Source organism: Lycium ferocissimum, chromosome 9 (assembly GCF_029784015.1).
Source record: "Lycium ferocissimum isolate CSIRO_LF1 chromosome 9, AGI_CSIRO_Lferr_CH_V1, whole genome shotgun sequence".
Classification (NCBI taxonomy): domain Eukaryota; kingdom Viridiplantae; phylum Streptophyta; class Magnoliopsida; order Solanales; family Solanaceae; genus Lycium; species Lycium ferocissimum.
The window spans coordinates 32176587-32238886 of NC_081350.1; the positions used below are offsets into that span (position 1 = coordinate 32176587).

At 34.4% G+C, this 62300-nt stretch overlaps 4 protein-coding genes, 1 non-coding gene and 1 pseudogene across 5 annotated transcripts; 5 read left to right on the forward strand and 1 right to left on the reverse strand.

The window, feature by feature from the left end:
• Positions 1 to 9468: 9468 nt before the first annotated feature.
• On the forward strand, positions 9469 to 11996 carry LOC132069409 (expansin-like B1). Its single transcript, XM_059462761.1, has 4 exons — positions 9469 to 9672; positions 10146 to 10255; positions 10504 to 10815; positions 11570 to 11996. The coding sequence occupies exons 1-4, from the start codon at positions 9543 to 9545 to the stop codon at positions 11768 to 11770; spliced, it is 753 nt and encodes a 250-aa protein (XP_059318744.1). The 5' UTR covers positions 9469 to 9542; the 3' UTR covers positions 11771 to 11996.
• Positions 11997 to 16947: 4951 nt separating this feature from the next.
• On the reverse strand, positions 16948 to 17051 carry LOC132032215 (U6 spliceosomal RNA). Its single transcript, XR_009408366.1, has one exon. It is a non-coding gene; the product is annotated as a U6 spliceosomal RNA (small nuclear RNA).
• Positions 17052 to 18182: 1131 nt separating this feature from the next.
• On the forward strand, positions 18183 to 20928 carry LOC132030297 (expansin-like B1). The gene is made up of 4 exons (XM_059419869.1): positions 18183 to 18391; positions 18508 to 18617; positions 19426 to 19734; positions 20514 to 20928. Exons 1-4 carry the CDS (start codon positions 18256 to 18258, stop codon positions 20712 to 20714), a joined length of 756 nt encoding a protein of 251 aa, XP_059275852.1. The 5' UTR covers positions 18183 to 18255; the 3' UTR covers positions 20715 to 20928.
• A 7785-nt stretch (positions 20929 to 28713) lies between these two features.
• On the forward strand, positions 28714 to 32221 carry LOC132069410 (expansin-like B1). Its single transcript, XM_059462762.1, has 4 exons — positions 28714 to 28951; positions 29557 to 29666; positions 30155 to 30466; positions 31728 to 32221. Exons 1-4 carry the CDS (start codon positions 28822 to 28824, stop codon positions 31926 to 31928), a joined length of 753 nt encoding a protein of 250 aa, XP_059318745.1. The 5' UTR covers positions 28714 to 28821; the 3' UTR covers positions 31929 to 32221.
• Positions 32222 to 32812: 591 nt separating this feature from the next.
• LOC132031810 (expansin-like B1) lies at positions 32813 to 40439 on the forward strand. The gene is made up of 5 exons (XM_059421710.1): positions 32813 to 33116; positions 38758 to 38847; positions 39156 to 39262; positions 39371 to 39682; positions 40242 to 40439. The coding sequence occupies exons 1-5, from the start codon at positions 32813 to 32815 to the stop codon at positions 40437 to 40439; spliced, it is 1011 nt and encodes a 336-aa protein (XP_059277693.1).
• A 998-nt stretch (positions 40440 to 41437) lies between these two features.
• LOC132031811 (expansin-like B1) lies at positions 41438 to 48057 on the forward strand (annotated as a pseudogene).
• The last annotated feature ends 14243 nt before the right edge of the window (positions 48058 to 62300 follow it).

The window sequence follows — 62300 nt, forward strand, 5'->3', positions numbered from 1 at the left end:
TCCAATCCTCGTGGAACCTTCTTGGCACTTATATAACACTTCATTAACCATACAATAGGTCCTATAGCAGCCCCTCAAGATATTTCTAACTAAATATTAGCTCAATTATAGCGAAAATCTTTCCGAACACGACTTACATTTCACTTCCTCCTACAAACTAAACTTCACTTATTTGTATGACTTCGAAATCTTATAGTATGCACCTTAAGCTATCTAGTACTCTCCTTAATCTCGTAAGGATTTCATAATCACCTTAAGCTCACGTTAGCCTACTCACAAGGCAACAAACCCGAAATTTCCGAGATGTAACATGGTGAGCGCTACTTATAACTACTTAAGTATCTATTCTCTATCCTTAAAAAAAGTTATTTATCAAATGATGGATATTTTCCAAAATCAAAAGAGTTTGGAAAGTACTTTAATGTTAAGAACTCCTACACGACACTCCTTAATAAGTACCATTTATCTCCATATGAAATTCTTAATCCCCGTTAGACAAGAAGTAGAGTCGAAGTCAAGATTTGAAGTTTATGGGTTTGGAATTTTAATTCGTTTAAGTTATTGGGTTCTAAAGTAACAATTATACATTGTCACATCCTAAGACAGAGGGGTGAGACCAGCACCGGCCTTGTTGGCCCGGCACCAACGTACATTACATGTTACTCAACTCAAACGAGTCATGGCCGACAAGGTCGTCACGTGTTAGTCAATGAAAGATGGACTTACCTGCAAACAGCAAAACCCAGAGAAACATGCATATACATGTATAAGTCTATATAAAGCCGATGAGGCCACCATGAAAGTATGTATATCAGAACACAAGGCCGACAAGGCCGCACCCACTACTAAACACAAGACAAATGTCTACAAGCCTCTAGGAGTAGCATGACTATAAGAAGGTTGGGACAAGGCCCCGCCCTACCCGTAATGCAAATATACCTACATATATATATATATATATATATATATATATATATATATATATATATATATAGGCTTAAGAGTCACCTAGCATACCGACATCTACTGACCTCGGGAAGAACAGTATGATCATCAACGCCGACTCCGGGGGTGTCTATCCGAAAGATCTTCGTCTCGGCTATCGGACTCGCGGGCACGAAACGCAGCGTCCCAACAATAGGACGTCAATACGACTAAATGTATAGAGTATGTAAGGAAACAATATGTAAGCAAAAGCAATAAAGTAAAGAAAAGTAGAGAAGAAGTAACCTGAAACTCTGAGTACTACTGAGAACTTGTGACATGCATGCATTAGTTTAAAACATATATATACATAAGACATATCATCATCAAGCCGCTCTTTAGGGCTAACATCATCACAACGTACCCAACTGCAGTGGAATAACATACTGAGCCTTTCGGAGTGACTTAAGGCCGGTAAACCTCCGAATACATTATGTATATCATCAACAACATGTAGCTGAATGAAATGCTATAGATCATTTGTAGCATGGAGCAAGTAACATATTAAGGAAGGAAGAACATGAATCTTACATATATGAGAATAGAGTTCCTTTTTATGAGGGACATTTATTACGTTAGTTGGATTCGTGCCAAAAGAAAAAAAGGGAAAACCTTACATACTTTGGTGGCTTTCTTGACAACTCAACTGATGTAGCTAGCCTAAAGCCTCAACCTATAATAATGATAACGCTTCTCGTTAGGCTAAGGAAGTACTTGGTATATCATGTATATCAAGACAGACTGATTCTACAATGAATCGGACAGCACCTCCCCTATTTCTTCTACTTCCCCTCAAGCTCATAGCATCAAGAACAACAACAATCATATTTACTTCACCATAATTAACTTGGAACAACATCCTCCATACAACCAATACCATACCAACGATTATACAGATGTCAATTAACGAAACTAGTACCCAACACGACGAGCGGTAAACTCAGTTTGCAACCAATAACCACCCCTTCCCCCTATCTTCCATATTTTAACACAACAATAACAACAACGTGGCCATCATATATATAACATATTTACATGATTCCTAGCCTTGTATTCATCACAAGAACCACACTAAACAGCCAACACGACAATAATTAGACGATTTTTTCGTTAATTATGTATTTCCCATCCAACAATTTAGCTATATATGTTCTGGACGAACTTAAATATATTTGGGAGAGGAGAATTCTTACCTTATATGCCAAAAACTACTCCTCTTCCACATTGCTTTACTTCAAAGAAAGTCCGGATTCAACAACGCGACAAAAAGGGAACAACGAGATCGAGCAGTGAGCAAAATCCGTATGTGGTTCTCGAGGATAATTACAATTTTCTCCCTTAAAGGGTAAACACCTTGCTGCTAAGAATATAAAGTCACGTTAATTTCGCCAAACAATGGAAATATTCCATTGCAATATGTACTTGCTGCTTGCACTCCCTTTTTATTACTCTCTCCGTTCCAAAAAGATTGTCTTAGTTTGAGTTCGCACGGAGTTTAAAAAATAAAAAAAGACTTTTGAAATGTTGGTCCAAAACAAACCTTAGATATTTGTGTGGTTGTAAATCATCTCATAAAGTTAAATTATTTTTAAATATAGAAATACGCCAATCTTTTTAAGACAAATTAATAAGGAAAGTAAGACAGTTTTTTTGAGACAGAGGAATTACAAGATATTCATTACTTGGATAAGATCTTCAATTACGATGATAAGAGATATACAATATGTCACTTCTATTCAACAAAACGTTGCTGCCGCATATATCCCTACATACAATACTTCATGAAAATGATCAAAGTGTTAAGGTTGCTTTTATCTTTACACGTGTGATACCATAGCAGCACGTGTGATACCATAGCACCCATTAAGCTTTGTCATCATAATGATTCTAGTTACAATATTATATGATGCCACTTGTTTGTCACACGTCACTCACATGGGTTGGTCCACCTAACTTTTATCCATTTATCTTAATTAATTATTACTACTTATTTTTCACTACAAATCCCCATTTAATAAATTACACATATAATTAATTTTTTTTTTTTTTATCTCAATTCACTTAGATAGTAATTATTTTTAACACACTTTATATACTCATTATCATGATCATTTCATACAAAACTAGTCCATAGCCTCTTTATGCACATCCCAACATTTTATTTCCAACCATCATCATCCCACTTTTAAGTATGAAATCATTTCGGGACTTTGTCTTCTTATACAACGAGCTTTTTATTTGCATACTTGAATATGACTAAAAATTATCGGTGGCTCAGGTCTAACGTTCGACGGTGCTTCAGACAATAGCTCGAAAGTTTGGGGTATTACATTGATGAAACTTATATTTTTTGATTCGTTTAACCTCTTAACGTTCACGTTACTTACTTATCACTTGTTAAACATAACACAAATACTTAAAACCTCAAAAATAATCTCGTTTTAAAAACTTACGTTGACTATCTTACGACGAACTTATCGTATGACGGTGTGAGGTGTAACATACATATTCAATAAATTTTTTAAGACAAATACAGGGTTTAAACTAAAGTTACTGGGTTCGACTGAAACCACAAATCCTATGGTAGCTCTGCCCTGACAAGAAGTCGAATTTTGAGTGTGATATGCAATTTAGAAAACCTTCTACAAATGAAATTAGAATTTAGTCGGTAATTTAAAAAAACCTCAATCAATTTATTTGATTGTCCAACATGATTCTTTAAATCTTGTGTACAGTGTAATTTTCGGACCAAAAAAGTGTATAGTATAAATTTCACTATAAAAGAATTTATGCTATATGTTATACCAGCACCATTATTGAAATTCCAAATCCATTTTGAGTACTTCTTTGTTATTCGAGCTATATAGGCATTCAATTTAGGAATAATTACTTGACATAGCTACTTTCAAGAGCTATTTATGGATAATAACTGCTATTTAAAACAATTACATTTCGTAGCTATCTTTTCATTTCGTAGCTACATGATACATCATCAAGTGGCCGTGCTAGAGCAGTTATTGGGTGTGGCCTCTGCCCGCGCAAGTGCAAACCTAGCTGACCACATTATTTTTCTTACATATTTTTCACAGCTTTTTCTCCTTTGTATGAGTGTACTTGAGTGTATCTGAGTGTATTTCGTCATATGTGTCTCATATGTATTTGGCTCATATGTCTTGTATCTCATATGTATTTGGTCATAAATCTTATATCTCATATGTATTTGGCTTCTTGTCTTGTATCTGAATGTATATTTGTTTTTTGTCTTGTATCTGAATGTATTTGGCTTCATATGTATTTTGAATGTACATAGTGTATTTTGAAATTTTTCTGAAATACATTCAAATATAGTGAATACATTCAACTTCGCAGCAGCTCGAATACATTTAAATACAGTCAAATACATGTGACATCAGATAAGGTTGTATCCAACTGAACAGTGTATTCAAATACAGTCAAATACAATGAAAATGCCTAATGGTAGCTACAAATTATAAATATCAAAAAGTTAGTTACAGATGGTTAATTGCTCCTAAAAGTAGTCATTTATGTAAGTTGCCCTTTAATTTATACATGGGCCACTTTTAGACCCATTTTTCATGGGCTGAAATATTAGCTCCCCCTGATGTATGCTAATCCGAAAGGGAGAAGGACACTACCTAGCCATTAGGAATTTGTTTGGCCCAGTATTCAGGCTTAATGCCGCGAATTGGCCTTTCAGCCCAAACTATTTCCAAGCGCTAGCACAGTAGCCTAGTTATTTAAAAAAAAAATCACTTTTTTTGTGGCGACTAATGTTGCTACAAAAGCTTAAAAAGTCACTACTAAGGTCACTGTAGGTATTGCTATTTTTAAAAGTTTTTTGAGACGACTCCAGGGAGTCACCATCAATACTACACATTTTGTGGCGACTAAGCTTGCCACAAAAAAGGAAACAAATATGCGACGAAAAAAATTCATACTGAGCCTTAAAAAAATATCCCAAAACATGTATAATATGTTTATAATTAGTAAGTATACGCTGATTGAGCCTTCAAGAAATATCCCAAAATATATATAATATGTGTATAATAATTGTATAATATTTGTATATTTAGTAAAAATACGTTGATTATACATTTATTAAACACAAATTATACAACAGTGATATATTTTCAAAACACATACTGTAGGGATGCATATTCTATACAACAATGATATAATTTCTATACGTATGATACATTTTTTATACAACAATGATACAGTTTCCATACATATGCTAAAATTAGTTGAAAAAAGGCTACAAAATGGAATTATTTTAAAAAGGCTAAAAAATATCTTTTAAGCTTCTTAGGCCATTGGTTGTCAATAGTTTGGGCCGGATGGCCATTTGTGTCCTTTTCCCAATCCGAAAACCCCAACATTTATTCTCCTGACATTTTTTTAAAGCTATCATCTTGTTTTAAATCTTTAAAGCCAATGTTCTAGTTTCATATAGCCAATGTTCAACAACTTCTTTAGAGGAGGCGGCCAAGTGAATGACCTAATTTAATAGTCACTCTAGGTTAATGGCATGACCATAAGTATATCTATGATTTGAATTTAGGTTCAACCTTTAAAGTTTTAACAGAGAAAGTTATTGTACTTTTGAAGTTATGTATTCTAGAAAAGCAATATTTGTCTTTCAATTCGTTTTCACGCATATGTATTATGTTTCATATAAAAAAATATTGAACTAAGTTGAATTTTAGCAAATTAAATAAGTTGCATCTGCCACCGGGCATGAAACTAGTTCCCTACTACTCCATTATGTACCGCATTAACCGCTAACTCTTTGCCTAAACTACACATGGCTATATATCAAATGCTAAGGCACTAGGTTTGCTTTGCCTCAGCGCATTACCAATGCTTAATGGAGTACAAATTAAGGAACTACGTGTGCGGAAAATATTTTCCTCTCAGAACCATTTTCAGTTTGTCTCATCACTCTCTTTGATATCCCTTCAATTGCTGAGTCCGGAACCAAAATTCCCCAATAAAAACCATGTGGAACCAAAATACCCCAATTAAAAAAAAAGTGACAAAAGCACCTTTAGCGCAGTAATTTACGGCGCTAAAGCAGTTCACGGAGACGGAGCGGTGCGAATCGCTTTAGCTAAGATTTTATTGCGTTATAAAGGAAGTACAATTTTTTTTTTTTTATAACGCAGTAAAATACTGCGTTATAGAAACAATACCAAAAAAAAAAAAAAAAATTGGCCAACTTTATTTTTTGTAACACTTAGTGTTTTTTTCCATACTTTGACCAATGATTAGTCGTGTGTCAAGACTCCGAAACGCCAATATTTTATATAGAATCTCGATATTTTTTTAGCACAATAATGTAGGCTCAATACATCAAGGATACGTAAACGTTCGGATCGTCATTTTAGGGGTTGAAAAGGTGCCCGAAGTAAGTTTTGTTTGTAAACTTTAGGTTTAAGTGTTCTATATACATAGACGCCCATTTTTGTTTGAAGACTTGTTGTCATTAGCTTAAGGTTTTTTATTTTTAGGGTTTAGATTTATTGAAAATAAAGCCATACAAAAGGTTTTTAACTGCAAGAATTTTTTTTATTTTTTTATTTTTTTTGTATAGCGCAGTAAAATAGCGAGCACTAAAAAAAAAAAAATTGGCCAATTTTTTTTTTTTTTTGCATACTTTGACCAACGATTAGTCGTGTGTCAAGACTCCGAAACGCCAATATTTTATATAGAACCTGATATTTTTTTCTGCGTACAATAATGTATGCTCAATACATCAAGGATACGTATACGTTCGGATTGTCATTTTAGGGGTTGAATAGGTGCCCGAAGTAAGTTTTGTTTGAAAAAACTTAGTGTTTGACTGTAAGGTTATTTTAGTCAACTTTATATGTCGAGAAAATTAGTCACTTTATTTTCAAAAATTGAAACCGTGTATGAAATTGACATTCACAGCTACATTACCCCGGGATTTTTACGTTGAAATCTATTGCGTATCATCATCTTATAAGTAAATAAAACTGAAAATTTCACGCTAATTTGGGAGAAAATTGAAATTGAATGGGATAAAAGGTGTTTTTTCAAAAATCGGCTCGGCTACGGTAGTTTGTCCGCATAGATCTCGAAAAAATACACAAGTTCAAAAAAAAAAAAAAAAAAAAACGCGTAAAACGGACATCCGAGCGCAAAGTTATGACCATCTAAAGTTTGACCACTTTACAACTAGTTTTTCTCCCTATATTTTTTGGAATTATATTTATATTCAAAATAAAGTTATGTCTTGATTAAAAAATAACACACTTAAATCAAAACCTTAAAAAATAAAACACTTAAACCTTAAACAAAACTTACTTCGGGTACCTTTTCAACCCCTAAAACGACGATCCGAACGTTTATGTATCCTTGATGTATTGAACCTACATTATAGTACGCAGAAAAAAATATCAGATTCTATATAAAATATTGACGTTTCAGAGTCTTGACACACGACTAATCGTTGGTCAAAGTATGCAAAAACACACTAAGTGCTGCAAAGAAAAGATTTATTAAAATAAGATGTTGCGATCTTTTATGGAAAAAAACACTAAGTGTGTTATTTTTTAATGCCTAACTTTATTTCGAATATGTTGCAAAAAAAAAAAAATCGTGTAAATCGGACGTCCGAGCGCAAAAAACTGCGTATATTCGAAATAAAGTTACGCTTTAAAACATAACACACTTAAATCTAAACCCTAAAAATAAAAAATTTTAAGCTAATGACAACAAGTCTTCAAACAAAAATGGACGTCTATGTATATAGAACACTTAAACCTAAAGTTTACAAGCACAACTTACTTCGGGCACCTTTTCAACCCCTAAAATGACGATCCGAACGTCTACGTATCCTTGATGTATTGAGCCTACATTATTGTACGCAGAAAAAATTTCAGGTTCTATATAAAATATTGACGTTTCGGAGTCTTGACACACGACTAACCATTGGTCAAAGTATGGAAAAAAACACTAAGTGTTGCAAAAAATAAAGTTGGCCAATTTTTTTTTTTTTTTAATCTTGTTTTTATGACGTAGTATTTATTGCGTTATAGAAAAAAAAATTTAATCGTTCTATAACTAAAGAAAAATTTGCGCTAAAGTGCTTAACAGTTCGTTTCTCCGTGAGCGCTTTAGCGCAGTAAATTACTGCGCTAAAGGTACTTTTGTCACTTTTTTTTTTTTGTTGGAGTATTTTGGTTCCACATGGTTTTTTTTGGGGCATTTTGATTCCGGACTCTCAATTGCTTGATATATATCAATGCGTTTGTGGGAGTCATATTATGATGGATATATGATACTAAATAGTAGGTATTTGCTTAGAACGGATGGTAGAATGTTCTGCCAGTTGTTTTTACATCAGAAGTGGAAAAAAAAACGATTTCCATCATCCAACAGTCACTAGACAGATCAGTTGAAGAAGAATGATAAATATAAAAATGCCCTGTAAACATCAACAAAATTTTAGTGGCTGGCGAGGTTCTATAATTTGATGATGATTGCAAATTTTTTAAGATGGATGCTCTAATCGAATAAGTGAGAAGTTACTTGTTTCTAGAGGTGTCAAAAGTATGAGTTAGGCTCACAGGCAAATTTAAGATATCTATTACATGTGTTTGGGATGCCATAGGATTTACTGATTTTGAGTTACCATATTCGAAATTTATTATTTGTACATAATTAATAAATTTCTCAACACGTATACATATTCTTAGATAGTGCTAGTGAGTTAGGTTGAACCCATAGATTATAATATTGTACATGCACTTCTGGTTGAGCTAAATATAGGCAAGCAAACTGGACTGAGTTGATAAATTGGTGAGTCATTTGACCCACACCCACCTAAAGGTTACTTGGGCTAAGATGGGATCCTGATTTTCTAGACAATAAGTCATAACCCAACAAACCACCCATTTATTTTCCTATAATTTGTTTAATTATCAAACTAATAAATACAAATTATTCAAAAGGGTTTCATGGGTCAATTTAGGTTACATATATAACTCAAAAGCCAGGCTGAGTTAATAAATGCGGAGGTCAAAATTAAAATGGCTGATTTACTAAATGGACGGATTAATACTTGAGTTTGTCACTTCTACTTGTTCCTACCCCTATATTGCCCTCTAGCATGCACCATTTGGCGACATCTGAATGAACCACAGCAGACAGCATTTTCATCCAACAAGTATACAAATGTACATACTCACGCACCAACAAGCTTGGACAAAAGTAGAAGAGCACAATTGAGAATATAGGTCCTTTATGTAGGTTTAAAGTGTTTAATAATTGAGATGAACAAACTGGAATCAAGAAAGAATACATAACATCATGATCTTTGGGCTATGCTTTGATTTACATATGGCTTCCACTGTCCATAGTGGAGAAGAAACGTGGCTCCTAATATGAATCTCAGCTCCTTCCAAATTTCACTATAAATTTGGGACTTCCTTCACTTAATTTCCATCACACAAGTCTTTAATTTCTCACTTTGCTAATTCTTCTTCTTCTTCTTCATTTGAACAAAAAAAATGGATCTATCTCTTAAATATTCATGCATTTTTATATGCATGATTATGCTTCTGCCAGCATTTTCCTACAGCCAAACTTTAAAGTCCAAAGCAGCCTTTTATGCTACTGCTGATGGCATGGGAACACCAAGTATGCTATTTATCCTCTCCCTCAAGTGCCTTGTTTTTTCTTGATCTTTTTGGATTTAAATTAGTGATAAATTTTTCCCATCATCGGTTTAATTTAACTTGCTATAGCAGGTCACTTACCGTTTATTCTAGATTACGATTAAATGCTAGGAGTTTAAATAGAGTTACTCGCAGTTACTTTTTAAATAACATGATTGTGTAAATATTTTTTTAACGCCAGTGCAATAAACTTTTTTGGTAATTAAATTGTAATGTGGAATACACTGTAGTCAAATCATGAACGTGCATAAGTTATCTTCCTTATATCATCAGTGCAAACAAACGTATACTTGTTTCAAAATTTGGAATGTGGGTAATCGACTTCAAGAACTTGACTCTTGAAAAAGGAAAATTGATTATTAAAATATCAAACTTACGTAATAGCTAGTAACTGTTGTGTGATATTAACATTTTGGCGTGTCTATATATAATAAGCTGGAGCCTGTGGATATGGAACCTATGGCAAAGATGTAAACAATGGGGAGGTGTGCACGGCCTCTAGGCGTATCTTCAGAAATGGAGCTGGTTGTGGTGCATGCTACCAGGTACTTTCAAAATCATTTCCTTAATTATAAGGAATAAATTTGAAAAAGAGAAAACAAAAAGAAATTTTGTTATAAAAGTTTATGTAAGTTATATTTGACAGTATAAGAATTATTTACATAATCAAATTATTTAGAATAGAATTAGAGGTAAATTGTAATATAATTCTTATTAATAACCTGATAAAAATGTTACTAGACGACTTAAATGTAGGTTAAACAATCAACTAAATCAAATATTGTAACTGCAGGTAAGGTGCAAAAACAGTGCATTATGCAGTGAAGAGGGAACAAAAGTTGTGGTGACAGACAGTGCAGATGGACAAGAAACAGACTTCATTCTCAGCTTCAAAGCCTATGCAAAATTAGCTAAACACCCAAGTTTGGCACCTCGTCTGTGTGGAAAAGGTGTTGTTGACATAGAATACAGAAGAGTATCTTGCAGATATGGGGGAAACCTTATGGTTAAAATTCATGAACATAGCAAGTACTCTGAGTACCTTGCTATTGTTGTCTTGAACCAAGGTGGTACCACTGATATCCACGCTGTCGAAGTCTACGAGGTAATTAATTACTTGTCCCTTCCTGCATCTTAGTTACTTGGAATATATTTTGTGAATTTCTTTGGTACATATTGGTGCTATGCAAATATGGGACTTAGTGTCAGTAAATTGTGAATTAAAGGTGGTTAATTAACCAACTTTATAGTGATCCATCTAATCTTACCAAGTTTAACGGGTTGGATTATGAAAAATTTGCCGACTTAATCCATTGGGTGAATTTGAAATGACTCATTAAACTATTGGATCAAACAGATTAAAATAGCATAATTACCCAACAAATCATAATGCAACTAAACCCAAACATACAGAATTAAATTTGGAGATTGAAAATTATGTAAATCTAGATGAATTTAAGCTATTGATTTAAGATAAATGCATTAGCTTTTAAGTTTTTCCAAATGCAAAATAAAGAAGGACAGTAAGTTAAGTCATGTTTTATTTTATTCCTCCGGATAGAATATGACCATATGGGTGGATACCCCTACTATCTTTAGATGGGGGATTTAATTATGATCCGTTATTTAACCCATTATGATCCATACATTTTGTACTACTTGGGTCATGTCCCCTTTATTGATTTGACCTGTTTTGATCCATCTAAGTTGCTATACCCAAATTGTCCAATTATCATATATAAAGTAAGAATGTATTAATATATATATTTTTTTCAATTTACATACATATATAATTTAAGTCGAAAATAATATATTCAGTTGAATTCATAGAGCTCGTATGATATTATTTGGATGTGCAGGAAGAAAGCCAACAGTGGATAGCAATGAGAAGGGCATATGGGGCTGTGTGGGACTTGGCAAGCCCACCATGTGGAGATCTTAAAGTAAGGTTCCTAACAAGTACTAGTGTTGAAACCAAATGGGTGCAATCAGACAAGGCTGTTATCCCTGCTCAGTGGAGCGCTGGACTTACCGTTGAAACTGACATTCAGCTCACTTAATAAGCATAGTTAATTACACAATCTACGAACTATATATGTGTAGTTCTAGTTAATTTGGGTGATTTCTTAGCTGCAGGTTTGTTTAGATAAATAAATGTACTGTACGTTAGATGTTATGGAACCTATATGGTGTATTATAAGCATGTATCTTGTAGGTTTTTAAGGTTGTATTCTGTATTTCCGTTTAGTGAGAATTATGAATAAAAAGTCGTCATTTGCATTTCGAGTTAACTTTAAAGTCATCGAATTTATAGTGTTATTATAGAAAAGATATCAAACTCATTTTTTACCATAAAATACTCAACTTTCACTAATTTTTCATTAAAAGTCATTTTGATAATTTATCAGTGCAAATTGGCTGAATGTTCCTATTCTCATTAAAAAATTATTTTAAAACTTAAATAACTCCTAATACCCAATAAACTACCCATGACCCGACCCAATCTTTTTATAAAGGATCGTTTACTCTTTGCATTTCCTTATTTGGTTGGAATACTTTGACCAAGTTGCCATTTTAGGTTTATAAAAATTTATTGTCTAATTTTATGCAAATTTCCCCAATTTCTAGTTGTGCAAACATAACTCTAAGACTAATAAAACATTAGATTGTCATCCTAATGTTCGCAGAATTTTAGACCGTGACATAATATTTTCTCGTAAATTTTCAGTTGGCTCGAAAAAAATCTTTAGGCAGTGATTTAAAGGATTCATAAGTTGCAAAAATAATAAAGATAGGACCATTTAAACAGCTGCCTCACAAAAAATATAACCAGCAAAAATCTCTACAATTTAATACCAGTCATTACACAATATGACACAATTATCCAGCTGGTGCTAGAAATGAAAGGATATTTATATTGAGGTTTGACCAAAAACATACAAAAATATGCACGAGGTTACTTGTACGAAAAGCTAAAGCGTGAACTGTCCAAAAAAGAAGGGGACTCAAATAGTCGTCAAATTAACTTTAAGCTCGAATATGATTTAGATCACATTTGGATAACCGCTTTATATAGTTCACAAAGACAAAAATGTAGGTAATATTCTACAAGTGTAAAATGGATGAACCAGTTCAAATTACAATTTGGAACCCCAAAAACTTGTCCGTCCTTTTAAATTTTACCTCATGGAGTAATTACACAATAGTGTAATTACAATGACCTGTTTGTTTATCATAACGTAATTACAGTGTAATTACAAGTGTGCTGTTTGGTTGCACAAGTGTAATTACACAGTTAATTTAATTTAAAAATAAAATTTAATTACAAAAATATTAAAATTAATATTTAAAAAATATTTTCCTTTATAAATGATATTAAATTAGTTAGTTACTAACACATTGTTTCTTGAAAATATATTAATTAATAATCATATATTTGTAACTAATATTGTAAAAAATAATTGATATATATTTTTCAAATTAATAATATTTAATTTTAATTAATTATAAAACTTAAAAGAAGACTTTTTTTGTGAGAACGTCATGAATTGGATGTTTGACAAAAAAAAAAAAAAATTATAGATATAATGCCATAACATTATTCAAATGGTTGATACAAAAAAATCATCAAATGTAAGTGAAAAATAAACAACTTGCAATGTGAAAGCAAAGAACTTAAAATTGAAAATATAACCTAAATTCAAAATCCAAAAGAAATTTGTTAACATAATACTCTTATTAAAATTCCAACATTACATAAGTAAGTTCCAACGTAATTTAAGTAAATAATTCAAAAGAAAGGGAAAATATAAATCTATAACCTCATTCACAACGAAATTCTACTTTAATAAACGTCATTCGTTAGATGACAAGTTTGTTAATGACTCATTCTTTCCTATATTAAGAGGTGTACATTCAAAGATTAGAATAATAACACGATTATGCTAAATGAATAAAATAAAATAAAAATACGAGCAACTACATGGAACCACAAAAAGTAAAGGTTGGGAATGAGAAGAAATGAAATGAAAAATAAATAATATAAAAAAAATACATTTTAAAAATAAAAATAATTAAAAATTAAAAATTAAAAATAAAAATAAATTAAAAATCAAAAGAAATTAAAATAATAGAAATAAAAAATAAATTAAAAATGAAAAGAAATTAAAATAAACAAAAAAGAAACAAACTAAAAAAGTAATCCTGTAATTACAGGTTGTAATACACCTAATTCTCAACCCCCTCTTGAGAATTGGAGAGTGTAATTACACCCTCTCAATTACACCCAATTCCCACCTAATTATGTAATTACTTGATCAAACAAACAGGCCAAGCTGTGTAATTATACCCAATTTCAATTACTTGGGTGGCTTTCCAAACAAGCCCCTAGTAATTACACCAATTCCAATTACCAGGTGGCTTTCCAAACAGACCCCAAACAGTGGATTAACCAAAGACTTTGTTCTTTTATTTAACCCTTAACAATGGATTAACCAAAAACTTTGTCCTTTTAACTAAAGTGTCTCGCGCAATCTATATACAAAACTGCATTCTGTCCTAGCAAACTTACTCAAATGACTACCTTATTATAGCTTCCTACCATTTATAGCTATCCTTTTAAATACGGAAAAGGGCCAAAATTACCCCTGAACTTTGGGAAATAGTTCATCCATACCCTTCGTTATACTTTAGGGCTAATTAAACCCTTACCGTTATACTATGTGGTCAATTATACCCTTATGTCTAACATTTTGCCATGTGGCATCATCAATACTTCAAAAATTATTTTCCCCTCAAATAATTTTTTATCCGCTAAAATAACCCGGCTTGGAAGCCGAATTTTTTCCGGCTAAGGGGTAATGGGTTGGGTCCATATCGGGTTGGCTCAGAAAAAAAAAATCGGGTAGGGTTGGGTTATTTTAGTGGGTAAAAAATTATTTGAGGAAAATAATTTTTGAAGGGCTGGATGATGCCACGTGGCATCAGCCTCGTTAGACATAAGATTATAATTGACCCTATAGTATAATGGTAAGAGTATAATTGGCCCTAAAGTATAACGAAGGGTATGGATAACTATTTCCCAAAGTTCAGGGGTAATTTTGGCCCTTTTCCGTTTTAAATATTATCATTTGTAGCTACATTTTGGCAAAATAGTGTATGTTTTCGCGTGTATTTGTTGCCAACAAATACATGAGAACAAGATAAAAAAAAAAAAAAATGGATCCTTGATTTTAGCCTTTAATAGTGGAGCTATTAAATTAGATATTAATATATATTTTTTGATGTATTTAATGATTTTTTTTTTTTTGGCTTTGATGTATTTCAGTGATTTTTTTTTTTTTTGATGTATTTCGGTGATTTTTTTTTTTTTTGCTATAATGTATTTTCGTGTCTTTTTTTTTATGTATTTGTTGATTTTTTTTAATGTATTTTACTATTTTTTTTTTACTAATTTTTTTTTGATGTATTTCAATGGCTTTTTTTGATGTATTTCAAATACATTGTGTACATTCTAACTACATATGCAGCCAAATATATTCAAATTTTCGTGTATTTGAATGGATTTCAACAAATACATTCAGATACAAGACAAAAAAATTCAAATACATGACAAATACATTCAAAAATATTGTGTTTGGCTATTAACAAAATACACTCAAAAATACACTCAAAAAATACAAAGACAAATACATCCAAAAACAGTGTATTTGTGAGATGTAGATTTTTAAATGTATTTGTATTTGACTTTTAACAAATACACACGGCCAGATCTGAGACTCTACCACCACCAAACTATTCAACGAATTAGCCAAGTAAATAGGCAACTCAGTAGTGACTTCGCGAATCAACTGCATACAACCATCAAAATCAGTGTCAATACTCAACACAAAAGCCCCATTTGCTATTGGTTGAACCAATTGCGCCATGGATATCTTTTTTGCAAGTAGAAATACGATCGATGGAATGCCTGCAGATGCACAGTAAGCTGACAATGCAGCTGACGTGTCTCCGGTGGAAGCACAAGCCACGCCTACAACCGGTTTATGCATTTTCCGCAACCGATTTACTTGACTCACCAAAACAGTCATGCAGACACCACCACCACCAAAAACCCAAATCTGAGACACCACCACCACAAAAAATCCTAATCTTTCCACCACCAACAAAACCTTAATCTCTCCACCTCCACGTCATCTTCTCCGCAGCCATCTTAAAATCAGTCCATCGCCGCCACCACTAACAATACACACAGCCAGATCTGTGCCATCACCTCACCGGATAGAGTGAAGAGAGAGAGAGAGGGGGGGGGGTGAGCACAGTGGGAGAGGGAAAAGAGAGAGAGGGGCGGCGCGGCCATGGTGGTGGTGGTTGAGAGAAGGGGAGAGAGATTTTTTAGGGTTTTGAGAAACGAAAAATCTGAAATGGATAGTGATTGGGAAAAAAGAAAGATATATGTGTTTGAATATGTATTTTTTGATATAGCTACCATTTGTAATTTAGAAAAGTTAATTAGCTACTAAATATAATTAAATAAAAGGATAGTTAATATTAATAATTAAGTCTTAAAGGAAGTTACAATGAGTAAAAATCCCTTCTTTAATTCCAATTTCTAGATGAATTTAATCTTTTAGCCCTTTTAAGATAAATAAAGCAATAAAATACATGAAACGTAAAGCAATAAGATGTAGACTATATCATATGTACTAGTATAATACTTCATGGTTTTGCATATTCTATTAATGATTTTCTATTGCTAGAAGAGTTTTAACTTTTCACTAGCTCCAAAAATTAAGCATATATGAATATACTCTCATTATACTAGCATTACTAATAATGAATTCTATTTCTAGAAGAGTTTTAAGTATTTTCAGCGTTTCACCGTTTCTAGATGAGTTCTATCGTTTTCACCTTTGACTAAAACATGCAGTATTTATGTGACATGGAAAAGAATTAAAGTTGAAGAGTTCCTTCTAGCTATTAGTTGGTAGTAAATTTTTTCTTGTATGGAGACGTAACCAATTTCTCTGTCAGAATTCAGAAATCTTACCTACCACATCCCCTTAATTTTATCTCCAACATGAATTGGTCTAATCCCGTTTACTTGAACAATTATTTTTAACCCGTAGTATTTAAACTACATGTACACGCTACTCGCTACATTAGCAAATAAGTTTTTTGAACATTATTTTTGTTCTTCGCAGACTAGACTTAAAAAAAAAGAACTTTATGCATTTCTAAAAGTTGACTATTTTTCAATTGGTGTCATCCTTGCGCAAGGGCTACGCTAATCTTCTATGTATCATTCCAATTTTAGAGCTTAATTTTCAGTCATATCAAATTTGTATTAACCCCATATAAAGAAAAATCATATCGTAAAATATAGGATAAAATAGGAAACAACGTTTGCGCTTTCGATAGTGATACCAATCAACAGTATCAAGTTAGTCAATCAAGTCCCTTCAATTTCAAATTAATCGGAGTCGATTATATTTATAAATTCTTATTAGTATTCATGACACCCCATAAATAAGAACCTATGTCATTCCAAATACTATTTCATCAAATTCAGCTATGGGAAAAAGAAAAAAAACAATTTAGCTCGAAGAAAGCATGAGGTATCCGAGCTATATACACATATGTGTATACCACAATTTATAGCTAGTCTATAGCTTGTCTGATAACATAAGTTAAAAGTCTAGTGATTAAACAATAAATTAATAAAGACATTCCTGGATGACATATGACTTTAAATTCCCGAACAATGAGCTATTGACCAGATTTTAAGATAAACATGTATTCCTATTACTACTGATTTTAAGATAAACATGGACTCCTATTACTACTTGCTTTATCTCAAATCACGTGATATATACAATTTTTATTAGTTTCTCCAGAAAAATATGACATCTTTGTTTTATTGGTAACTATTTTAATTTTAATATTCACACTTTACCCTGAATGATATTACTTGTTGGGATTCTCATCTTCGCTCATTCTAATGAAAGGCATATTACCATTCATTTTAAAAGAACAATTTTGATATTTTGCGTATATATGACTTACACGCCAAAATCTTTTTACTCTTTTAAATTTCATGTAACATTAAATAAAACGGAGGGAATATTTAATCACGGAGACGCGGCAAAAGAAGGTGGCATCCATTGATTTGAAACAGCGACTGGTTCTAGCTCCAAGTATCGCTAATTAAGACCTATGGGATTTAAAATCATATTAAATTAGGTATTTGTTGATTCGCAGAAGATGGTTATCAAATTGTAAGCATATATTAATTTTTTCCATGATGTGATCGTGTTTTATATTTGGGTCAGAAGACCAAACCATATGATAACTTTGAATATATCTTTTCGTATAAAATTAGAGCTAGTTAAAGACTAATACAAAGTTGGCCATGAAGCAAAGTCAATACCTGCTCTTAGGACACTCAACTATAAATAGAGAACTTCGCCTTCACTTCTCATCATCCAAATCTTCTTTACATTTTAAGCATTCCATTTCAATTCTATCTTCTAGTGAGCACAACAAAATGGCTATCTCATTCAACAATTGTTCCACTCTTATGATATGCATGATTTTGCTTCTTCCTGCGCTTTGCTATTGTAGTGAAACCTATGATTCCAAAGCTACCTATTATAAGACCTCTGATGGTAAAGGAACACCAAGTAAGTCACCTTTTTCAAGTTAATTTCCCCTGTTGTTATTGCTCAACTATTTGTTAATTTCTAATTACATTGATTAATTTAACCTTTGAATTTAATTTCCATATATATTTGATCAGCTGGAGCTTGTGGTTATGGAGAGTATGGAAGATATGTCAATGACGGCCTGGTTACCGCGGCATCCTGGAAGCTCTATAAGAATGGAGTTGGCTGTGGTGCATGCTACCAGGTACTTTATAGGCGGAGTTGCCACAACCATTATGCATATATAGATCGAATTCAAAATTTGAATCTTATGAGTTTGAATCCAGACTCTATCATAGTCCATGTGAATTTTTTAATACATATAGTTAGAAGCTCTTTATGAGTTCGAACGACCCGTAACATATGCACTACATCAGCCCATGTTTGTAGCTTTTTCCATGGAAATAAATACTTGCATGCTACTTGTATTATGTCTTTAAAGTAACTACTTATATAGTTTTAAGCAAGTCATGTAGACCATAAACATACAAAATTCATATAAGTAACTCCATTTAACTTAGATCGATTCAAGTTATATATACTTACATTTGAAAATAATTATATTTATACCAACAATATAACAAAAAATTTCTCCCTCCGTCCATGTTTGACTAGCTTGGCACACCCCTTAAGAAACAATAAATAAAATGGTAATTTTATTATATCAACCCTAATTATTATATGTTAGTAAATGAATTGGAAATAATTATAATACTTAATAATAAGGGTAAAATAGGCATAAAAAGGTAAATTATCTCTCTGTTTTTTACCAAATTGGACAAGTAAAAGTGGACGGAGGGAGTACAGAACAAGTATAATTACCTACTCCTATATTATTATCGTGGGAAGTTACCAATTTTAGCAGGTCATCAATTAATGCTTATCATTAAAATTTATTCGTAATTACCTAATATATAATTGACGTGAGTATTAAGTACTACCTGTAGTAATTATAACTGGTAATACTAATTATAACTGGTAATACTAGTAATAATCAACAATATTATTTACAGGTGAGGTGCAAGGACGAGGCACTATGCAGTGACACTGGAGTTAAGGTGAAGGTGACTGACAGTGGTGAAGGACCAGGAACTGACTTCATCATGAGCACCGATGCCTTTGCCAAAATGGCAAAACATCCTAAGCTAGCTCACATGTTGTTCCCTAAGGGCGTAGTTGATGTTGATTACAAAAGAGTTTCTTGCAAATATGGCAATCTCATCATCAAAATCAATGAACATAGCAATTACCATGGTTACCTTGCCATATTGTTCTTGAACAACGGTGGTTACGCTGATATCACAGCAGTCGAGATCTACGACGTATGTATATATATATATATATATCTGCTTATTTTTTAAAATTATTTTCTTTAGTACTAGGAGGATGTTTGACTAATAAGCTGGTCAATCTAAGGGTTATAAGTATTATTTGGCTTATTTTCGAGTTTGGCAAATAAGGAAATGCTTATAAGTCAACTGTTTATAAAATCAGCCAAAAATCATAAGTTGGTTATCCCAAATTATGATTTTGTAGCTTATAAACATTTTGGTCTAAGTAAAAATCTTTTACGATTTATTCGTAATATATTTTAAATCTACAAAATACTCTTTCTTAAAACATAACTTCTAATTATCTCTATATTTTATTTTCGGCATTCGTCCTTTTTTATGCTAAATACTTTTAAATCTGTTTATCTTTTCTAAGTAACTTAAGGGACATTTCAATGTTTTAACTGAAAAGTACTTATCATCACCTTTTTACTAAACATGTTAACTATTTATATATTATCAATTTTAACACGTCTATCCAAATACATAGTTGATTATTTACAAACCTGATTTCAACACTTATTATTTATCAGCTACTTTTAATTAGCTAAACCAAATAAATTCTAGATCCAATTTTTTCTTTGTAATCTCATTACACAATGGTTGACATTTATCTTATGTGAGTCAAAGGAAACCGACAAATTGAACTGATTGCGTAAAATATATGACATCGTGAGTGATTATAAGATAAATCCTTAGCTAGCACATCTAACAATTCAATAAAATTCTAGACATTTGACATAACATTAATTTTGGGTTGATTTATACAGGCAAAAACCTACAAATGGATACCAATGAGGAGGTCATATGGAGCTGTCTTTGACTTGGCTAACCCACCAAAGGGAATTCTGAAGCTGAAGATCCAAATAAAAGAAGGTGAAACAACCAAATGGGTGCACTCTGACAAAACTGTGATCCCTGATTACTGGAAGCCTGGCAATACCTATGAAACTGACGTTCAGATTCCTTGAGCAAATAAAGTATTTGTTCTTTTAAAAATAAGAAATGAACCGTCAATTTATCTGTTATGGTTTGGAATCAAATGAAGTTTAATTTGTGTAGGTCATCAGCCATTATATATACATGGTTTGACCAAATGTTTGTGTGTTAAATAAGGCTGATATTCGGGTATTAAATTCTTGTAAAGAAAATTATCAATAAAATTATTATCGTATGTTTATGTTATATATATGAAGTTTGTCTTCATGACATTTCCTTAAATTGCAATACTTCGAACATATGATTCGCGAAATCCTATAAACCATTTTGAGCACAAGTTACATCATTTGGTCGTGGACCCATTAACAGGCGGATATACCTAATATTCCGTGTTATGATTTTTTTGAGAGATATGCAAACAACAAGCTAGAAAATATGAATAAAAATCAGCTCATATAAATTTTATTAATCATAAGCCTTTATATAGGTATATAAATAAAGTATTAGACTCCTCCTACAACTAAAGTAATAGACTCTTACTAAGATTAAAAAACTAAATATTCTATTAAATCCACTATTAGACTCCTCCTATAACGAAATAACTAATTATTCTAGAAAACTATAGCAGTAAGGGATGCAAAATCCAACACTCCTCCTTGCTTCTGTTGCTGCAGTCTAAAAAATGTAACGACCCGCTAGGTTGTTATGTGCATTTGGACCATTTTACCCCTGCCCGTACATTTCTGAGACTAGGTGTGAGTCTAATGGAAAATTAAATAGTTGGAATTATAAAATAAAGGCATTTGATTGTACTTGTGCACTTGTTTAAAAACTTGACTTATTATCATTGGGGGGGGGGGGGGGGAGGGGTTTGCCTTAGTAAACTAGACCTCCGTTATGAATTTCGAGACCTCGGGTGAGTCTGTAGCGTGTTTTTACATATGTGTGCATTTTTGGTTTGTGTCTGTAGGGCCTCGGATTGATGTTGGGATTTTGGGTGAAAATCTAGTAGAAAATCAGAGGTCACTGGTCGAAGGCGACTGCTGCAGCGGGCGAGGGCCGCTGTAGCGAATCCGCCACAGCTGGGCGTCGGTCGCCGCCGCAGGATTTCGGGAAGTTGGAAAGTTCGCCATAGCGGGTAGGGGACCCCTATAGTGGGACTGCTACGGCGAATCGGGCGAGTTAATGAGGTCCGCTGTAGCGGGGGTATTTTCCACTACAGCGAGACCGCTGCAGCGGTCGACGCGAGACAAAAACCCACTTTTATATTGCTGACTTCGAGGCATTACCCACATAACTCCAAAAACTGTTCCCAAGAAAGTGAGAGGCAAATTTCCTAGAATCTTGGTGGATTCTTCTTTGAGGTTAAGTCTTAACCTTTTTCCTTGTTCATTTCATTATCATCTTTAAGTTCATATGCTAGTTAAGGTTCTCTAATGGTAGATGAAAAGACTAGAACCCTAGAATTAGTAGACCCTTAAATAATTGATGGGTTATTGATTTTATTGTTGTTTAATCATCTAAGAGTGTAGGTGATCACTTTCTAGGATGAAAAATTGATTATTTATGATGAGAATTGTGTATTGTGACTTAGGGTTCCATTAAAATGGTAACTTTGGCCTAAAATCTGTTTTGAAGGGAGTGACTTATTAGAAAGCCCATAAATTGGAAGATTATGATTGTTGGGTTTGAGATTATGATAAATTTATTATTAAATGATAGTTCACCCATTTGAAAGGGGTAGAAGTAATTGGATCTCCTTCCCCAATTGTTTTTCTTATTTGGCTAGAAGGTCTATTCTTACTTAGCATTATATTGCTAGACTTTGAGCGTTTCGAAGCAAACTAAAGGAGAAAGCTCTTGCGGAGTAGCGTGCATTACTCCAATTCTGCATCTGAGTTAGGTTATGGTTTACTTGAGTTAGACTTTGATTAGTTGATTATATATGTAGTAGAATTGATGGGAGAAAGAATGTATAGGTCTTCGGACATGACGTATGGTTGGATATTACTTAGGTTGGTACTGATTGCTGAATTATGTGGGCTTGTCATTACTTTATGTACTGAAACCCGAGTTGTATTTGCTATGTTATAAGAAGGAAGGAGTCAATATATACTCTTCTTGTTGATTGACATGACTTATGCATTTATGCTATTGTTGAGTTGAATTATCTGAGTCATGTTATGACTTGTGGCATAGTGCCTTGTATTTCTTGACACTGACATTATTGACTGAACATGTTCCACATTGACTGTTGAACTGGAAATACGTTGAGATTCATATTGTGATCATATATATATATATATATATATATATATAATATATATATATATATATATATATATATATATATATATATATATATATAAAGTCACATTTGACAGTGGGTGAGGATGTGGCTTAGCTATGGGCTCATGATCTGAGGTCAGTTCCGGAGTGAGTGGTATATGGACACCATAGGTCCCCTGCAGATCATGGCTAATGAGCGAAAATAGTCGTTGGCATGTGTGTATTGTTGAGATACTATCATTCGTTACGTTGCATTGCATTGGACTTATCTTAATCTTGTGATGCATTGTTGATTTGTTGATGTTTGACTTTGACTTATCTTAATGTGGAGGAATCTGGCACACAATCTGCATTAAAAAAGGGTATAGCAAGGTAGTATCAGTACAAACACTATGTATCGGTAGATATCATGGGCCGACTAAGATTAGTATCATGCATACGTTTATAAAATCATGCAAGGTAGTATCATGCATACCTGTTGTGTTGTTGTGCCTATCTGCCTATTTTGTTGATTTTATGATCGTATGTATGATACTAATCTTAGTCGGGCTATGATTCCACTGATACATAGTGTTTCTACTGATACTACCTTGCTGCACCTTTTTTGAGTGCAGATTGTGTGTCAGATTCGTCCAGACCTCACCTTTAGCCTAAGGCCATTTTCCGTTCAAATCAGAGGGTGGGCTCCTATCCATACCATGCCGCCTGAAGATCCTTCCTTATTGATGTCTATTTCATTTCTTGACACTTATGTTATTTCAGACAGTTATTTACTCTTTAGACAACTTTATGTTTTAGAGTCCTTGTAAGATGACTTTCGAATTTTGGGGTTGTAATAGTTAGACTTCCGCATATTTATTTTATTTATCGCATGACTAGACAGTTTTATGGTTTATTCTTGTTATGGATTTATAATTGTACAATTGAATGAATGATTGGTTAGACGGATGGTTCGCCCACCAGGGGGGTTAGTGTGGTTGCCCTATATATTTGATACCTTCTCCTACAATGAAACCAATAACCCCAACCCCGTTAGTCATCCCATCAATTACTCGTCAAACAAAAAAATGAGTAAATTCAGCTAATCCTCTTATCCCACCAACAAAGAATCTTGTATAAAAAGCATCTATGTAAGCACGATTATATGACCAATCATAGATGCCATTGAGACTTTTGTCCCAGAGAATTCTCTCAGGGCCCCTTTTAACAAAAAAAAAATAATTAACTCAAAATTTTTTAAAGAAGAATAAATGGGTTTATATAAAAAGAATGCTATAAATATTCCGAAATAAGCTATACTGACTGAAAGAACTGCATCCTTTAAAAGTTCATTCCAATCCATGGTTGGGTCGTGATAGAAAAGTTGTTCCTCCTTAATACGACTCTACCAATTTGTGCTTGTGGATTTCTTTTTGAGTATTTTTTTTTTTAACTTGCACACATTGATAATATGAGTCTTTCTTCTTCTTCTTGAACTCAATTTTCTTGATTTTTTTCATCACATGCTTCAAGTATTTCGTGAATTTTTCTATTCCGTCGATTGAAAATAATTTTGTAACTTTATTTTCAAACGGAAGAGAATTATTCTTACACATTGTAAGATTTCTTAACTTCATCTTCACTAACCAAAAATGATGGTTTTCACTAGTGAAGGTTTGTGAGACATTCAAAGAGAGACTATTGCTTGTCATGATTGAAAAAATAAGGTTAAAAAGTAATATATATGGATTGAAAAATGATAGTGGTTGAAAATAGCCCTGAGCGTTAAAAATAACCACGGGTTAAAATTGGTTGAAAATAGCCCTGAGCTAAATAAGCACGGGTTAAAATTGATTGAAAATAGCCCTGAGGTTAAAAATAAGCACGGGTTAAAATAGTTTGAAAATAGTTATGGGTTAAAAGTGGTTGAAAGTATTCTTTTTCACAGACCCATAAAGATCAATGAAGGCGTTGATGCCACTTGTTGGGATTGAAATAATAAGAGAGTCATGCGGAAGCTAACAATTGCAAACCTTGAACAACGATAAATCAGACAACAAAGAAAAACATAATAAAAGAGGAATAATATTCTAATATTATTTGATCAATTGATCTACATATGAAAAACTAATATAAAAGCATAAAAACTATCAAGAGAATAATCTCCCTCTAAACGAAACTCTTTTAATGACTACATTGTAGATGATTTTGTTTTGTGAATGAGAAGAACAAATCTTCTATTTATAGAAGAACAAATCTTCTATTTATAGAAGTCTAAATCTTCTCCTACAAGAAAAGGAATAAATATGGTAGAATCATTTTTCACAAAGAATACTTTTTCTACCAAGAAATTCCTTTTGAAGTAATGTCACGTCCCGAACCATGGCCTGGGCGTAACACGACACTCGGTGCCTGACTGCATGTGACCGAGCGAACCAACTGGCTGGCTGAATCAACATGTGACATCAAAACATACTAAATACGAAAATAATACTAACACATGCTGATCTACTAAAAGTCTGTCTGAATATCATAAATGCAGAAATACTGAATAAGCCCGAAAGTCTGAATAAGTAGCCGACAAGGCTAACACAAAGCTCGCTAAACATCGACCGATCGCATCTATAGTCTATGAAGCCTCTAAGAATAATAAAGTCTGATTGTTTATCCCGACAAGGCCCCCGGCATGCCTGACTAGAAATACTGAAAAGACTGTAAAGTGTGATAACGCCCCGAGGGAACTGGGGCTCACCAAATAGCTGGTACGATAATCCTAGCGCTCTGAATCGTCAACCTGTAAATCGTTACCTGCATCATTAAAACGCAGCCCCCGGCAAAAAAGGGACGTCAAGTACATTTGAATTGCTCGGTATGTAAAGCAACCGAAAGAAAGAAGCGTAAATACCGAAACCGAAAAGCGATAATCGAACCGAAATAAGGAAGTAAAGATATGAATACTCCTTTCGTTCGAATGAGGAACCACACCGTTTATCTTAGTAAATAATGCGGCCTCGTGTCCAATATATATGTGCACAAGCGCGGCCTCCGCCCAAGTATACGTATACATAACTGTGGCCTTAGGCCCAATAACACAGGTGTTCATCATTAAACAATTTACATAAAAGAACTGAGAATCATGCTGAAAGATAGAACACCGACATACTGGACACTTATTCACTCATACATGTATTCATGAACTGATTATGAGAACTGAAGCTTTAACTATTTATAAACATGCTGAGTATTCTAGACTAAGACTCATGGGTATCAAACACAAGTCTATATCGATTACGTACTGAGCTCACAACGTTCGGAATGAAAGTCATGAACGAATTACGAAACTAGAGAATAGAAGTTCTGCAACTATTCAAGGAACTAAGCTTAACTATATTTCTGAGGCAATTAGTAACGTTGTAAAATAACGTGGCGTAGGGAGAATCATTAACATTCCCAAACATAGAGAGTTAGCCTCACATACCTTAATTCCAGCCTTTGAGCGTAATACAATGTTTGTCAACCCTTTCAACTTTAATCTATAGCAATACAAGTCAAAGGGATTCTATATTAGCAATAATATCCATGCTTTGATCATCTAAGCATTTTATCAAACACTTGGTGGGCATGAAGCTCCACAATCTCCATTAATGGTGTTTCTTCGCCCAATTACCCAATCTCTTGTTTCTAGGTGATTCTACAATCTCAAATAGATACAATTAATATCATTCTTCATCACCCATATGATTACAATAACCCTAAGTCAAAAATCCAAACCATACAATAGTTTATACGTTTCTTACTATCTAACCCATTAACTTATCTCTCAAGAACATAGAGTCCATAATCACCAACTCAAATCTATAATTGATTGGAAATAGGAAAGTCTTACATACCTTAATCGCTCCAAAGCTTTTGGAGAAGAATCCCAAAAATATTAACTTGAATCCTTGAGAAGGGTTTTCTTGAGAACCTTAGGATTGTAGAGTAGAATCTTGTTAACAATCCATATATGGGTGTTAATCCTTGCTAATATGATGGAATAATACTTGGGGTTTGAGGAAGAATTCACAAGGTTTGGGGAAGGTCTAGGGTATTTTCTTTTCAAAAAGTAGGCCAAAGATGAAGTAGAATGAAGGTTTAAGAAAATTTCACGTTCTGGGGGTTTTTATAGACGAGCAAGGCGCGTGACGCATCTTGTGAATCACACATTTAACCCGTGAAATGCAATCCTGATGCACAACGTGTCAGAGGGGCATGATTTTTGATGTTCAATCCCGTGAAATGCGGGATCGACCACAGGATGATCCTGCAAAATGCAGGTTAGTAAAACGGTCATAACTTTTTACTCATAGGTTTTTTTGGGCTCCACAATATACCATTGGAAATATATTTCAAAGGGCTACAACTTTCATGTTTTGAGTTTTCTCAAATTCTCAAAGGATTTACACGAAATCGGGATGGAAGTCAGACGTATCGAAAACTTAGCCGATTCTATCGAATCTTAAGCACCTCACTATTCGTCTTGATTCCAAACCAACTATTTCCACCCAAACTCATACCTATGAGACTTCATATGGATAAAATGTCACGTTAACACTCATTTAATTCATGCCTAACTCGAATTTACGCAGTGTTACAAGTAAAACACAATTATGGTAAAATAAAAATAAGGTATGAATGCTCATTACTAAACTTGTTGAAGAGATGAAATATAACCAAGGTATATCTTTTTTATCAGAGGTTGAATTGATCATCGAAGAAGAATTGCCAAAATTATGATCATCTGGGAAAATCAAACTTCCATCGAAGAGAAGCAAATGGCCAAAAATTCGTAGATACATGAAGTTTTCGGTACAAAATCAAACTTGCATCGAAGAGAAGCAAATGAAAGGCTTTCATAAAAATCATGTAAACGTCACTATATTCAATAAATATTAAACTTTGAATCCATATCCTTAAAACTAAAAGATGTTTAGTATAAAAAATCGTAAAGGTAGAACGCATCAAGTTTAAATCTTGAATCCGCCTCCAGATCCATCTATTTAGGCGCTAACATCGTAAAAAAGGAAGGTTTATCGTTATATATCAAACCAATTGAGCATTACAACAGCTAGAAAATTCACAATGGATCAAATTTGCTACAATGAAACCTCTCAATAACGGCATCATTTATCAGGATATTTTTTTGTTGTTATAGTGAAATGCTATTATAGAGAGCATATAATATAACATATAACATGAGAATCGGTACCAAAGAAAACTAGACCGTTACAGTGAAATATTATTATAGAAAATAGTTGTTAATTATAGAAAGGTTTGGTTGTAGCATATTTTCTAGTTCCTAATTCTCAAAAGAATTTAATTATTTGCTACCTATACCATCATTGTGCTACCTGTAAGACTTATCATTAATTAAGAACTCTAATGTTATGATGCAAGACGTTCTATAAGGTTCTCTTGATTTTAATAAATTACATGGCTTTCCAGAAACTCTCTAGTCCACCTGTAAACAAAAATGGAAACAATAGACGCGTCTTAATAACTACCAAACAAAATTTAAGTAAGACATAATTGCCATATTTATCTCTTCTAGTGGTAGGATTACAATCATGCAAATTCAATCATCAAGGATACAAATAACTCATTTGTACATTTTTATTTTATTTTTAAAAAGGCTACTACTTAATCTCCACTTGGTTTCCACTGGCCATAGTGGGAAGATATATGTGGCAAAGAAATGACCCTCTTCTGACCCTCTTTAGCTATACTATAAATATATGGCATTTCATCTTTGGAGCTTTCTCAACCCACATTAAGTCCTTAATTTCTTTTTAATCCACTTGTTCTCTTCCTTACTCCTTTTAATTCCCAAAGATGGAAAACTCTCTTAAACATTGTACTCTGCAACTGTGCCTAATCTTGATCTTGCCTGCTCTGTGCTATAGCCAAACTTATGTATCAAAAGCAGCCTTTTATAACACAGAGGATGGCATGGGCAATCCAAGTATGTTCATGCTGCGTCAATTGGTTTTCTTAATTCTTTATAAATTTGTTTTAATTTTACGTTTTTTTTATTAAACAAATGTTATTTTTACACATTTAAAAATAACATACAGGATATCATTATAGGGACATTTTCTTCTATTCAAATAGAAAAGGATCCAATTGACCCATTTCTACTTTCCATGGTACACAACATACTATATTCCATTTGAGCACTGAGAATAATTTGAGTTCTTGTCAACAGTCAAATTAAGACATTCTATGATATTTGGTCGTTAGAAAATATATTCCAAGGAAAATATCTTTCACGAAGAATCAAGAAAATAAGTCGATTTTCTTTACGACTATCTCAACTTTTAGCTTTATATCATTGCTCTAACCAACACTTATACACTATTGAATACCAAAAATTTTCCATCTGAACACTACCTGATTTCCTAACATTATTATCAATCTTAAATTAATTTTTTGTACGAAATCTTTTTTATGTTCACCATCCAAAAACTGGAAAACATTATCCAGAAAACAATTTTCATAAAATGACTTAAATTCCACAAACTCATATATACCATATCTGTTACATTTAATCGTATACATTTGATTCAGGTGGAGCTTGTGGGTATGAAGAATATGGAAGAACTGTGAACAATGGAGAAGTTTGTGCAGTCTCTAGGCGTCTATTCAAGAATGGTGCTAGCTGTGGTGGATGCTACCAGGTACCAATATTTTGCGTATAATTACTAAATTTTACCTACTGTAACAAGTCATAAAATTATTATGTTTACAAAATAAATGAACTCCACTGTAAATGAACTCCACTGTCATAAAAGTATCTTTTATCACATTAAACTAATTGAACTTTTCACACTATAATAACACGATCACAAAATTAGTTACGTCACATTAAATCAGGGAAATAATTAACCAAAACCCCCATTTTAAAAAAATATTACAATTCGTGCATAAAGGAAAAAATATTTATAAAAATATTTAGCACGTGCGTATGTTGTATACCTTCAAGAATATATAATTCATATATTATATATTTTAATGTAGTATGTACTGTTTTTAATGGGCGAATTTTTATAAATGGGTATAAGCGGGTGATTACCCATGTAAAAGTCTCATTTCAGGAAATTTGTGATGATCTCACATGTGCACAAAATGTTAATAGCTCTTCATTTTTTGTGGATGGATTTTTAAGGTAAGGTGCAGAAATAAGGGACTATGTTCCCAAGAGGGAGTAAAAGTATTGGCTACTGACCATGGAGAATCGCATGGAACAGACTTTATTCTAAGCTACAGAGCATTTGCAAGATTGGCCAAACAATCAAGCACGGCTCAGGTTCTTTTTGCAAAAGGCACAGTTGATGTAGAATACAGAAGAGTTTCTTGCAGATATGGATCCAACATCATGGTTAAGATCCATGAACATAGCAAGTATCCTGATTACCTTTTACTAGTTGTTATGAACCAGGGTGGTGCTAGTGACATCCTTGCACTCGAAGTCTACGAGGTTTGTGTGCATCCTTATTTAGCAATTTTCGGCAATTTTATTTTCTTTGTTATATAATAATAGCAAAATTAGCTCATGAAAGTATAACTCGGTTTGGGTGAATTCATGGTCCTCCAACTTATTCACTCAGCCTATTTTATTTTACTTAATTCAGTCAATTTAAAAGTTGGTAAGATTTGAGCTAACGTAGCCTAAACTGACTCATGAGAAACTTTATCATTTTTTTTTTTTTTTTTTTTTTGGGTGTATTTCATATGTTACGTGTAGCCATAACAAAGAAAAAAAGGTTTTATCAATTTTGCTTTGTTATTACACAAATTATAAGAAAACAAAGAAAGAAGGACAAAGGTGCAAATATACTCCTCAACTTTGCGATTGAGAGTCGATATACCCCCCGTTAAAAAAGTGGTGTATATATACCCTTGCCGTTACAAAATGGTGCAAAAATAAAACTTGGTAGAGTTAACCGGGTTGGAGTGTGACACATTACTTAACCCATCTTGACATAGCTCAACTGAGGTCAAGTAACATTTGGACAGGTTAATGACTCGTCTATATATGTAAAAATTGCTTGGGCTAGCCATTTTTCGAAAAATTCTTGAAAAGTATACACTTTTGATGCGGGGACACCATGATAGTGTCATGAATTTCGAACTTAAAACAAGTGAAAAATCTATGACAGTATCATGGATTAAAAAAACTGGCTACTTTTTAAAGACTTCTATACTCCATTCCATAATAAATGGTTTTTGAGGCTTTGTAATTTTTTTCAAAATAAGTGGTGCTTTAGGATTTCAAAAATATTTTGGGCAGATTCTTCCAAAATTGTCGTTATTTAGATAATCAAGATTCATTAACTACTTTTTCTTTTTCTAGGCATTTATGTATGTAAGAACAATTTGATTAGGGGTAAGTTAGTAAAAACACTCCTAATTTTCTATGAGTGAGCAATTTCTTAAGGGTTGTGCATGAGCTGAAAGAATCACTTATTATGGAACGGAGGGAGTATTTGTTTGTATTTTTCAATTACAAATCTGGAAAATGACTATTTTTTTAATTTTGTCCTATGTTTATTAATTCCGTCCATTTTGATCAATTCAAATTCAATCCAACCAATCCATTTAACACCCCTGGTGGATATATAAGTAGTATATTGAGTTATTTTTCTATTAAAAAAGTTAATTTTTTGACTTTAGTACAATAATATATTAGTTGAATAAACACTTGTGAAATTTTAATATTTGTTTTTGTAATAATGTAGGAGGAAACAAGTTCATGGATATCAATGAGAAGGGCATATGGTGCAGTTTGGGATTTGTCAAATCCACCAAATGGAGACCTTCAAGTGAGGTTCTTAGTTAGTGCTGCCGCTGAGACCAAATGGGTGCAGTCAGAGAGGGCTATAATTCCAGCTGAATGGACTGTTGGAGAAACCATTGAGACCGACATTCAAGTTTCTTAAGCAATTTAAATATTACTATGCAATATATTTTCCAACATATATATTATTGCCTTTCTAGGCAATTACTAGTATATTTCCTATATAGCTATTAGTAGGTCGGACGAATTCACGTCGTGTGTGATGAGTAGGTGCTAGGATGTTTGTGTTGATTATAATGATGACCTTAGTCATATACTATGTCGGGTGATGAGTAGGTGCTAGGATCTTTGTGTTGATTATAGTGATGACCTTAGTCATATACTATGTACTGCTCGAATGTTATATATAATATATGAATAAAGTTCACTCTTTTTGTTTAATTTTCTTGATAAAATATAATATCTTTTCTAATATAATATATGAATAAAGTTCACTCTTTTTGTTTAATTTTCTTGATAAAATATAATATCTTTTCTGAGTTGTAAAATGTCACGTTCTGGAATAATATTAATTGCTCAAAATTGAAGTCTTAAGGGTACCTGAAAAATGCCATACGCATACCTTTTGGGACTTGCGATTCAAGTTTTAAAAAGGGATATCTACATGGCATAACTAACTATTAGTACATACTTATATTTAGTAGCTATAGTTTAGATTAATTATATTCTATAGCTATAAGTAATATGTTAAATACAATTAATAACTACATAAATATTTAAAGCAGAATACTTTATTTTTACAATTTATAATATTTTTTTTCTTAATTGCTTTTTCTGCTCAGCCGCCTGAGCTCCGGCCACCGAAGCCGCCGCCACAACCACGCCGAAAATCGTCAGATCTGGCCGAAAACGCCACCATAAGAGCTTTTGAAACCACAAAAAATAACCAGATCTATGTAGCTATTAACCAGATTTATGTAGCTATTAACCAGATCTGCATTTGAAACCACAAAAAAATTGTATTCAATGTACCACCAACGGCGGCGGAGAGCTACCGGTGGTGGATTCTGGCGCATCTATAGTAGTTACACTTTCTTTTACGTGCATGCACTCCTGTTTAATAGTGAAATTCCTATTTTTCCCATTCAAAAACAAGCAACAGATGTGAAGCACAGATTTAACTTTACCTTGGCAAACTTAAAACAGCGGGTTCCAATTTCCACGTTGAGAATAAAAACTAAGGAATCTCTGTCAGCTCTGAGGAGGCCCACTTGTTTTGTTATTGTGGTTGCGAAATTTCGGGCATATCTGGATTTGGTCGGAACTAGTGGTTGGTGTTGTTGTATTCACGAATATGGCGATTGTATTTACTTTTTTGAGCTTTTTTTTTTTATATATTTTTAGATTGTATTCATTTTTTTCAGAGTGTATTTGTTAATTTTTTATGTATCTATGTTTTTATGTATTCAGTTTTACTCGCTGTATTCATGAATACAACGAGCCTGTTTATGAATACAGATAGTCATTTCATGAATACAGTGAAAAAAGAGAAAAAAATTCACTGTATTCATGAATACAACAGGAAAAAAAACGAATACAGCGAAAAAAAAAAGTAGCTACGCCATGTAAATATTGAAAATGTAGTTATGCCCAATTTTAAACCCCTAAATTGTAGTCATTTATGTAAAATTCCCTTTAAAAAAAGCCTCGCAAATAGTGAAAAAGAGTGCATATAGAGGAGAAGTTTCTTAACAAGGATAAAGGTGAGGTCACTAAAATTATTGCATTTAACGGATGAACCTTAAAATTTGGAAGGTAGTGCACAAGTCATTTTCTCACTTTGGAATAGAGATGGCTAAAGACCGTGTGAATGAGATGTGTAGTAAGGGAATACAAACCAGATAGCCATACTATCTTAGTATCTATGTTGTTCGGACTCTGCAAAATGTTGTCGGACCTGTGTTAATATTCTTCGAAAATGCGCTACTTTTGAAGGATTCAACACGCAACCAACAATATTTTTGAAGAGTTTGAACAACATAGCTCAACATTACATCATCGCATCATAAAGGCCAAAAAGGTTCACCTTAGGCATAACAATAACAAAGCCAAAACTCAGAGGTATGTTCAACACATTACATTTATCAGAGTCCTTGTTACTTGATTGACAGGAAGATACAGTCTCTTTCTTCATTTCCTGCTCTGAATTCCTCCTTTAGTCTTTTCTGTTTTTGATATTAAGACTTTAAGGTTATGTAGCATAGATTTGCTAAGGCAGAAGAACTGCATAAAACTAGCTCATTGTGGTAATTGTTAGGCGACTTTCTAATTCTAAAAGCTAGCTCATTGTGGTAATTATTTATATTTATAAAAAGACGGTAACTCATACCTCCGACCAATGTGGAACTTTAACGCCCCTGTAATCCCAGAGCTGAATATTGGAATGGTGATAACATAATATGGGAATCCAACATCGGTATTAGGTGTGGGTGACTCTTATACGTCATTGAAAGAGATTAATTCCGTGATCATTCTCCTTGATTGAGTTGGTAAATATACCAAAGTTACAACGTCATATTAGGCTACAAAATATACTAACCTAAAATAGAAGATTTACAAAATATTCTTTTACTACATATTTACACTATTTATCACACCCCCGCAGTCGAAACGGGAGGTTTACGAACGCTGAGACTGTCCCGAAAATCCTCAAATAAGATCTGTGGCAGTCCTTTAGTGAAAATATCGGCGAGCTGATATCGGGACGGAACATGAAGGACACGTACGTGGCCGCGCGCCACCTTCTCACGAACAAAATGGATATCCATCTCAATGTGCTTGGTGCGCTGATGTTGAACTGGATTTCCTGAAAGGTAAATGGCACTGACATTATCACAATATACCAAAGTAGCCTTAGGGACCGGACAATGCAGTTCCAAGAGGAGGTTACGTAACCAGCATGATTCAGAGACCACATTAGCAACCCCCCTATATTCTGCTTCCGCACTGGAGCGGGATAGAGTAGGTTGGCGCTTGGATGACCAAGATATCAAATTATCACCCAAAAACACGCAATAACCCGACGTTGAACGTCGTGTGTCGGGACATCCCCCCCCCCCCCCCCAATCAGCATCAGTATCTTACTTTCACTAGACCGGATATTGCTTATGCCGTACAGCAGATTTGTCTTCATATGCATGCTCCACGAGAGACGCATATGCTTGCTCTTAAACGGATCATTCAGTATGTGCCTTTTCCTCAAGGCACAGACTCGACCGAGCTTCGGAGAATGATGGAAGAGGCTTACTTTGCCGGATATAGGTGCCCACATTCTTGTACGCGTCGGTGAGGCCAGCCACCATTTGGAGAACGAGGCGGTTGTCGGTCACCGAAGCCCCCACGCTGCGAGTTGATCGGCCAAGGTCTTGAGCCGTTGACAATACGCCGAAGCGTTGGGAAAATCCCGCATCTTGACATGAGAGAAATCATGTTCCAATGCAACTGCACGGGAGTTTTTGTTGTCTTGAAAAAGATTACGGAGGCGATCCCAGGCCTCCTTTGCCGATAGATCTTCTTCGATGATCGTATGCAATAAGTCAGTGGAGATGGTTGCATACACCCATTGAAGTACCGTGGCATCCAAGGTGGACCACAACTCCTTTTCTTCGGCGGTGGAAGGAGCCTTCTCCTTCCGGCGAGAATGTGGGAAAGGACACGGTGAGACCGGGCATGAAGCTTGAATAATTCGGCCCAAGCCGAATAATGATCCGTTTCCATCTCAAGAATGATAGGAATGTGATTCTTGATGTTGGAGACAGCCAAAGCAGGGTGGAACTTGGTGTCTGCCATTGATGGAAGGCACAAAGGTGGACGGAAAAAAAAAAAAAAGGACGACGGAAAATTAGGGCAGCGGAAGAGGAGGAAAAGAAACCCTAGTATCTGATACCATGAAAGAGATTAATTCCGTGATCATTCTCCTTGATTGAGTTGGTAAATATACCAAAGTTACAACGTCATATTAGGCTACAAAATATACTAACCTAAAATAGAAGATTTACAAAATATTCTTTTACTACATATTTACACTATTTATCAGTCATAAAGAAAATAAAAGACTTTAGACGTAACTCAACTCTAAAAGCTAGCTCATGAAGTGAGGATCCGAAGCATATAGAGAGATAACAACTCATACCCCCAATGAATGTGGGACGATTAACAGTTTTTTCTCTTGTTATGGTGTTCATTACTCGAGACTTTTCTTTCTTAAAAAAGAGTAAAAAAGAGTAGACTTTTTACACAACGCGTAAATAGATATTCACTGCCCCAACAAGAGTGTGAAAACATCGCAAATGGGCCAAGTTTTGGATTTTAATTGATACTCCCTCCGGATAAAAAAAAAAAGTCCACTTAGCCTTTTTTTCTTAGATAAAAAAAAAGTCCACTTAGCAAATCCAGAAAGAATTAATCTTGTTTTTTCATATTTGTCCCTATTAAGTGTTATATGATCAAATCTCAATGCCTATTTAATTAGGGTTAATTTAGTCAAATTATCTATTTTTGTCTAGGAGTTAGTATTTTCTTAAGGGGTGTGTAAATGGCTAAGTGAACTTTTTTTTTATCCGGAGGGAGTATAGTTTAAGCAACATATAACTAATATTATTCGTATACCTGTCTGTCACTAGAAAGAGATTCAGTAAGAACATCATTAAACAATCCAAAGGAAGTCAAAACAGAACGCAGATGTTCATTTATTTACAAGGTCACAAAATCTATGAGCTAGTCTTTATGTTCCACCTGGTTCCCATTGCCCATAATGGAAAGTACAAGGTGGCTAATAACCATGAATGCCTAACTTCACTATATCTCTATAAACACAGAACTTCCTCTCTTGAGCTTTGAAAATTAAAATAAAGTCTTCTCTTCTGATCAGTAACACCGCTTTTTCAGAAACTAGTGTCAGGGAACGTGCGTTGCACCTTTATCCCAAAACACTTAAATTAAATTTTGTACTGCAAATGTGAAATTTTTAAATGGTTCATATATTTTTGAACTTCTTTGAGCTATAAAATATAAATCAAAACATACATAAAAGCAACAACTCGTAATTTGATGTTTGAAAATCTTGCACACTTAACTTTCAATATTTTAAATTATTAATTATTGTAATTTATATTACTTTTTATGTAGTTTCTAACTATGTAAACTATTTTTCAAAAAACTTAATAATTATATGTCATAATTCACGATCAAAATAAAGAAGTTTGATTCTCGAAAAGCGTTTAACTCTCGAAAAGCGAACTACATCATATAAATTGAGATAGAGGAATACTTTAATTTAAAGACAAATACATACTCGAACACATATAAATACTAATTTTGGACATGTGCAACACAAAATTAGTTGCAACATGATAAGAAGGAAATCATATACTAACAGGAGTAATAATGGACGACTAATCAAAAATCGTGCAAATAATCTTGAAGTTGACAGATGAACAGAGGAGGGTAAAAGGGGAAAAAATAAAAATTAGAGGGAAAAAATAGATCAGAACAATGAATTGTTCAAACACATGGTATAAACTATAAACATCACATTTTGGTATCATTACACTTGGCACTCATGAGCCGAATAGGATTTCCTCACTGTTACTATTGCATCTTGCTCCACTGCTTTCTGATATCAAACCAAAACAAAAAGGAAAACTTTAGAAGTTTAATAGGTTGACAACAATTAAGTAATCTTCCATTGTGTGTTAACTTTTAAGCCAATGTTTTTTTTTTTCCGACTTCCTCCATCTCCTCAAAAAGACAAATCTCCTCGAACACGACAGATTAATCTATGATACAAGTTTATATTGTCTTTGGGTAAATAGGGAGCATCCTAGAAGTCTACCCAACATCAAGAAAATCATGATAGGAGAAGAAAAAATGCTACTATAATTTAATAACCAAGATTATTTGAAAACCACTAAGGATATAAGTAATCTATTCATTTCAGTATCTTTTTACTCTTTGAGGAAGGATTACGTGAAAAGAAAAAGTAATATCCAGCACTCCAACGATCATGTACAATCAACATGACGATGATCGATTTGAAGATTTATCATTGCAAAATTCATACCTCGTCGGCTCCGATGAGTTATATTTTGAGCTACACTGCAAGAAAATTTGACTATTAGAAAGATAATATTTAGCAATTTATTAGCAAGAAGAGCATAAAAAACGACTAATATATTACTACTTGAATAAAGCTGATTTATACAGGAAACAGAAAAGATAGGTTCAAGAGAAATTTAAGAGGCGATTCACACTATAGAGAGAGCTCAAGCATAGAGGGGAGGAGATTGGAAGTCGATTAAATTATCTGATAATTGAAGAAGCTTTAGTCCAAGCATACTCCTTGAGTTACTTTAACAAATACCGAAATTTGATGGTCTTATACAAATCTTAGAGTCCTAATTGGCTCCTGTTCTTCTGAAAAACCTTTCAATCACTAACTCTTCAAATTATCCATGTCTTTAAACGGACAGAACTTGGCTATAGCAATTAAATGGTGATACATGAATGAGGAGTTAGAAGAATTAATTTCTGATAAATGAAAAAACGTAAATCCCTAGAAAAGTTAACCATTAATGATCAAATTGAATGACAAAGAATCATCTAATTCTCAAGAAGAGTGGACGTAGAGATTATTATCATTAAAAGCAAATACATGAATTATGCCTTCTCATTTACCTGGCAATCGGTATGGTATACATTTATTATTTATTGAGTAAATTTATTTTTTAGTCCAAGGATATTTTAGTAGTAAGATTTAAGAAAAGGATAAAATAGTCATTCAATATTTGATGAATATTTTAGTAATTCAACTTTTGTTTTAGGAGCTTTCCACTTTTAGTATAGTGTGATGATGATTTGTCAACTTGAAAGCTGTTCCATTCTGGTAATTTCCGTCTTAATTCTCCTGCCAGTTCTTTGTTCCTGTGATGGACTTGGTCTTGACACGTCGATAACTGCTAAGGCAACCTTCTATGGAAATGTTGGGCACTTAGTCAAACCAAGTATAATTTCTCTCTCACTCCTTAGTGCATGTTAATTATTCTCACATAGTTATACTTTTTTTATGTTGGAAATAACAATAGAATAAAGCAGAACTAAAAAAAAGAATTTGAGGCATGAAATCAACTTCTATTAAAGAGATATTGTCCATATACAGATCGAGAAATACAGACAAATCTCTTTAAGATACAAAAAAGGCAGATTTTTCCGTAGCCATTTTGCAGGAAATTTCTGTATTTTGTAGAGCAATATTTAGCTTGTATACAAAAATATTGCTGTACAAACTACAACTAACTATTTTCACTTTCAGGTGGAGCTTGTGGCTATGGAGAATATGGAAGAACAGTCAACAGTGGAGCATTTTGTGGCGTCTCTAAGCTATACAACAATGGCACTTCTTGTGGTGCATACTATCAGGTAATCAAACTCTAACCCTATAACATCTTCTGGTCATTTGCTTTTTTGCCTTGAGCCAACTAGACTGCAATCTTGAATTTTTGTTTTTTAACTGAACACTTTTTTCAGATGAAATGCAAGCATCCAGACTACTGCAATGAAGAGGGGACAGTTGTGGTGGTAACAGACTCTGGCGAAGAGAAAGCAGATTTTATTCTCAGCTTTAGCGCCTACGCAAAATTAGCTAAGCCTATAATGGTTGCAAAGCTTATCGGGCAGGGTGAGGTTGAAATAGAGTATCAAAGAGTTCCTTGCAAGTATGCAACTGGTGCACATCTTGTGGTTAAGGTTCATGAGAGCAGCAACTTCCCTAATTACTTAGCCATAGTACTGTTAAACAAAGGTGGACTAAGCGATATCATGGCTATTGAAGTTTGGGAGGTACATTTTCTTAAATCTCAAATCCTTCAAGAGCTTAAATAGAGTACTATGATCAGCCGATCCGAACTTATTTAGGATAGTAGTTGTTGTTGTTGTTAAAATCTTTCAAAAATAAATTCTATTCACAATTATAAATTGATAACTCTTACTAATACTTAATCCAAGATTCTGTACCTACTCCATTATAATACACCAACTTTCGCCCTTTTTGCTCCTCTTCAATACAAGCAACAAATCGAAGGCGTGGGTTTAACTGAACCCAATGCTTTTGGCTCAAACTATGTAAGCATACGCAAAAAGAAAATTCAAAATGTACATATTTAATAAGATAACAAAATTCAAAATGTACATATATAAGAAGATAACTTTCATTCTTAACTCACTAACTCTAGATATTGTATTCACCTCTGCAAAATCCACGTACTCATAGTTTCCTAGTTAAATGATTGGTTTAGAATCAAGAATAGGACTTGTGATCTTAAATTGGTGATCCCAAGAAAGAATTCCATGTATGGCTTTGCTGATGTAGAATTAACTTGTAAATTTGTACACACACCAGGAGTCCCACAAGCAATGGAAGTCAATGGTGAGGATGTTTGGTGCAGTATGGGCCATTTCAGATCCACCAAAGGGAGCACTGAAGTTCAGGTTTCAAGTGAGAGGCAGTGCAGGAGTGGTGTGGGTGCAGCCCCTCAAATTGATTCCTAGTGATTGGAAGGCTGAAGTTCTGATTGACACCTTCATTCAACTTACTTAAAACACTCCAACCACCAAACTTACTACTACTATTTTTACACAGTATTCTACTTGCACTACTGAAAATATAGATTAGTATAGCTTAAGTACTCTATGTATGGTACTGAAAATATCGAGTGGCATATTTCGTACCGATAGCTCGAATCAATAAATTTGATGTGTGTACTCTTGTTTGATATTGGATTATGTTACTTGTGATAAGACAAGAATCAATTATTTCAGATGCTTAAACCGGGCAAGAATATCAGAAACACTAGCTGCAGACTAGGAGTAAATTCTGTAGCAACAGAGAAAATATAAAATGTTCTATTTGCTATAAATTCAACAAACGCTTATTAACAATAGTTACTAGTGCCCTTCAACTTGCAACTTTGCCTATACTCATGCCAGAAGCAAAAAAAAAAAAAAAAAGACACGGAGATCACCTCAAAAAGATGCAATACTCAGCAACAAAAATTATATCCATTCACCAACTCGAGGAAACCAAAAATTCACTTGCTATAATTATTTGTCACCTCCAAAATTAAATGCAAGTTTGTAGAGAAGCGCAAATGTGATCTTGATTAACAGAGTATATTAGCCTGAGCGAGCTTCTGTACTGAATTCCATGAACTATTAGCATTTGACAGGGCCTGGTTTTGCGGAGGGGTTGAAAATTTTGAGAAATACCGTCACAAAAAAGATTCCACCTAATCTTTAGAAATACCGTAAAAAAGATATGTGCCTCTCTCGCTATGTGTCTGCAAGGTAGGGTATAAGGTTTGCAACACTCTACCCTCCCATCCCGTGACCCATTGTGGACACACTCGGGTATGTTGTTGTTATCTTCCCACATAGGCAGATCAAATCTAGGATTTAGAGTATATACAGTCCGAGCCAAAAGCAGTTCAGAGAGCAATTTAGTCAGCCACATAAATCTTGCATCCTCCCAACGGAGATGTAAATATAACCGTCATGCTATTATTGCAACTAAAAAGAGAAAGTAATGCAACCAGAGTCATGGAAAACTCTCTTAAACATTGTACTCTGCAACTGTGCCTAATCTTGATCTTGCCTGCTCCATGATATAGCCAAACTTATGTATCAAAAGCAGCCTATTATAACACAGATGATGGCATGGGCAATCCGAGTATGTTCATGCTGCGTCAATTGGTTTTCTTAATTCTTTATAAATTTGTTTTAGTTTTACGTTTTCTTTATTAAACAAATGTTATTTTTACACATTTAAAAATAACATACCACAAGAAATCATTATAGAGACATTTTCTTCTAATCAAATAGAAAAGGATCCAATTGACCCATTTCTGCTTTCCATGGTGGACGATGCATGCCCTCCCACAAAATACAAACTGTTAGGATTTAAAATCCCAAATCCGACTTTTGTAAGCAGATTCCCAGGAAAGATTGGAGGGTCACAGCCGGACCACTTAAATACCAATCTCCTTATTTAACCTACTTACGCCGTGATGCGTTAATAAATAACACACACGATTTATAGTGGTTCACCCTCAATGTGAGAGCTACGTCCACGTCATTCGCAGCATCTTATTAAAGAAAATATTACAAGTGTTTATAACACTCAACCTCACAACCCCAATCCCAATGACACTCAAGAATTTTACCACAGAAAATTCTCTCAAAGAGCTTCTCTTACTTAGGCCTTTCACTAAGAGTATTTCTCTTAGATTTTCTCTCTTTGGGATGTGTTGTCTTCTTCAATTTTGGTGTGTTTAGCAAATGAGAAAGCTTCCCTATTTATAGGTGTGAGATGAACCTATTGATGTCATTGGTGACTCAAGCAAGCACTTGACAATTTGCCAAATACAAGGAAGATGTTTTCTTCCTTAAAACAAGGAATATGTTTTCTTCCTCAAAACAAGGAAATGTTTTCTTCCCTAAAATAAGGATGGACCCAACAAATCTCCCACTTGAAGACTAATTTTAATTTGTCTTCACACTTTGATCGCAACGGCTCTTTCCTAGTTTCATGCCAGCGAAGCCGAACACGGCTTCGGTTTGTCAACATCACCACCGTTGTCGCATTAACATAAAAGTTTCCGATTTTCGGAAATACGTAGCCGAACTCGAGCTACCTTTCAGTATATCCGAATATCCATGACCTCCCGTTGTTGCTTTTCCGGATTGCTCATAAACAACTCCCATCGTACGTGCAATGTCCGGTATCTTGTCCATCCGCTTTCTTCTCATCCCCAATTTGTCGACGACCGATCCTTTCGACAACCGAAAGTCTCGCCCCGAACTGGCTTGGCATCATGCATGTTGAACTTTTTGATAACTTTCCTCACATATTCTTCTTGTGAGCGTTTGATCTTCTCGTTGAAATCCCTTTGACCCTTGCTTTATAATGCCTTCTTCCATCGGGGTTCTTCCTTTATCCGATAAACCCATTTGTTTTGCAATGCCTCTTTATCCTTTGGCAATTCGGCTAATTCCCATGTATGATTTGCCGATAGGGAGTCCATCTCATCTTTCATTGCCGGCTCCCACCTCGCCGATTCATCGACTTGCATTGCTTCTTCATAACATTGCGGCCGAGTAGAATGTAGTTGAGGATGGAGAGTACCGTGAATCGGCTTCCGATCCTCGGAAGATTCCGTGATTGGCGTCCGTTGATTTGTTTGCACCTTCTCGGATTATTTGTTCCTCCGCCTCGTACCGGCATGCTCAGTGTCGGAAAGTCCCTCAAATCGACTATTTCCGATTCCTTGTCCCGACATTCCGAATTTTTTTTTTGCAACTTGTCTTTGCACAAGTACTTCTTCATTGAAGACAACATTCGCGTTTCGGATGATCTTCCGATTTTGTTCATCCCAAAATCGATAACCAAGCTCGGTGTCACCATAGCCAATAAAGTAACACTTCTTTGATTTTGGATCAAGCTTGCTCTAGCCGTATCATCATTATGAACATATGATAAGCGATCGAACACTTTGAAATGAAAGATATCGAATTCTCGAAATCCAAGGAACCGACGGTCCTCGGTTAATTGTATTCATCCCCGCCCGTAATTGGTCCCGAGTGTATTCTCATACTCCGAGCACGTTCGTTCAAGTTCATTCTTTCGGCTACTCCATTTTGTTGCGGCGTTCGAGAATAGTCTTCATCATCTTGATTCCATTATCGGCACAATACCGTTTGAAATCACCATCAATGTATTCTCGCCGTTGTCGGACCTCAAACACTTCAACTTCGAGGTTTGTTTCATTCTCGACCATGGCTTTCCATCTTTTGAATACACCCAAACACATCGGATTTATTTTTCATAAAATAAACCCACACCTTCCGGTTGAATCATCAATAAGGTCACGTAGTAGTGTGATCCTCCAAGAGAGGAACATGTGGTAGGTCCCCAGTTCCGTGTGCACCAATTCCGGCCTTTTCGACCTTCAACTCCTCGCCCGTTGAGAAGCTTACTCGCTTTTGTTTTCCGAGAAAGCTCTCACACGTATGAAGGTATTTGACTCCTAATTAAGCCGTTTGTCACAGCCTTCATCCCCTTCGGCTGATAAAATCGTCTTCTTGTGTTGTCAACCACATAATATGCAATGACGCCTAGTCCCGTGTAGAGAGTGCCAATCTTCTTTTCCTCGCCAACTACCATAGCACCTTTTTTCCAAGACCCATTACCAAAATTGAGATCATATCCCTCATCATCAAGCCGACCTATCGTCGACTTTGGAACATGTCTAACTTTTGTAATCTTCCACGAGATCCATTTGACATCTTCAAATTAATGTCTCCCGTGCCAACAACGCCAACGGCTCTCCATCGGCTAAATAAACTTTGCCGAGATTCCCGCCCACGTAGTTTGTCATTATATCATGATGTGGGGTGGTATGAAAGGACGCTCCCGAGTCAAGCACCCAAGAGTCTATCGGGCCGTCAAATAGCAACAACGCATCGCCAATGTCTTCCGTAAGCGTTGATTCCGGCCCCTATGTCGTCCTCCTTCTTTAGCTTTTTTCTTGAAGTGACCGGTTTTCCACAGTTCCAACACTCATGTGTTCGTCCCGGTCCGGATCGACCCCCGCCATTCCTTGACTTCGATCCGCCCCTATTTCGGTTTAGTTTACGCTGTCTGCTTCCGTTTTCAACATTAAAAGCGTAACTCGTCGATGCCTCTCCAACACCTCGCAAGGATACGATCCCCTAACATCGTTGAAGATCGCTCTCATCCCGGCTATTTGGTAGGGATGCCAACAAAATTAGAGCTTGCACTTCATCATCAAAATCAATTTTTACCGATGACAATTGATTTACAATGGTATTGAATTCATTTACGTGTGCAAAGAATACGAGCATTTTCCATCATCTTTAGATGAAATAGTTTCTTCATGAGAAATACCTTATTATTTTCGAAGGTTTCTCATACATAACAATACCTTCATCATATTCTGCGGTGGTCTTTTCCTTTGCCACGTCGTGAGCAACGTTCTTTCGACATACCGAATGAAACTGTCCGTCGGCGAGATCCCAATCCGTTTGCTTCATTATCATATAAATAATCTTCAATTTGCATTCTCCGTAACGCAAAATCATCGAATTTACCGATGCCGTTCGTACCATCTTCGCCTCCCATATTTTCTAAATCACAACACAACCTCGTTGCTCGATACCGCTTGTTAGGATTTAAAATCCCAAATCCGACTTTTGTCCACCATGACCACTTAAATACCAATCTCCAGATGAACCTACTTACGCCGTGATGTAAGCGAAGAATAAATAAACATAGTGGTTCAATACGTCCACGTTGTCGCTGCATCTTATTAAAGAAGAAATATTACAAGTGTTTATAACACTCAACCTCACAACCCCAATCCCAATGACACTCAAGAATTTTACCACGTAAAATTCTCTCAAAGACCTTCTCTTACTTAGGCCTTTCACTAAGAGTATTCTCTTAGATTTTTCTCTCTTTGGGATGTGTTGTCTTCTTCAATTTTGGTGTGTTTAGCAAAATGAGAAAGCTTCCCTATTTATAGGTGTGAGATGAACCTATTGATGTCATTGGTGACTCAAGCAAAGACTTGACAATTTGCCAAATACAAGGAAGATGTTTTCTTCCTTAAAACAAGGGAAGTGTTTTCTTCCTCAAAACAAGGGAAGTGTTTTCTTCCCTAAAATAAGGGATGGACCCAACACAAACAACATACTATATTCCATTTGAGCACTGAGAATAATTTGCGTTCTTGTCAACAGTCAAATTAAGACATTTTTCGATATTTGGTCGTTGGAAAATATATTCCAAGGAAAACATCTTTCATGAAGAATCGACAAAATAAGTCGATTTTCTTTATGACTATCTCAACTTTTAGCTTTATATCATTGCTCCAACCAACACTTAGACACAATTGAATACCAAAAAAATTCCATCTGAACACTACCTGATTTCCTAACATTATTATCAATCTTAAATTAATTTTTTTTTTCACAAAATCTTTTTTACGTTCACCATCCAAAAACTGGAAAACATTATCCAGAAAAACAATTTTCATAAAATGACTTAAATTCCACAAACTCATACGTACCATATCTGTTACATTTAATCGTACACATTTGATTCAGATGGAGCTTGTGGGTATGAAGAATATGGCAGAACTGTGAACAATGGAGAAGTTTGTGCAGTCTCTAGCCGTCTATTCAAGAATGGTGCTAGCTGTGGTGGATGCTACCAGGTACCAATATTTTACCTATAATTACTAAATTTTACCTACTGTAATAAGTCATAAAATTATTATGTTTACAAAATAAATGAACTCCACGATCATAAAAGTATCTTTTATCACATTAAAATAATTGAAATTTACACACTATAATAACACAATCACAAAATTAGTTTACGTCACATTAAATCAGGGAAACAATTAACCAAAACCCCCATTTTAAAAAATATTACACTTCGTGCATATAGGAAAAAATATTTATAAAAATATTCAGCAGGTGTGTATGTTGTATACCTTCAAGAATATATAATTCACATATTATATATTTTAATGTAGTATGTACTGTTTTTAATGGGCGAATTTTATAAATGGGTATAAGCGGGTGATTACTCATGTAAAAGTCTCATTTCAGGAAATTTGTGATGATCTCACATGTGCACAAAATGTTAATAGCTCCTCATTTTGGGGATGGATTTTTAAGGTAAGGTGCAGAAAAAAGGGATTATGTTCCCAAGAGGGAGTAAAAGTAATGGCTACTGACCATGAAGAAGGGCATGGAACAGACTTTACTCTAAGCTATAGAGGATTTGCAAGATTAGCCAAACAATCAAGAATGGGTCAGGTTCTTTTTGCAAAAGGCACAGTTGATGTAGAATACAGAAGAGTTTCTTGCAGATATGGATCCAACATCATGGTTAAAATCCATGAACATAGCAAGTATCCTGATTACCTTTTACTAGTTGTTATGAACCAGGGTGGTGCTAGTGACATCCTTGCACTCGAGGTCTATGAGGTTTGTGTGCATCCTTATTTAGCAATTTTCGGTAATTTTATTTTCTTTGATATGTAAGAGTAGTAAAATTAGCTCATGAAAGTATAACTCATTCAAGTTTGGGCGGATTAATGGTCCTCTAATTTATTCACTAAGCCTACTTTTTCATATCCAATTCAATTCATCTAAATATTTTGACGATGTGAGCTAAATATGTAGCCTAAATTGACTCATGAGAAGCCTTATTAAAAAAAAAAAAACTTGTATTTCATATGTTACATACAACCATAACAAAGTAAGAAGGTTTTATTAATTTATATTGTTATTAAACAAAATTATAAGAAAACAAACAAACAAAATAAAACTTGGTACACTTATGGGGGTTGGATTATGACACATTGTTTAACCATCTTGACACAACTCATCTCTGGTTAAGTCAACTTTGGATGAGTTAATGACTTGTCCATTTATGTATAAAAATGCACGACTTCCGGACCAGTTTTTGGAAAATATTTGGTGTTAAAAATGCATCGAAAATTAGCTACTTAATTTGACGATTCATAGAAAAGTAGCTGCTTAATTTGATGCGAAAACACCATGATAATATCATGAATTTTAAACTTAAAACAAGTGAAAATTCTATATATGACAGTGTCATGGATTCAAAACCTGACTATTTCTTAAAGTCTTCTCTCTAAATTTGTTTGTGTTGTTCAATTACAAATCCGGAAAATGGCTATTTTTGAATTTTATCCTCAATTTATTAATGTTGTCTATTTTGATCCGTTCAAATTCAATCCAACCTATCCATTTAACACCTGATGATATATAAGTAGAATTAAGTTATTTTTCTGTTACAAAAGTTAATTTTAATGACTTTATTACATGAATAATATAAATTGAGTAACCATTCGTTTTTTTTTTTTTTTTTTTTTTTTTTTTTTTTTTTGTGGTTGATGTAGGAGGAAACGAGTTCATGGATATCAATGAGGAGAGCATACGGTGCAGTTTGGGATTTGTCAAATCCACCAAATGGAGACCTTCAAGTGAGGTTACTAATTAGTGCTGCTGCTGAGACCAAATGGGTGCAGTCTGAAAGGGCTGTAATTCCAGCTGAATGGACTGTCGGAGAAACCATTGAGACTGACATTCAAGTTTCTTAAGCAATTTAAATATTATTACTATTAATATTCCCAACATATATATTATGCCATTCTTGGCAATTACTAGTATATTTCCTATATAGCTATTAGTAGGTCAGACGAAATTATGTCGTGTGATGAGTAGGTGCTAGGATCTTTGTGTTGATTATAATGTCGTGTGATAAGTAGGTGCTAGGATCTTTGTGTTGATTATAATGATGACCTTAGTCATATACTATGTACTGCTAGAATGTTACATATAATATGAATAAAATTCACTCTTTTTGTTCAATTTTCTTGATAAAATATAATTTCTTTACTGAGTGGTAAAATGTCACGTTCTGGAATAATATTAATTGCTCAAAATTGAAGTCTTAAGGGTACCTGAAAAATGTCATATGCATATCTTTTGGTACTTCCGATTCAAGTTTTAAAAAAAGCCTAGCAAATAGTGCAAAAGAGTGCATATAAAGAAGAGAAGTTTCTTAACAAGGATGACTCAAAGGTGAGGTCACTAAAATTTTTGCATTTAACGGATGAACCTTAAAATTTGGAAGGTAGTGCACAAGTCATTTTCTCACTTTGAAATAGAGATGGCTAAAAGACCGTGTGAATGAGATGTGTAGTAAGGGAATACAAACCAGATAGCCATACTATCTCAGTATCTATATTGCTTGGACTCTCCAAAATGTTATCGGACCTGTGTTATATTCTTCGAAAATGCACTACTTTTGGAGGATTCAACACACAACAAGTAACAATTTTGAAGAGTTTAAACATCATAGCTCAGCATTACATCATCGCATCATAAAGGCCAAAAAGGTGCACCTTAGGCATAACAATAACTAAGCCAAAACTCAGAGGTATGTTCAACACATTACAGCAGTAGAGATCTATGACGTAGGTATATATATTTGCTTATTTTTTAAATTATTTTCTTTAGTACTTGGAGGATGTTTGACTATTAGCTTATTATAAGCTGGTCAATATAAGGTAAAAAGTATTATTTGGCTTATTTTCGAGTTTGGTAAATAACGAAATGCTTATAAGTTACCTGTTTATAAGCCAAACCAGCCAAAAATCATAAGTTGGTGTTAGCCTTGTAGGTTAAAAGTAAGTAACTGTTTTAATGATGGCATCATACTATGCAGGAACCAAAAAGGAAAACGAAAGTCGTGAAGGACTAGCTCAAACCCATACAAATCAAGATCACAAAAAGGAAAATATATTCCAAGAAATCAATCAAAGAAGAGGTATACATGAGTCAAGATCTAATCTAGCCAATCAAGAACACGTATATGGAAAGAAGTAAAAAGTAAAATACTATACAAGATAATTCCATACAAGATCAGATAGCCAATCAAGAAGACACATATGAAAGGAAGTAAAATCAGCAGGACAATTCCATACAAGATCTGATGGTTACCAAAGGAAGATTTATCTCGGTCACAAAGGAAAGAAGACCAACAAGAGTTCACGGCAAATCACATCATTATCACAAAGGAAAGAAGGCCAGCAGAGCAGATTCATATCTCGGATACGAAGGAAAAAAGACCAGCAATATTTCAAGGCAAATCACATAATTGCTACAAAGGAAAGAAGACCAGCAAAGAAGATCCGAAGATCAATCAAGAAATCACTCAAATCCCTGATTGAGGATAAATTCCCTTGGGTTACCTTAGAGCGAGCCAAATCAAAATCAATCCTAGGAAAGATTGATTCAATGCAACAATCTCCAGACGAGAAGCCAGCTATAAAGAGAAACATCACAAGCCAAAGATGATCACAACTTCACTTGAGCAAAAACATCTATTCATTCTTCATCTTGTAAAAAGCACTATAGCTTGTAAAAGTTTGTGAGTGTTAGAAAAAGAAAAGAGAGAATAGATAGCTATACAGGTAGAGGCTGTCACTAGAGGACAATTGGAAACTGTCCACAACAGGAACTACGGTTCAAAACGAACCACTGTTGTAATCAACTTACCACCAAGGCTCTAAGGAAACCCTTGTAACCCAAGGGAACTGGATTAGGCACAACATCGGTGATCCGAACCAGTATAAAATCTCTGTGTCTCATTACTTTCTGTTCTCTACTGTTTATTATTATCTGTCCGCTAACCAGTGTTTGAGTTTTTGCAGGGAAGTTGACTAACTATCTAGACAGCCGACTAATTTAATCTAAAAAGAATTACAATTCGCAACCACCTCCTCCCCCCCTTGTGTTTCAATTGGTATCAGAGCAGGTCTCACAGGAAGTCGCTTAACAACACGTGAGTAAAGATCAAAATGTCCAGCTATCACATTCCCGGTGCAATTCTGCAAGATGGTCACTCTCCATTGAAACCACCATACTTCAATGGATTGCATTACAACCACTGGAAGGAAAGGTTCAAAATCTTTGTCATCTCAACTGACTGCCAAGCATGGCTGGTAATAAAAAATGGACCTAAGCAAATACCGAATGTTGATCCAAAGAAAAAAGTTGACACTGAATCATTTGAATGCTCAAAAGAGTAGTAAAAGGTAATATCAATTAACGCTAGAGCTATTAGTTTGATTTATTGTGCAGTTAGCGGTGAAGAATTTGGAAAGATCTCAAACTGCGAAACAACTAAAGAAATGTGGGACAAATTGCAAGTCACTTATGAGGGCACATCAGAAGTCAGAAAATCCAGAGTTGATGCTCTCCAAAAGGAATATGAAATGTTCATGATGAAAGATGACGAAGACATCGAATCTATATTTACTCGCTTTAGTAAGATCTTAAGTGAACTAAAATCACTTGGATCTGTCTATACGAGTGTCCAATAGGTAAGGAAACTGGCAAGAAGTTTGCCTAAGGCATGGGAGACAAAAGCTATTGTCCTTGAGAGTTTAAAATTGGATGATATGACATATGATGAACTCAGAGGAAATCTTAGGGCCTTTGAGACAAATCATATCAAAAGATATGCTCAAGAAGAAAAGAAAAAGACGGTCGCATTCAAAGCTACCACTGATGAAAGTGAAGATGATGATGATGATGATGACAGCAATGAGGCCCTTGCAATGATCAACCGAGGAGTCAAAAGCATTCTGAGGAAAAGGAGACAAAAACAACGAAGTGGTTACAGAAACAATGATGAACAAAAGAATGATGACAGATGCTATCAATATGGAAAGCCAGGACACATTAAAGTTGAGTGTCCAAAACTAAAAATAGAAAAACTACAAAAAACAGCACACCTCCAGATCATATGGAGCCTGGAGTGATAAAGATGAATCAGAGTCTGAAGATGTAGCAAATATTTGCTTCATGGCCAAATCAGATACTAGTGAGGTAAGAACTCCTACTTGCTCCAAATGTATTGATCTTCAAGCATCTCTTGACTTGGTCATTGATGACCTTCAAAAGATGATTGATGAATAAAATAAATTATCCAAATAAAAAATAAACTGACAAATTCAACTAGAAGCAAGTCAAATTGAAGTAGAGTTGCTCGAAGAAGAACTAGGTGAAATCAAAATGCAATTAAATAGCATTAAGAAGTCACGTAGCCACAGTTTTTTCAGATCGAATAGAATTCCTTTTGAACTAATTCTAGATTTGGAAGAAACCAGTCGACTAATGATTTTTCATCAACTGAATTCTATTCTACTTCAAACACTTTTCCAAAAACCTTCACATGCTATACTTGTAGCAGAATAGGTCATAAGTCTTTTAATTTCAAGAACAAAAATACTTTGTCAGGAAGATGGATTTGGAAGCCCAAAAACACGAGTGTTGAGCAAGACACCACTAACCCTCCAGGACCCAAGACAACTTGGGTACCTAAGAGAAACTAAATTATTTGTCTTGCAGGAACAACCCAAGAAGACTTTTTAAAAGGATATGTGGGTAATTGACAGTGGGTGTTCTAGACATATGACGGGCAAAAGAGAAAATTTCAAATCAGTGAAAAAGATAGATGGTGGTCAGATTAGATTTGGTGACAATGCAAAAGGAGATGTTGTGGGAGTAGGATGCATCACTCTCAGTCCTTCATGTGATCTAGTGGAAGTGTATCTGGTGAATGGACTGAAATACAATCTATTGAGCATCAGTCAACTATGTGATGCAGGATTCAAAGTCTTATTTGATGCTATCAAATGCACACTGAGTCATGCAGCAAGGAACCTTATCATTATTGGCGACAGAGTAGATAATATTTATGTCTTAAATAATGTTGATTTACCTACTCTCACTTGTCTTGCATCCATAGCTAGTGATCCTTGGCTGTGGCATAGAAAACTAGGACATGCTAGCATGCATATGATTGAGAAACTTTCTAAACATGATTTGGTCCTTGGACTTCCTTAACTAAACTTTTCTAAAAATCATATATGTGATGCATGTCAATTAGGAAAATAGACTCATTCTTCTTTTAAATCAAAATACGTTGTTAGCACCACTAAACCTTTTCAACTTTTGCATATGGATTTATTTGGCCCTACTAGGACTGCTAGTATAGGTGGAAAGAAATATGGTTTTGTCATTGTGGATGATTATTCAAGATTTACATGGGTTATGTTTTTAACTCACAAAGATGAAGCTTTCACCCAATTTGAGATCTTTTGCAGAAGAGTATAATGAGAAAAGGGATACTTTATCTCAACCATTCACAGTGATCATGGAAAGGAATTCAAAAATAAATCATTTGAAGAATTTTGTGCTCAACAAGGCTACACACAAACTTTTTCTTCACCAAGATCTCCAATCAGGAATGGAGTTTTAAGAGAAAGAATAGATCAGTCAGATAGTGCTTGCCACATTTTAAATTGTTGTCTAATAAGGCTAATTGTGAAGAAGACGCCTTACGAGCTCTGTAAAGGTAAGCGGCCAAATATAAGCTACTTTCATCTTTTTGGATGCAAGTGCTTCATTCACAATAACGGTAAGGACAATCTTGGTAAATTTGATCCTCGCAGCGATGAAGGTATCTTTATGGGCTATGCTCCTATTAGTAGATCATTTAGAGTCTTCAATAAAAGAACCATGACTATTGAAGAATCTATTCATGTTGTATTTATTGATACTAACCCAAGTTTCCAAGACACAAGTGTTGTAAATGATGATACAGGAGAAGAGACTTCAGCACCAAAGTCAACTAATGATACTATTGAGTCGACTACTGAAGTACCACCACCTGAGCCATCTCAAACTCAGGAAACTGAAGGAAATCATGTTCAAGAAACAGTTTACAAAACTACTTCTGAGCCTCAACAAGTAAACGTCCCACGAGAATGGAGAAGTGAAGCTAGTTTTCCAAATGATTTTATCCTTGGAGACCCAAAAGCCAAAATTACACCCTTCCCAATACTCCGTTCCGTCACCTCAATCAAATCCTTTTGTCTCCCAGCACACCTTTTCCCCTTCCATCTTCGCCTTTATAACTTATACTCCTCCGTCATTATTCTCCTCAAACCCTCCACCTTTTATCTCTCTCTTCCAACCCTTCTTTTTCCCTCAAAATGGTTCGTGTCAAAGGAGAAAGTTTTGGTTGTAGACGCTCAAGTCGTTGTCTGCAAAGAGTAACATGGCCTGAGGAACATGCGAATCTCTCCGACTGCTCCGATGATGAGACCATTGTAACCTTTGCTGATAAGAAAAGAAGTGCTCCTCCTCCGTCTAAAGAAAATGCTTCAAAGAAAACCAAGAATGAGGAGGATGATAATTTTGGACCCGAGGACATACAACTATTCTGGGGATCTGCTGAAAAAGCAAAGTTTAATCTCTTCAAAAGTGGCATATTGCTACTGGTAGACTCATCAATCTTGATCAACTCAAATATTGTCATTGCAATGTAAGTGCTATCTTCAAAACCCAAAAATTGCCCCTTGTTTTTGCTCTCTCTAAACCAGAAGTTTTACTGGAACCCGTAAGAATGTTCTATGCAAATCTTAGGGTCTCTAAGGGTAGTGGAGAATTGGAAACCCTAGTTATGGGAACTAGGATTATTGTCAATGAATTTTTGTTTAAAAAGGTCTTTGGAGTGAAATTTTTCTGTTACAATAGAGTTTATGAGAAATGTCTGGCCAGAAAATATTAAAGTTACTCTTGAAGAGGCTAGGGCTTTTATTTCTGAACCTGATTCTGACATCTCTGACTTTGGACCCTCTAATTTATGCTTTATTAACCGTGTTCTTACTCATATAGCTGCCACTACCCTGCTTCCTCGAGTTGGCTACCTTAGCACCATCACTGCAAGGGATGTGTATGTTGTATATTGTCTACTCAAGAAATACAAAGTCAATTGACCACTTGGTTCAAGGATTATATGCTTGAGAGTGCCTTAGACACCTCTCCCTCAGCCAGCCTTCCTTATGGTATGATCATATCTCGCATTTTAAAGGACTTGTTTGTTGATCTCATAGACTTTCATCATTTTGTGGTCACTGCTTCATATGATCATCAGGCCTTTACAAGTATGTGGTATGTTATCTTGAATGGTGAGTGGGTAAAGAAGGAAGCTGCCAAGGTAAAGGTTGAGACTCCTGCTGAGCCAGCAACCCCTCAAACAGATATTTCAGAAGTGCTTCGTGAGATTGCAGAGGTGAAGCAAAGTGTTGTTGCTTTGGATACTGGCCTCCACCAGATGTCTGAGGTTCTTGAGAAGGTCTTGAGCTCTTCCAAAGAGGTTAGCGCTGATGTGAGAAAGCTACGGGTAAGCATGCAGGGTCTGCAAACGGAAGTTGTCAACAACCTGACTGCTCGAGTCGACTCCCTGAGCAAGGAAACCACTACTTCCACTATTGATCTAGCTATTGCTGCTCAGAACTCCTATTCCACCCTATCCCATAACGTTGAAACTTCCTACAACACCTTCTCCTCGAACATCATCAATACCCAGAAGTACTATTGGAAAAGGGGCTCTTAATCCTTTGATGTTTCCTTTAGCTGTTTAAGACTGTTTTTTTGACTATATGTTTTGGATGACTATCTGCTTGGGGCTGTTTGTGTCCCCTAAAACTATGTGGTTAACTTAGGTAGCTTAGTTATTATCTGCATACTTGTGGGTGCTTATTGTTCATTATGTTTGTATGCCTTTTGTGCTTGCTCTTGCACTTATTTTTTTTCCTTTCTGATGATGTCAAAGGGGATGAAAGAGACTAAGGGGGAGCACAATGGAACGATGGACTAAACTCGGGGGGAGCATCAAGTCAAAATACAGGGAAGTAAAATGTCACACTCCTTTTTTGTTGTCATCATCAAAAAGGGAGAGATTGTTAGCCTTGTAGGTTAAAAGTAAGTAACTGTTTTAATGATGCCATCGTATTATGCAGAAACTAAAAAGATCACAGAAAATGAAAAGTACTAGCTCAGCCATACAAATCAAGATCACAGAAAAGGAAAAAATATATTCCATGATATCAATCAGAGAAGAGGTATACGTGAGTCAAGACCTAATCTAGCCAATCAAGAAGTCGCATTTGGAAGGAAGTAAAATCAGCAGGACAATTCCATACAAGATCTGATAGCCAATCAAGAAGACGCATATGAAAGGAAGTAAAATCAGCAGGACAATTTCATACAAGATTTGATGGCTAACAAAGGAAGATTTATCTCAGTTACAAAGGAAAGAAGACCAGCAAGAGGTCACGGCAAATCACATCATTATCACTAAGGATAGAAGAACAGCAAAGCAGATTCATATGTCGGATATGAAGGAAAGAAGACCAACAATATTTCAAGGCAAATCACATAATTGCTACAAAGGAAAGAAGACCAACAAAGAAGATCCGAAGATCAATCAGGAAATCACTTGAATCCCAGATTGAGGATAAATTCTCTTGGGTTACCTTAGAGCGATCCAAATTAGAATCAATCCTAGAAAAGATTGATTCAGTGCCAAAATCTCCAGACGAGAAGCCAGCTAGAAAGAGAGACATCACAAGCCAAAGATGATCACAACTTCAATTAAGCAAAAACATTTATTTACTCTTCATCTTGTAAAAAGCACTATAGCTTGTAAAAGTCTTTGAGTATTCGAAAAAGAAAAGAGAGAATAGATAGTTATACAGCTCGAGGCTGTCACTAGAGGACAATTAAAAAACTGTCCAAAACAGGAACTACGGTTCAAAACGAACCACTGCTGTAATCAACTTACCACCTAGTCTCTAAGGAAACCCTTGTAACCCAAGGGGACTGGATTAGGCACCACACCGGTGATCCGAACCAGTATAAAATCTCTGCGTCTCATTACTTTTTGTTCTCTACTGTTTATTATTATCTGTCCGCTAACCAGTGTTTGAGTCTTTGCAGTGAAGTCGACTAACTTAATCTAAAAAGAATTACAATTCACTCCCCCCCCTTGTGTTTCAATTGGTTCTCCCAACTTATGATTTTGTAGCTTATAAACATATTTGGTCTAATTAATTTTTTTACAATTTAATTCCTAATATATTTTAAATCTCCAAAATACTCTATCCTAAGACATTTATAATTATCTCTCTATTTTAATTTTCGTCATTCATCCCTTTTTATGCTAAAATACTTTTAAATTTATTTATCTTTTGTTAGCCACCGACAAATTGAACTGATTGGGTAAAATATATGACATTGTGAGTGATTATAAGATAAATCCTTAGCAAGCACATTAACAATTCAATAAATTCTAGACATAGCATCATTTTTGTTAGCAAAACATACAAATGGATAAGTTGTCTTTGACCTCAAGTCAAGATCCAAATAAAAGAAGGTGAAAAGACCAAATAGGTGCAATCGACAAAACCGTGATCCCCGATTCCGGAAGCAAATGACAATACCTATGAAACTGACGTTTAGATTCCTTGAACAAATAAGTATTTGTTCTTTTCAAAATAAGAAATGAATTGTCAATTTATTTGTTATGGTTTGGAGTCATGAAGTTTAATTTGTGTAGGTCATCAGCCATTATATATACATGGTTTGACCAAATATTCGTGTGTTATATAAGGCTGATATTCGTGTATTAAATTCTTGTAAAGAAAATTATAAATAAAATTATTGTTGTATATTTATGTTATATATAGGGCTGGGCGTTCGGTATTCGGTTCGGTATTTTTAAAGTTCGGGTTCGATAATTCGGTATTCGGTAATTGAAAGTATATACCAAATACCGAACTTTCAAACTTCGGTTCGGTAATTCGGGAATCGGTAAATCAAATTTCGGTTCGGTACGGTATTCGGTAATACCATTTTTTTGCAAAAGCGCATTGGCAAATAAGAACGCTTAAATAAAAAGTGAAGATTGGACATCGAATTGATTTAAGGCTTCAACAGTCCATAAACCAACAATAGCTTCAACATTATTTCTAGCTTTCTTTACACAAGATTGGACATCAAATTGATTTAAGGCTGAAATTATGAAGCTGTTGATTTTACAGCAAAATTTGAAATTACAAGAGGTGTCTTCCGATCCTCATTGAGATACATTTAAGATGAAAAGTTCATTGACCTACGACGGAGAGAGTAAAGCATAAGAGAACATTGAAAGATTTACAAAAATCATGGAGCGTGATTTAAGCAAAAGTGTATTCGATCATTCGAATTATCATGCCCAGAATCTACCCACTGTCCAGAAATTGGAAGCTCTAGTTGTGCACTCCATTTTACCATCTGTGACCATGAAAGAAACCAATTTAAGGGTATGCAAAAGAGGCAAACACTAAACACCTAGTCAAGCAGGAATGGTAACAGAGAAAAAAAAAAAGCTAATCAAACTGCAATGGTAACAGAGAAAAAAAAAACAGAAGCTCCAGCTAATGAATTCGAATGTAAGTATAAACAAGACTATAACTCTAGCTAATGAATTCGAATGTAAGTATAAACAAGACTACATTTATCTATAAACAAGTCCGGTATACATAATTTGTGGTCGTCGTATCAACTATCAAGTGCTACTACATGTTTCAATATGAAAATTTGAGAAGAAAATCAACATTTATTCGGTTGATGCGTCCTACTATACTCAGTAATATTTACAAATCGAGATTGGCCAAGCTTGAGGAAACAAAAAAAACAAAAAGAATGAATAAATGGATGTATAATTAGAACTATACCTAGTTGTAAAAGACCTTTTCCTTTGCAATGGTAACGGACTAACGAGAAGAAAAAAAATCCGTGAGAGTCAGGGGAATGTCCAAGCAAAAATGGATTGAGGAAAGGAAGAAGAAAATTGGGAAGTTAGTAGATGCCAATGGATTAGATGAACAATCCATTGGCAAACAATTCAGCAAACAATTTCAGTAAACAACTACATGAATAATAATTTCAGCAAACAATTTGAAACTAATATTCAACGATTAGCTTTTGGAAAACGAACAGCATTGAGTTCAAAATCTCAATCTTACGAGGCATCTTGCGATTACAAATCAAGAACGAGGGAATCTTTTGAGCTATCAACCATATCTAAAAGAATTTAAGATGTGTCAACAATTAAAGGAAAAAACATACCAAGTTCAAGTTTTAAGATCATTAAAATCTTCTTCAACATTTATGGGATAAGGATTTCGACGCCAATCTTGAAGACAAATAACCTTGGACCAATTTTGGATTCAAAGAACTCCTAAATGAATAAAATACGGCCCGTGCTCACACTAGAAATAGGAATTGCCAACACATCACGAGCCATCTCGGAAAGAATTTTATATCTAGGAGAATGAGCTTTCCACCATGATGAGATATCAAAATTATTCTCATCATCATTCGGTTCTCTAGTTCTTTAAGATAACTTACCACAACTCCGACTTACCACCCAAACTTGTACCATCTTGTTTGTTCTCTTCGTTCGTGGATCCTATTTCTCAGTTTTGCTGATTTTGTGCTAGTGTTAGAGCTAGATGAATCCGATGTCCGACTCGATGAATCGTAGAGAGAAGATGTGCGTCGAGATGCGTTAGAGAATTTTGCTACATACTCTTCAAACATAGATTTCATGTAAGTCACCACTTCGTCTTTTATTTACTCCTTTTCATCTCCAAACATAAAGTGCGGCGCCAACATACTCAAGTTTGTTAATCTAAGATAAAAAGCACCTTATTCATTTTTTTGACAAACTTTTCTATCATTTTTTCTCCCATTTTTGCCAAAGAAGGATCATCATCATCCATACACTCTCTTAAATGATTGTCTCAACTATATCTTCAAAGTGACCATTAGAAGTGACATAAAGTGAAGAAACCTTCTATAAATCATAAATTTGGTTTCTAATTAATACTTCCATCTTTTTACAAATAAGTTGACAATCCACCATATTCAAACCTATATATTTTAAATGTTGTGCGGCATCCCAAAAGGTACTCTATCTAAACTAATGACATGTTTTTTATAATTCCGCAAATTTTCTAATCTTACGGTGTATTGTCTAACATATTTCACCATTTGCCTAACACGTTTGATAGATGGACCAACTTCTTTCATGCCATCTTTTTAAGATTCAAAAAATACGTCTTGAAGATGGTTACCACATTTATTAGATTATTCTCTTTGTTAACTCTTTCACCATGACATCCGACGGTTATAGTGATTATTTTCTCCAATTTCCAATCAAGCAAACACTTACTAATACAACGGGCCAATACTTATGACTAGTAACAACGCAGAAAGAGTGATACGAAACCAATCAACTATCAATAAAGTGTCTTGTCAAACACATATAATTTATTCCTTAGCGTGGTTGACAAAATGTTTCTTTCATACTTTATAAACTTTTGTCTCTCTTTCAAAAATTTCACAACAATTCAATAAAGGTTGGGTTTTTTTCATAGACACCTTCCTTTTAACATCAGGATTAACATCTTGTTGATTTCAATAAGTCCAAGTTTGCAAGTTTAAAATTGTTTGTACTTAGAATGGAAGTGTTAACCTTATTTGGATTTTAGGACAAGTTCTCAAATGTTTATTCGTTGTTCATTTTTATTTAGAACTTTACACAATACTTGCACTTTGCTTTATTAATTCCATCTTCTATGAGCTTATCATAATGCGAGCCGACGATCTTAACCCAATGGATGTTGTTCAAGTGTTGGAGGTGCGCTTCCCGGACATTGTTTGTTCGACTTGCTTCAAGATCTTAACAAGAGATTACAAATGTTATAAGACATGAATTAAGTATCATTTCTACTTAACATAACATGGTCACTTTATTTTACTTGGACGAACCCCAGTTAAATCAATTCAATTATTATGAATCATCTAATACACCGCAATCGAGCTTACTTCCATGTTAAACATCTAAATGAGTAAATTTGACATGACCAATTAGGAAAATAAATTAATCAAAAAGAAGGATATTTTCCCCCAAATCTCGGCTTATGACGAATAACTTATTTTCTTTAATTTAATTTTCTATCACGCCCCCGAAAAAGAAAAAAGACAAAAAAAGGAGAAAATCTTGACCCGTTTAATTTCCCGAAACGAAGACAATTTTAACAAATATCTTTCTTTCTTTCTTGAACAAATGGATAGTCCATTCATATCTTTCTCTTCAAAATAAAACAAAACCAAAAAATACAATACGAATGGCGATGTCAATTTTATATTTCTTCTTCTAAAAGTTTTCAAGTCAATTGTTAAAATCAATAGTCTAGTGGAATAGAATGTGTTATTAATTTGTGTAGATTCTTGAATAATTAATTTCCAAAGATTATTTGTAAATCATGTTTATATATACATGGTTTGACCAAATATTCACCATTTGTGTTATATAATGTGGCCGATGGGTGATTCGTGGTATTAAGAGCGGTGGGTTCTTCGATTGTAACAGAAAATTATCAATAATATTATTGTTTGACCAAATATTCGAAATGTATATTTATGTTATATATGAAAAGAAATATTAAATTTTATATTTTGTCTTCATGACAGTTTGTCTTCATGACATTTCCTTAAATTGCAATACTTCGAACATATGATTCGTGAAATCCTATGAACCATTTTGAGCACAAGTTACATCATTTGGTCGTGGACCCATTAACAGGCGGATATACCTGAGATTCTATGATATGATTTTTTGGAGAGAGATGCAAACAACAAGCTTAGAAAATAAGAATAAAAATCGGTTCATATAAATTTTATTAATGATAAGCCTTTATATAGGCATATAAATAAAGTAGTAGACTCCTCCTATAACTAAAGTACTAAACTCTTACTAGCTAAGATTAAAAAACTAAGTAGGCGTTTGGCTATGAAAACCAAATATTTTTCACTTTATTTGGTATTTTGGAGTTGAAGTTGAAGTTGAAGTTGAAGTTGGAGTTGAAGATGGAGTTGTGTTTGGTTATAGTTTTTGCAAAGAATACTTGGTTGTTGGAATGTATTGAAAGTGAAAAAAGTGAAAACAAATCTTTTGGTGTTTTTCAAATTTCAAATACAACTCGTTGTATTTGGAATTTCCATGGCCAAACGTTAATTTCCAAATAAAGTGAAAACGTTTTCCGGAAAAAAGTGAACAAAATTTCATGGCCAAGTGGGCCCTAAATATTCTACTAAATCAACTATTAGACTCCTCCTATAACGAAATAACTAATTATTCTAGAAAACTATAGCAGTAACAGATGCAAAATCCAACACTCCTCCTTGCTTCTGTTGCTGCAATCTAGAAAAGTTGCTCCTCCTTAATTCGACTCTAGCAATTTGTGCTTGTGGATTTCTTTTTGAGTATTTTTTTAACTTGCACACATCGATAATATGAGTCTTTCTTTTTCTTCTTCTTCTTGAACTCAATTTTCTTGAATTTTTTCATCACCTGCTTCAAGTATTTCTCTGTGACAATTTTTCTATTCTGTCGATTAAAAATAATTGTGTAACTTTTATTTTCAAACGGAAGAGTCGATTGAAAATAATTGTGTAACTTTTATTTTCAAACGGAAGAGAATTATTCTTACACATTGTAAAATTGCTTAACTTCATCTTCACTGACCAAATATGATAGTTTTTACCGGTGAAGGTTTGTGAGACATTCAAAGAGAGACTATTGCTTGTCATGGTTGAAAAAATAAGGTTAAAAAGTAGTATGGATTGAAAATATCCATGAGCGTTAAAAATAAGCACGGGTTAAAATTGGTTGAAAATAGCCCTGAGCTAAATAAGCACGGGTTGAAATTAGTTGAAAATAGCCTTGAGCGTTAAAAATAAGCACGGGTTAAAATAGTTTGAAAATAGGTATGGGTTAAAAGTGGTTGAAAGTATTCTTTTTCACAGACCCATTAAGATCATTGAAGGCGTTGATACCACTTGTTGGGATTAAAATAATCAGGGAGTCATG

Coding starts and splice junctions, on each gene's coding strand:
- LOC132069409 (XM_059462761.1), top strand. CDS start 9,543: ATGGATCTATCTCTTAAATATTCATGCATTTTTATATGCATGATTATG. Junction 9,673..10,145: donor TGATGGCATGGGAACACCAA/GTATGCTATTTA, acceptor ATATATAATAAG/CTGGAGCCTGTGGATATGGA. Junction 10,816..11,569: donor ACGCTGTCGAAGTCTACGAG/GTAATTAATTAC, acceptor TTGGATGTGCAG/GAAGAAAGCCAACAGTGGAT.
- LOC132031810 (XM_059421710.1), top strand. CDS start 32,813: ATGTACCACCAACGGCGGCGGAGAGCTACCGGTGGTGGATTCTGGCGC. Junction 39,263..39,370: donor CTTGTGGTGCATACTATCAG/GTAATCAAACTC, acceptor CACTTTTTTCAG/ATGAAATGCAAGCATCCAGA. Junction 39,683..40,241: donor TGGCTATTGAAGTTTGGGAG/GTACATTTTCTT, acceptor TACACACACCAG/GAGTCCCACAAGCAATGGAA.
- LOC132030297 (XM_059419869.1), top strand. CDS start 18,256: ATGGCTATCTCATTCAACAATTGTTCCACTCTTATGATATGCATGATT. Junction 18,392..18,507: donor TGATGGTAAAGGAACACCAA/GTAAGTCACCTT, acceptor ATATTTGATCAG/CTGGAGCTTGTGGTTATGGA. Junction 18,618..19,425: donor GCTGTGGTGCATGCTACCAG/GTACTTTATAGG, acceptor TATTATTTACAG/GTGAGGTGCAAGGACGAGGC.
- LOC132069410 (XM_059462762.1), top strand. CDS start 28,822: ATGGAAAACTCTCTTAAACATTGTACTCTGCAACTGTGCCTAATCTTG. Junction 29,667..30,154: donor GCTGTGGTGGATGCTACCAG/GTACCAATATTT, acceptor TGGATTTTTAAG/GTAAGGTGCAGAAATAAGGG. Junction 30,467..31,727: donor TTGCACTCGAAGTCTACGAG/GTTTGTGTGCAT, acceptor GTAATAATGTAG/GAGGAAACAAGTTCATGGAT.